At 41.2% G+C, this 72089-nt stretch overlaps 1 protein-coding gene across 1 annotated transcript; it reads left to right on the top strand.

Moving 5' to 3' along the window:
- The first annotated feature begins 45173 nt into the window (after positions 1-45173).
- MTNR1B (melatonin receptor 1B) lies at positions 45174-66634 on the top strand. Its single transcript, XM_072345728.1, has 2 exons — positions 45174-45533; positions 65548-66634. Exons 1-2 carry the CDS (start codon positions 45308-45310, stop codon positions 66414-66416), a joined length of 1095 nt encoding a protein of 364 aa, XP_072201829.1. The 5' UTR covers positions 45174-45307; the 3' UTR covers positions 66417-66634.
- Positions 66635-72089: the final 5455 nt, after the last annotated feature.

Below are 72089 nucleotides of genomic sequence, written 5' to 3'. Positions count from 1 at the left end.
AGATTGAAACAAATGTGTACGTTAGCATGAGGATACTCTCCTGGATACGTGAGAAAGAAACTGCCAGTGAGCGTGGAAACTTAAGAAGTATTGTGATGCTTATTGAAAACCTTGCCAGCCCACACAGCCTTACTTGTCTCATACACTCATCTGGTGTTTCAAATACCTCTCATTCTGCCTACTCTCGTGTTCTCCTGGGCCTTGCAACTTGGCTAGGAATTTTTAATGTTTGATTACTGGATGTATCAAGAAGTAGAACAGTGCTTTTTATTGCCTGATGACAGTCAACAGCTTCAGATTTAAAATTACTCTGAAGTCTGTATTAAGACCACAGATATTCAAATTACAAAGGCTTTTCATGTGCGTAAATGTGGAGATGCAGTCTGTTAAAAAACAGCCCAAATAATATGGTTTCCTGAGGAGGAGGGAAGGAAAAGAAACCTTTGGCTAGTGAATTACGTCACTTTTATATTTTTGATAGATAAGATGCTGTTGTCTGAGGTCCTTATAACTGTGAGCAGGAAGATTTCTGAGCCTGTTCCTGCTGTGTGTTAGCACGGGGGCTAGGAAGGAGCCAGCAACCATCCATTCACCACAGAAGGTACTAAATTGCTATGGCAAATTACTATTTGAAACTGAGTTACCTAGTAAACCTTGAAATAGGGGTATATGGTTAAGGCGGTATAGGCCTCCCATACAGTTAAGGATAAAGAAATCTGTGTGTTTAAACAAAGAAATAGGTGGAAAATGGTGGTTGGAGGTGTGTATTTGGGAAATGGGAGAAAGAGGGGTGGGTGGGCAGAGGAGCAATCATTTTGTATTTCAGTGATGAGCTTCTTCATTCTCCCCACCACGAGTCATAGATTTGTTGAGCCTGTGGGCTGCGCTGCTTCATCCTCGCCCTCCTCCATTTCCATCAGGGTTCAGTGGTTCACATCAGCACTGCCCCAACTCCTTTGGTTTCCTGCTGAAACTCCTAATTTCTTAATGGGAATGGCAAGCCAGATCTATGGAGAACGAGATGTACCGCCAGCAGCAGGCTATCTCCTGCTGACTCACGGGTATTGCCAACACTCTCATGCCCCTTTCCATATTCCTTCCTGCACTGTTTGGTCATGCTGACTTGTAGCAAAATTAGATCCCCTAATCTGCACAGATGGTGATGTACAGATGCAATGGTACAGCAAGCCCCAAGACCGATAAACTCCAGTGCACGCAGCTGTTCACTTTGTTGGCAGTGCAGTTCCCCTCTGCTTAAATGAAAGCCATACACCCTACTTTTTCCCTATCCTTCCCCTATGTTTACCCTTTCTGACTGATCTGTTGTCTTTGTGCTAGCCCCTGTAGCCCTCTTATCACCTCTCACTAATGGCAGTGCAATATTTTCACATGATCTTTGGCACATTCCTACCCACTTAATTGAATCCCTGTACCTAATCCCATCTATTTTCCATTTTATCTCGCCGTCATTCATCATGTAGCTTTCAATGGATGAATAGCTTTAACTAAGTATGCATGCAATATCCATGTGTTCAATTCATGCTAGTTATCTGTTAAAGTAACATCTGGATATCTCCCAGTCTTTACCACCTCCTCTATGCTAGGCTGCAGAAACATTCTGTCAGCCTTCAGTATTTCAGTAGCTCTTTAATGGCCTTCTGCTATCATCTAGCTATTTATCAGCCATAGTCTCAAACTTGCTATTATTTCAGCTGCATAGCTGAAACAAACAAGTTTTATGATTTTGGAGCCTGGATTGACACCATGCTAGTCCTCCGCTAAGCCACTGGGAGACTCCCTAACAGCAGGTCTGCTTCCCTCTCATTCAGATTTACAAATTGCTGTGGTCTCTCTGAATTCAATTTTGACTTCATTTTCTACAGATGCAGCTTTGCTGATGTTACCACACTACTTTTAAAACATGTTTAAAATGGATTTCCCAGAGAGGTGGTGGATACCCCAGCCCTGGAGACACTTAAGGCCGGATGGGGCTCTGAGCACTTGATGGAGCTGTAGGTGTCCCTGTTCATTGCAGAGGTTGGACTAGGTAGCCTTTAAGGGTCCTTCCCAACCCAAATGATTCTATTAAATGAAATAATTTTTGAGCTATGCCAACTGCAGTATGTGATAAATATGCACAGAAAACACACATTATTCCTCTTCCATTTTCTGTTATCTGTTGTTCTACTTACCATCCCATCTATGTGCGTTGCAGTGAATAATTTGCAGCTTTTATCTTTCTGATTATCTTTCCACATCATCATTTTGTGCTGGGCAGTACTTAAAATCAAAGAACTGGATTATTATAACACCCAGTGAAATGACTAAGGCAAAAGATAAATATATTTTGGGTAAATTTTGCAGTAGCATTTGGAATTTTCCACCATAGACCATGGTCTACATATTCATGTTGATGGCCAGTCACTGCATGAACATGGAGAGAAAAATCTGGTACGTGCCTCCCCAAAACAAAAGCTATGAATGGGGTTCATCTCTTCCAACTAAAAGGTAAAATGTAACCTGAGACTAAGCCAGTAAAAGAGAGATTAACATCCCCCTTGGACAGTTCATCCTGTTCTGAGGAGAGCCTGATCAACCACGAGGGCTGACATAGGTCATTCTCTTCCCTCTTGGGTAATAGATGTCTAGCCTGAAGGAGGCACTTGAAACCAAAATGGGTGAACTTAGATAGACAAATACTGTCTAAAAGGCCTGGGTATCTGACATCCCCAGAGTTCACTGGTTAATATTTTTGTAAATTTCCATCTGCCAAATTCTTTGCTTCCTATAATCTTGTATAACAATGAGAACTCCTGATAATCAGCTTTCTTCTGTTGGTAGAGGTACAGAGCAAGACAAATTAGAGAAGTTCCTTATAAACAAGTTACTTGTTCTTTCCTGCTCCTTAACAGTGTCCTATTAATAAAGAAGATTTTATATTAAAACCATCATTCACTTGTTTGCTCCCTAACTGTAAGCATTAGCATTCTTCACAGCTATGGAACTCCATAAAATGAGGGCCATCCTGTCCTGCAGAGTACTCACTATGGGCTGTGGTGGTTTCACATGCATGTACATGGTGATTTCTCTAGCCAGCAAATGAAGCAGTCTTTCAGCTACTCAGGGAACAATATTTGCCCAGCTTTATATTCAGTGTGGGTTTGCTGATATTTACAGAGTTTGTTAATCATGAAGGAAAAGAATATTACTTTGCAGTATCTACACCTAAATAGTACTTCTTTCCAGCTGGGTTAGTTCATTTTTTTGTCAGTGTTCAGTAAGAGAAGGCTAAACAAGAGGACTACAACTTGCATTTTGACCTTAGGGCCTTGTAAAATATTATATAAAAGATGGATATAGACTTGTCAGAATCAATTAAGAAGCAGCATCAAAGTTAGAAGGCTCAGTTGAGCTGGTAGACCGCCCACACAGTCGTGAGTCATTTTTGCCCCATCACCAATGTGGAGATATGTGGAGAGTGCGTCATGCACATCTAGCCAATGGGTGCATCTCCACTTCTGGACAAAATAAATGTGCTCATTTCACTTTCTTAACTTCTCTGAAGACTCAAATGCCCGATGCCAGCATGTCATACTGCTGTTTCAGAAACAGGAAGAAGTTACTCTTGCTCCACTCAACCAGCTCAGTTATGCATAAGTGCAACAGCTAAAGAAAACTAAAAGAATTTGTAGGGTTGCCACTTTTGAGTGAATTGGCTTAAAATGATTAGCAATGCAAATGGGCTATTATTTAATATTGAGAGTAGAAAAATAAAACTATTTAATGAGCATGTAGTATGGAGCAGAACCTCGGGGACCTGGAGGTGTGCAAACAGTATGTGGTTGCCAGTGATTATCAATAAAAATAATGAAGTGCTGTCTTAGCCAACAAGCAGGGTTTGCTTCAGGTGCCCCCACAGAGATATGTAGTGCCATTTAAGATGCACAGATGTGTAGCCACCCAAGGCTGGCAAAGGACCTGAAAAACACCTGCACCCAGCAGTTTGGCAGAAGACAGCATCTCACATGCTCCTAGTTGATGACCTTTAGTTGCTCATACTAACCTGATTCATAACAGTAAGTGAAGCCTTCTCCTATAAACAAATATATGAGTTTGCGCAGATTTATTTTCAGTCATCTAGAAGCAGAACTGAACCCCTAGTGGTATGCCCTTCCTCCCTCTGTTTGGTCTGGGGATAGTGCACAAAGAGTGAGGTGAAGTGATAGCCCATGTGCTACGGGAGGTGCTGCTTCTCTCTCTCAGTGTCTTCCAGAGGCTCTGCAACTTTCAAGCAGATAGTTTTGGCTCAGTTAACTTGTCTGCAAGGACCTCATGACAGGAACTATTCTGGCAATGGAAATTTGAAAGAAAGACTGGTGGGGGAAAAAAAAGCAAAAGGTCATCTCCGGCCTTCCTGATCTAGTCCCACTCATCAGCAGCAATGGCATGAGTAATGAACACGTTAACTGAAGTGCAAAGGGCATCAAAGTTTAAAAACATTTTATTTCTTATTAATCTTCTTGGAAAGAAGTACTGCTTCATGGACATGACATGAACTACAGGTAAGGTTAGACAGCACACAAGCAGTGTACTCAGGGAAACTAGACTGTGGTTGCTGGAGGAAATTCCACTGAGATAAGCAGAAGAAAGGATGGCCTTATGATCAAAGTGTTGAAATGGGTTCAGTTTTTGAGTAGTTGGATTTAATTATTGATTGTGATCCCTTTTTCTTATGATCACAGGCAAGTTAAGTGGGAATTCACCTTGCGACTAAGGCATCTAATTACTGAGTGTCAGTATGAGAGCTCTAGTGCCCGTACTTCTGTCCCCAGCAGGAAATTTGTCCAAGTGAAATCTCCTGGGAGACCTAACACATTTATGTAGGGTTGGCCACCTATTTCTAGTGAAGCACTTGGATGTCAAAGGGAATATCAGGTGACCTTAGATATCTGTGTTGAAATAACTGAACAATCTTAAGTCCAAGTTGCCATTACAATCAAGGAGATAACTAAGACTAGTTACAACCAATGAATGAACAGAACAGTGAATGGAGGCTACAAAGTAATTTAGTGATATCTGCTGTAGGGTGAGCATCACTGCTCTCTGTGCTTCTTTAATTTCTGTGGGAGTTCAGACACTTAGCTCAGCTCTACACACATACATTTAGATGTCTGCCTCTGGAGCTGCATCCTATTTCATTTCTGTGTGATACATTTCCCTGGGTATAGATGAGGACAGTAATTGCTGCTCTTTATCAGTGGCACTGGGGAATACGCTCATTACAACATGAGAAGTATTGGTGTCATGGTACCATGAGTGCTGCGAGCATCTGAAGAACACAATTTAGGCTGCTTTTATTTCATAAGCTCACTGTTCAAGAGTGCTCATAGCTTTTATAGGATGAGATAATCGACAAGTGTCTGTAACATACATCGGTCTCTGAAATTCCTTTCTTCAAGTGAACTGGATTAGGGGTGGACCAGATAGTCGGTCAGAGAGTCAAGTGTTCCAGTTCCTCTCCAATTTCCTTCATCTCCAGGCTTTGGCCAGTTGCACTCTGTCACACTGGTTTGTGACACCACTCCAAGCTGCAGTAGGTTGGATAATGCTTCCCATACAATCAGAGCACACAGCTTGGGAGAACTTATCCTGATGTGAAGTATAATCTATTTTTTGTTTTCATTTGGGACACACGGTGAATAAAAAATTCAGTATGATTCTTTGTTGAAAGATTCTCTACTTTTATCCCCGTAGCATGGTTCAGTGCCTTACACTAAAGGAGATAGATAGAACATGAAAATTTGGTATAGTGATGAGATTAAGCATTTTCCCTCCTAATTGCACTTCAATCATCTTCTGTTGAAAGACTCTTGTTATTTCCTCGTATTATTAGAATAACATGACAATTTTGGTGGACAAAATTGTCTACCAGGCAATCTACTTCTGAATTTCATAGCTCTTTCTGTGCCTGGGTATGATAAGAAAGAGGAAGAGAAAAATGACAACAGAAAGAACCGTACAATCTAAGATTTTTTTAACTATTATTCAATGAGGTCAAAACTTTTCTCTATGTACTATGTCCAGATGTGGAGACAGGGGAGACATGGAACTGTTCAGCGTGCCCAAAGGAGGGCCACAAAAATGCTCCAAGGGGTGGAACGTCTCTCCTATGAGGACAGCCTGAGAGAGCTGGGGATGTTCAGCCTTGAGATAAGAAGGCTTTGGGGAGACCAGAGAGTAGCCTTTCAGTATCTAAAGGGGGGCTGAAAGAAAGAAGAGGACAGACTCTTTAGCAGTGCTTGTTGTGACAGGACAAGGGGAGATGGTTTCAAACTAAAAGAAAGAGTTAGATTGGATATGAAGAAATAGTTTTTTATTATGAGGATGGTGAGGCACTGGCACGAGTTGGCCAGAGAAGTGGTGGATGTTCTGTCCTTGGATATATTCAGTGTTAGGCTAGAGGGAGCTCTGAGCACCTGATCAAGTTGTAGGTGTCCCTAGATAACCTTTAAAGGTCCCTTCCAACTCCAAAGATTCTATGATTCCACAATTCCTAGTTAGACTGCAGCCATATTTCTTCTTATTATGTGTTCTTTTCAGATTTAAGGTTGCTGGCTTGCAGTAAGAATGTTGCAGTTAGCAGAAATTTTACCTGAAATGGGGTCCACTTAAGAAAGATGAGAACATTCAGTGGAGAACGAAACAGGCCAAGAAATTTCAGATCTCCTTGTTCTATCTAGCTATCTCCTTTATAATTGTATGCAGGGAGATAGCAAATATATATATATATCCAAAAGAAACCGCAGACATCACCCAGTACTTCCTGATTTAGCAGAGGGTTGTTAGTTAGGGCAGTACGGTTAGGTTGTGGTTGGACTTGATGGTCTTTAAGGTCTTTTCCAACCTGAGTGATTCTATAATTCAATGATTCCTGTACCTGAGAGGAATACTGACCCAGTACATTCAGCATTAAAATAAAATGAATCTTCTTTGGATTGTGTAATGCTGACCAATAATGTCTAATATTGACTAATTAATGACTCAGAGGGCCTGATTCCAGATCTGACCCTGCACAATATCTAAGAGCCTGGTTAGCAGAAATCTTTCCCAGCTAGATACCCACATCTCAGCTGGACAATGGAGAGATATGAGTCTTTCCAAGAAACAGTTCATGCAACCTGCTTAAGAAATAAAATCAGAATGAGGTGAATTGTGATCTTGAAGGGTCTCAGTGTTGACTGTGGGGTGAAGTCACAGTGGTAACTCAGATATGAAGGCCTGCAATGTGGACTCTTGCAGTTAGTCAGACAAATCCTGCCTCCACAGACAAGAGTTTGCAATCTAAGCACAGCACAAGCAAAAAGGCAAAAGGAAATACAAAAAAATGCTACAATGCAATTAGTCATCCTTTTAGATAGAGGTGTAATGGAAAACTGATCGATACTTAATTGTCCCCATCCTGCAGCTGCGGAATTGGGTTTCCTAGACTTCCTTTTCTCTCATGCATTGTTTGCCCTGTCAAGTTGTATCAATCACTGGCAGAATTTCCCATTGAATTTGTGAGGCCTACAACCTCCCATCAAAATTTTGGCAACATTAGCCACAAACCTAAGCATTTTGACTCATAAAAAAATTGGGTACTGATTGGCAGCCTGTTCCAGTGCTCTGTCAGCATTACTGTAAAGCAGTTCTTCCACATGTTAGCATGGAACTTCCTATGTTCAGGTTTTAGACCGTTACTCCTTGTCCTATTGCCACACACCACCAAGAAGAGCCTGGATGCATCCATTTGCCTCCCACCTCCCTTCAGATATTTATAAACTTTATCAGACACCCATTCAGTCTTCTTTTCCCCAAGCTGAACAAACCCAGGTTACTCAGCCTTTTCTTGTATGGGAGATGCTCCAGGCCCTTCATCACCTTTGTGTCCCACCTCTGAACTCCTTCTAGGAAATTCCTGTCTTTTTCAAACTGGGAAGCCCAAAACTGAACACAGTAGCCTAAAAGTGGCTTCACCAGGGCAGAGTAAAGTAGAGGGGGAAGATCACCTCCCTCAGCCTGCTGGCCATGCTTTTTATAATGCATCTTCGCTCCCCATTCTGAATGATCTGATACACAGACAGGAAGAATTGATCTCCCATTCTCCTGCCTTTTTCTATATTCCTCTTTCAACACAGGAATCTGGGCATGTGTTTCAAATGTAAGCCCTGGAAGACAACCACTGCAGCAGCAGGTAATGTTTATGCACATCCCTTAATGAATTATAAAGTACATTTTCAATTGAAATAGAGTATTTCAGTATATAAAGAAAAAGAAAACAAGCGATTTGTATTCTGGAAGAATAAGTTCATTGTAACTGTTGATGGATTGCTGCAGTGAAATACTTGACCTAATTAAGATCAATGTCTTAAAATTTATTTGGCATACACTGCAATACTCCATTGCTTTTCTACTTGGGGGCTCACATTGTTTACTCATGGAAAATGTAAAACTGTAGAAGAAAAGCTCCATTAAATAGTCACATGGCCTTTGAGTATTTCTTCTTCTTGCATTATCTAGAATACTGAAACTCAGAGAAATGTTCTTTTGTTCTGTGCCTTTAAGTGACGTTCTAATTATTAATGATTAATTTCCTCCAAAAACAAGTTTATGTGTGTGTACGTGACTACTTCTTTTTCTGCATAGGCTGAGGAAGAGTATGCTGGGCACTTCTACAATGAAAATCCTTCTGAATTTTCAGCAGTAACTATATTACTAAAAACTGCAGAAGTCTGCATGATTTTGCATGTGTGACACATCATTAGTATTGCATTTGTGAGTATATTGTGATTGTGTGATATTGCTTCCTCCCGTATTTTCCAGTGTGTTATTTTATACATTCATCACTTGCCTTCAAACAAGACATTTGACCTGTTATAGATGATATCAAACAGCTGTTTTCTGGTATGTTTAGTATTTTAATTAGCTTAATAAATCTATTCATATTAATCATATAATAAACATGATGGTTTAATCTTAGAAAAGCTGTCAAATGTTCAGATCATTTCTAGTGGCATTATTACTAAGAGGCCGTAGATGCAACAGCATTCAGCATTCTGTAAAGTTAATCACACAAAATGATTTCTTGACCTAACAGCATGTTAATGTGACTCTCCTGCATCTTGGACAGTGATTCAAATAAGAAAAAGGAGAAAGCTCCAGGTGCCTGATTTGCCATCTTCCCACTCAAGGATGGTATTTGGTGAAGGACTGTTAGGGAACACAGAGTGGGTCACATTCTGGTGGTTTCTTAATAGACTCAGGGATCTCAATAATGTGATACTGAGGAAAATATTTACTTCAGACATAAAGGATTTTAAGTGTTTGGTCACCAAGTTAACAGCACTGGTCATGTTTTCACACTTACCAAAGTGAATAAGTTGTGCCCTGTATGTAAATAAGATTAGACCATGTGTTAGCTGTATACATACTTTCAGACAAGCATTTAGTGCTGATTGTTTCAACTTTTGCCTTTCCTTGGCATAGCTTTCCTACACCGGCACCTCAATAGAATCATGAAGACTGCTTTTTTGTCCAGCTCTTCATTGTCATGTTTCTCTTTGATAGTGCTGTAATAATACTGAACTATAGCAAATCAAGCTAAAACAGAAAGTCACAATGAAATTTGTGTGCCAGCTTGGGTGAACTGTCTTTTCCAGTATTCAGTGGGTTCTCATCTATTCTGACACTGTCTCATTGGAGAATATAATCATTAATGAAGTCTGGGGGATTATTTGTTTTGTTGTGTCAGCTGATCATGTCCTGTGACTCCATTCCTGCTAAGAAGAAATGAAACCCACAGACAGTTCTGTCCTACACGCTCTGACCTCTCAAAGGACACAGATGAGTCACAAGCGTATGATGTCTCGCTTCTGAACTGTCTGTTGTTCTAGCAATAGCACGGTAGAATTTGGATATTTTCCATAAGAATCAATAGATACTGGCATTCATTTCTCTGAAACCTTTTTTTTTTGACAAGATAATCACTGTTGTTAGCTATTCTTCTGGAACATGTAATATTTTTACTGGCAATATATGGAACTTTAAGAGAACTGTTTGTTTTGATTGTAGAAGCCAAGAAAGGCTAAGATCCTCTTTGATCCTGTAGTTAATACCCACACATTGTAAAGCTATATTTATTGGCTTTGGAGTATACATATCACTTATTCAGAAATATGAGAATCTCTTCTCTGGTTTCACTGGGCCTCGTGAATGTCCTGTCCTGTATCTTCTTTGAGGGGACAACTATAATAATTTTCTATTCCTTATCTAGTATTGGATATGTCCAAGGTCCAGTACCTCGCAATTCTAGGACAAATGACTATGATTGCACATAGTGTCACGTGACCTTTCTAAAGTGGTTTATGGATTTTCTTGTACACCCTTATCCTCAGTACATGCTTTTATTTTTGGGAAGTATCTCCACTACCCATCCAATTGTTAATTCCCTTGGAGCAGAGTCAGACTTGTTTTCACAATACCCATTCACTCAATAAAGTAGCTCACAGAACTCCATTTGTATCATGCGGTGTCCACCATAATGTAGGTGTCATAGAAGAAGTTCCTTGCTCAAAAATAAGGAGGAAAAAGGAAAACAAAATGAAAGAATAGTGAGCACTCTTTTTTACTTCTCCAAATAATCAGTTTGTTGGAGAATACTGTAGGTAGCACCAACATAAAGAATACGCACTATTTCATAAACATAATAAACACACAGAGGAAGCTTATATTAATTATAAAACTTCACGCAAATTAATTTTATAGTCAACTGGATCATACCTTGAAACTATTATTTATTGCTTCTAAACTTCATAGGTAATGAATGAGCATTTATCTGATTGTCATTTTGTATTATGTCTTTTAATAAGGTTAAGATAACACAGAAATAATACTTGGTGATGTTCCTCATGTATTCACCATCCTCCCACAACACCCTGAGGCTGCAATGAAGAGAAGTCTGAATTGCCCACAGTATCCAGTGAACAAGAAAACAATGGAAAAGTCCAGAGCAGATATAGAGCAGATGCTATCCTGAGCAGCAATCACACAGAATCACAGAATCACAGAATTGTAGGGGTTGGAAGGGACCTCTAGAGATCTTCGAGTCCAACCCCCCTGCCAAAGCAGGCTCCCTACACCACGTCGCACAGGTAGGCGTCCAGGCGGGTCTTGAATATCTCCAGAGAAGGAGACTCCACAACCCCCTGGGCAGCCTGTTCCAGTGCTCCGTCACCCTCACCGTAAAGAAGTTCTTGCGCACATTCGTGCGGAACTTCCTATGCTGAAGTTTCAGCCCATTGCCCCTAGTCCTGTCCCCACACACTACTGAAAACAGACCAGCCTCGCCACCATGGCTCCCACACCCCAGGTATTTATAAACCTGGATCAAGTCCCCTCTCAGCCTTCTTTTCTCAAGGCTAAACAGACCCAGTTCCCTAAGTCTCTCCTCGTAGGGGAGATGCTCCAGGCCCTTCACCATCTTTGTGGCCCTCCGCTGGATTCTTTCCAAGAGATCCCTGTCTTTTTTGTACTGGGGAGCCCAGAACTGGACACAGTATTCCAGATGAGGCCTCACCAGGGCAGAGTAGAGGGGGAGGATCACCTCCCTTGACCTGCTGGCTACGCTCTTTTTAATGCACCCCAGAATGCCATTGGCCTTTTTGGCGACAAGGGCACACTGCTGGCTCATGGCCAACCTGTCGTCCACCAGGACACCCAGGTCCCTCTCAGCAGAGTTCCTCTCCAGCAGGTCTTCCCCCAGCCTGTACTGGTGTATGCAATTATTTCTACCTAGGTGCAAGACTCTACACTTGCTTTTGTTAAACCTCATCTGGTTTCTTACTGCCCAGCTCTCCAGCTTGTCCAGGTCTCGCTGAATGGCCGCACAGCCTTCAGGTGTGTCAGCCAGTCCTCCCAGCTTTGTGTCATCAGCAAACTTGCTGAGGGTGGTCACTTTCCCCTCATCAAGGTCACTGATGAAGATGTTGAACAAGACCGGACCCAATACAGACCCCCGGGGGACGCCACTAGTCACAGGCCTCCAGCCAGACACCGCACCGCCAACGACAACCCTCTGCACTCTGCCAGTCAGCCAATTCTTGATCCACTTCGCTGTCCACTCATCTATCCCATACTTCCTCAGCTTTGTTATAAGGATGTCATGGGGGACCGTATCAAAAGCCTTACTGCAATCAAGGTAGGCTACATCTACCGCTCTACCCCCGTCCACCCAGCTAGTGACATCTTCATAAAAGGCCACCAGGTTGGTCGAGCATGACCTCCCCTTGGTGAACCCATGCTGAGTACTCCTGATAACCTCCTTTACTCCCAGTTGCCTGGAGATGGCATCCAGCACAAGCTGTTCCCTCACCTTCCCTGGGACAGAGGTGAGGCTGACTGGCCTATAATTACTCGGGTCATCCTTCTTGCCTTCTTGGAGGACATTGGCTGTCCTCCAGTCTTCAGGCACCTCCCCAGTTCTCCAGGATCTCTGAAAAATTACAGAGAGCAGCTCAGCAATAACCTCTGCCAGCTCTCCCAGCACCCGCGGGTGCACCCCATCAGGTCCCATGGATTTATGGACCTTAATACACATACCTCAGTGTTTTGCTTAGGGACACTCAGCAGCAGATCATTTCTCACTTCTTTTAGCTGTAAACCCTACTTTGATAAAGACTTCGTGAATGTCAAATGTGCTGCAGTTGTTTTTCCCAGGGCTGCCAAACATTCCATCAACTAATACTGGAAACAGAGTGGCTTTGCTAGGGATAAAATATAGAATCAAATGCTGCAGAAATCTGGCAGTCCTTTTCTGACTAACGCCCTTCATCTTTTGACAGAACTGATGACTTGGCAGTGCACTAGACAATGTGCCATATCCCATGTGATGAAAGGACACCAAGGTTCATCCATCTCGATGACACCAGACCTCATCCCACAGCTTCTAACCAGCTCACAGAAACTGGAGATTCAACCAAGGGCTCTATTTTGATGGAAGCGAACCTGAGAATATGTATAATGTGGACAAGTGCAAGGTAGGTGCTTATGTAGCAGAAATCAAAGGATTTGCACAACTGAATGGCTCAATAATCTCAGAGTTAATTTATAATCTGTTATTGCTTCTCAAAGTAATTCACATGCAAACCCATCCAACATCAGATACAACAGAGCATAGAGGTCACCCTGGGGTACTTCTCTGGGTGGGTTCTGCTGGAATCCTCTGCTCGTTCTAAAGAATGGTCCTGCCTTTGCTTTCAAGGGCCCTGTTATGAAATAAGTCTGTTGAGTTCAGTGCCAAAGTTAGTTTGTTTTGGGAGACTTGGAAGAGCCATCAGCTAAGCAGACTGCTATTACCATGCCATTCACACCTTTGTAACTTCTTAAATATTATGCAGCATTGATAACATTTTATCTGCCAACTCTTGAAAAGAAAAGAAAGATCAAAGTATCAGACTCCTGATTACAATAGGGGCTTCAGATGTCTGGGTATGTATCTATCCCTCTATTCATATATATATTTGTCTAGATAAACAAGAATTCACTGCGCTTACCATCAGAGTAAGACATTTTGGGTACAGTAACGAGAATCACAGTAGGAATTGTTTAAGCAAATCTTTTAGAATTGCCCATTCTTGAAGGAATCTCTTATAGAGCAAGCTAAGGCAAATGCTACACAATAAAACCAAGGACTACATGATTCTGCAACAGAAACAGGAAGATGAGAGTCCAAGAAATCAATGACTAATGGCTTATCCACACAGCATGACAGACTGAAGGGCAGGAGTTTATATCATATCCACTTTTATCTGCCTTGTACATGTCAAGGGAGCATTACTCACCCTACTCCTGATAGATGCAGTATATGCTATCATTTTCTGAGAGCAAACAGAAGCAGAATACCAAATGCATGAATACTGTAGAATAAAACACTTATAGACACTCCCATTTATTTGCTTTGCTTGGTTTACATGAAATTAATGCTAACAGACAGTGCTTGAATGATTTATTATCTAGACTGATAAAAGCTGTAACCTACGATGCCCTCTCTCTTCTTAAAAGACACTACTATATGTGGCTACTGTTGCAGTGATTTCTGTCCTCATCAGGTGCCAGTAAGGAGATTAACTGTAAGAAACTTCGAGTTTATGTAAGAAATTACATTGTTTGGCTCCTTGGATATTTTCACCAAGGATTTTGCAGAGCTCTGTAAAACCCATTTCTTCTTTCTTCCACCAAAAAAGAATGTGTCTAAAATGTCAAGTCGTTCCAACAGACCAGTGAAGCCATGCAATTTTAATCTCAGACATATAAATTACATGTAAAAGTGATGGTTCACCAAAACTACTACATGTAAGAGTAATAATAATTTCTTTTTCTTTATCTTTTTTTTCCCCTGCTGTTACTGTACATCAAAACTCAGCAGAAGTCACTACTTCTGCTTTGGTGAAAATGATTTAGAACGTCTGCTTGCTTGCTGGAGAGTCCGTCTTCATGGAAGAATTCATTGTAGGTGTCTCTGTTCACTGCAGAGGAGTTGGACTGGATGGCCTTTAAGGGTCCCTTCCAACTCAAACCATTGTATGACTCCACAAACTATGCAAGAATCTATAGAGCTGTTGTGAAGTCTCGCACAGTGTGGTTTGATGCAGGAAAAAGGGGGTCAATTGGGGCCTAAAATTGAGATCTATCAACTACAGTGCATCTCAGCAGTCTGCATTAAAGTTTTTTTTTTTAATTTTAATTCTTGCTTCTTCAGCTATTAATGGCTCTGTCTATCAATCAGACCTTGCTGGAAGTCATGGCTCCATCTTTTGGTGTGTCTAAGTCTTACATCTGAAGCAGCTGTAAAAGAAGGAACATCAGAAATCACACAAATTGCCTTTCCAGTTCCCATCCCTCCCATCCTGGATGTATCTGGATTACAAAACATAGTTCTTGCAGCTATTGCTTTTGAAAAGTTCTCTCAAAGTGATGTTTTTGGTGTAGACATGACTTCATCAGGCAACAGATCGCCTTAAGTCCTTGGTGGTTTTTCAGTGCTGTTCTCCCAGAGCTCCCAAATATTCTCTTTCAGAACAGGGCTCAACATATTTTTATGCTGAAAATTAACACTATCTGAAAGTTGTATAATTTCCCAGGATTCAGTAGCTGGGTGTCCATTAACAGAAGTGTTTATGAAGCTGCACTTGTGTGTGCCAGTCTTTCAAGTCTTTCTTACCATTCCTGTATTCTTTTCCTATTCTTTGCAGTATCTGTTCCTGTGAAGCTTTTGCTTGGGAGATATTCCCTTTTTTGCTCTCATGCTGCAATGTATTTCCTCCTCTGTTAAATGTTTGGATTTTTCCTCCTTTATTTCAGTTTCTGATAAAGGAATTTGAGTCATTGAGGCCTGGAGGCCTTCACACCAGAAATTTTAAGGAGTGTATCAACTCTTGAACACATTTTTCCTAAGGAATGGAGAAGAAGGAACACTGTACGTAGATTACAAAAAGGAAAAGATTATTCACATAAATAAAAGATCCATTGTCTAGAAAATCACTTTGAAAATGCTGACAGCCTCAACCACAGCTACATAAATTGACAGTGTCTGACTTTGATAGAACCACAGAAGTAAAGAATCTTCTGTGTGGTGTTACTCATAATTTGAGGCCCAATTAAAAGCAACCTTTGGGGGAAGAAAAAATCATTGAGTTCACCTTTCTAATAAGCCAGTCCAATTTCCTTTAAATTTAAATCGAAAGGTGGTTTATGAAAATATATTAAATTGTCAATTATGAAAGCTGGTTAATGTATTTTTTTTTATTGAACTGCAGGTTCAATATACTTCAGATACTCTTCAGTTTAAAGAAGAATGAGCTAAAATAAATATAAGTATTTTTCTATCCCTCAAGTTCAGAAAAGTTCTGTGTCAGGTGCATAGAGTTTATGTGGCACAGCACAGCAGTGGATGAGGCTTAGAGGAGACACAGCCAATGGATACCCCTGCAGGAACAGCCCCAGGCTGGAGCTGTAGCACGTGGAGAGGTGCCCACTGTGGAGCAGAAGGGCTGTGGGAGCTGCTGCCCATGGGGCTATGCTGGAGCAGTGCCTGAAGGTGGGCCACATGATGCAGAGTTGGGTTGGAGCAGTGTTGGGAGAGCTGCGGCCTGTGGGAAGTTCATGTGGGATCAGTTCAGGAAGGTTTGCATCCCATGGGAAAGAGCCACAAGAAGCAGAGCAACCATGGAGGAGCAGAAGAGAGGATTCATTACAGATTGAGAGCAGTCCCCATTGCCCATTCCTCTGAGCAACTTGGTGGGAGGAGGTAAGAGGCAGTGGGTGGGAGAAGGATGTTTGTACTTTGCCTTTATTATCACACACAGAATCACACAGAATGACCCAGGTTAGAAGGGACCTCAAGGATCATGTAGTTCCAACCCCCCTGCCTAGCAGGGCCACCGAACATATGCCTTTACTAGATCAGGTTGCCCAGAGCCCTGTCCAACCTGGCCTTGAACACCTCCAAGGACGGGGCATCCACAACCTCCCTGGGCAGCCTGTTCCAGGCTGTTCATTATGTTCATATCCAAATATTGAGTCTGTTTTGCCCATGGTGGTAGGAGGTGAATGATTTCCTAATCATTATCTCAACTCATGAGCTTTATCATCAGATTCTCTTTTCTTTCCCTGTTCTTCTGAGAAGGGGTAGTTAAAGAGCAGCACGGTGACTCTTAGCTGCCCAACAATGCTAAACCACAATGGAGGTTCATTTACAAAAAGTAATTAAAAAAATAAAAAATAATCAATCAATCAATCAATCAAATCGAGTTCTATTTCATAGAATCACAGAATGGCCTAGGGTGGAAGGGATCTCAAGGATCATGAAGCTCCAACCCCCTGCCACAGGCAGGGCCACCAACCTCCAAGTTAACTCTGTTAACTTGTATGCATCCCACTCCCAGTTGATTTTGCATGGCCCAGAGAACACTGCTTTAAGGAATGTGCATTTAATCATCTCATAACTGGTTACGTGATGGGACTGAAAGGCCATCCTACCGTTTCCTTTTAAACAGTCAAGAGAACAGGGCACCTGGTCACCCTCTGGTACCTAGGCATGCTAGTGATGTCATTGAATCCCTCAAGTTATTCACACATTCAGCTTCCTCAATAAATTATCGAGCTAAAGCCAAGATTTTGGTATAATCTAGCATAGAAAAGACACCTAGAATACAAAACTGCTTTTTAAAACACTAGGGCTTGAATCCATACATTTTTATTTCAGTTCCACTGCAATTTCATCGTAGAATTAATCTTTCAGATCCTTCAAGGCTAAGTCTTTTGCTCTAGTTCTAGAAAAATAAGTAGAATTGTAAGGTTATGCTATAATTCTTGTTACTTCAGGTTGTCCAGGACAGCAACATAGAATCACTGAATTGCTCAGGTTGGAAACGACCTTAAAGATCAAGTTCAACCACAACCTAAGCACTACCAAGCCAAAATTCAGGTGAACCACCAGCTGGTACATAAGTCAATTAAGCTAAAACAGTTTGTGCCAGCAGAGAATCTACCCTTCCTCCTGAGATAACAATTAAGTGAGTGGGATCATCTCATAGCTCCAGATATGATACTGAGATTACAGCAGCTCCTGTTGTTTCAAATGCTAGGTACTAAATGCTAGGTACAACCCCTACAAAACTGTGTATTTTTGTAATGCTAAGAAGTCTACTGGTGCGCACTGGCTGAGAACCAAGGCATAGTTTGTCAGATAAGTATTATTCACCTGTTAAACACTAATTGCCATTTTAGGTGATTGTTGGTGGATCCAGTGCTATGTCCCTTATTTATATCTATTTGGCAACCGTATTTCCACACTTTATTTTGGGGAAAAAGTGTTCCTTGTGATTTATTGCATTTTAAACTTCATAGACAAATCATTTAGTTGTAGCTACAAAGAAGCATAATGAATTTCAAGCAGGATTGAAATATTTGGCAACCCATGAAGATTCTATATGGCTTTCTGCCGTTTTCAGTTTCTGGAGTTTTAATCACTTTTTGTGTTCCAGGAAACAATATCAAAAATGTCATTATGACGTCAAAGCCCTTAGAAAGCCTAATTAAATCAACATTAAAAACAATTCCAGTGACTAATTCTGGTGAGCATCCAATGAATTCCATTGATTTTAACTGGCATCAGACTATTTTAAAAGTTAGGAGTTTCAAAAGTAAGTCAATATTTTTAACTCATTTATCCTACTGGTCTTTGAGCAGTGCATTATTAGACAAACATGAGGCACAATAGAGAAAAAAAATAATAAAAGACTGCATTGAAAAAGTTAAAATTCTGTTTTATTTTCCTTGTATGAACAGATTTAATGATTATCCAAACATCCAACGCTGCTGCATTAGAGAGGGAAGACTGAAGGCATGTTAGGCAAAGCTGATGAACGGCATTCCTGTGTGGAGTGGGGCTGAATTCCCCATGATGCATGAGATAGAAGAGGGTATTCAAAGCTGTTATGCAATGCTCAGAACTCACAAATCAATCCACCACTTTCATCGCTGCCTTGAGAGATGTGAGGCATGTTTCCAGCCAGCAGTCTGACTGGGCTGGTCTCTCTGTGCCCCAGCATGGGGGTACCCACTCACCCAGAGAGCTGGTGGCTGCCCTGTCCTTGGAGACACTCAAGGTCAGACTGGACAGGGCTCTGAGCACCTGATGGAGCTGTCAGTGTTCCTGTTCACTGCAGGGGAGTTGGACTAGTCGGAGTTCTTTTAGGATCCCTTCCAATTCAAATGATTCTATGCTCTATCATCACGTAACCTAAATATATGGGAACCCACGTTCATAGAAAAGGAACTTTTGCTTGTAACTCAGACTGCCAGTCAACGTGTGTTTCTGAAGGGATTTACAGCTTTTTAGGATTAAGTTTGGAAGTGTGTTTAGAAACAGAAGTCTTCAACTGGTTAAAACAGCAACGGATCGGAGATTTTGAAGATGAATAATAACATGGATAAATACAAGATCTACTGCCACTTGAGATTTCCATCTCTATCCTGTCTGTACTTCTGTTGTAATACTTTCCAGCCCCAGGTACTGATAGCTCAGACATCTATTGCCACTGAAATGACACTCAGTGCTTGTATTTACAGACTCCCTAAGTGCTGGATTTTGTTCCTTAATAGAAAACTCAGTATTTGAGGGTAGCTGAGTGAGAACAATTACAGTCTGACTTCCAGTCTTAGACACTTCCGTGCATGTATCTGCATACCTTTGGACTCCCACGGCTAAAGCTGTTTATCTAAATGTAAAAGTCTAGAGCTGCTGTAGGAAACATTCGATACCCAAAGCAGGCGAGCTGTCTTCCAGCAACTGAATTACCATGCTTGTCAGTGCCACTGGTAGAGCCTGAATGACCACTGGGTGACTGCCTTAGGATGAAATGCTCTGCTCGGGCTCCCTTGGCTGTAGTGAAACTGGGCTTTGAACAGGTGTCTAATGTCATTTATGTGCTATAAGGGTGCTGTTTGTTTGGAGGAGCAAACTCAAAGGGGTTTGCTGTATAACCATCGTCAAATCTGCCAGCCCTGATCAGAGATTTTGAACATCCTCAAGAATTTCATAGAATGCTGAAGCACATCAAGGAGCTTCAGACCTCTGCAAACAGTAATCAAAGTATAGACACATAGCTCACATGTATATACATCTGTATCAAAACACTCTATCACACGCAGACAACTTGAATTTAAAGATCACTTTAATTTAAAGATCTTCCAAACCAAATCCTTCTCAGTTTAACTGTAACTCTGGTGTGTAGCTTTGTGTTCTCAAACGCAGCAGATGAGATCAGCCAACTTTAGAAAACTGTAGAACCTAAAACAGTTCATGATGCTTAAAGTAAAAGAAAGTATTAACAGTATATGGGATACAGTGAGATTAAATTCGTGCCCATTGTACTGTTATAATGAGAAGCAATGACACCCAGCGTAATGAGCTGTGGTGACTGCGCTTCATGGTCACACTCTTAGTAAGAGTCTGAGGAAGACAGTGAGAATAAACCCAGTGAACTAGTGGTCTTGCATTAAGAGTCATGTCTCACTCATAATTAACACCTGTATGAGTCATTAGGCCTTAGTGAAGATTGCGAGCTTTTGTTCAGTATCTGAGGTAAACTGTATTGTTTAGCTGTTATTCTGCCTAAAAAACTCATTTCTACTAAAAAATATGAAAATAAAAAGGAAAAGAAAGAAGAGGAAAAAGGGAAAAACATTTCTATTTGGCAAAAATAAACTGCAAGTCAGACACCCTCTTCACTATGATACATATCTGTCAACTTAGTTAATTAGTAAGTCATGAAAGAAACTGTGCCATTCACAAAAAGCTTGAATTATAATTAGCATTTGACAGGATGGACTTCAGTTCATGCATGTTTATGATAAAGCAAGTTACATTGTGTGAGAAGTTTTCCTCATCACAGTTTCAAGGAGTAAATGTTACTGGAGCTCTAGTTGCCAAATCACATGGAGCACAGTGAAAAAGCCTACTGACTTGTGCCAGCTGTGTATTGACAAACTACTCCTGCTCTGGTGAACCATCACAGACACACTGTGTTCATGTCAGCATTTTATTTACTGTAGGATCTTTGCAGAGCAAGGACTGTTGTGGACTAAATGGATGCTGTGGTTTCTTGTGCATTTGACTTCTGTTATACTGCCCTAAGTTACAGAGAATGGGATTTGATGACCTTAGTTCTGTGTTCCGACATGATGGCAGAGCCTGAGCATAGGTACTGATCAATGTTTGAGCACTAGCCATAATCTCTTTCAAGACTTCTGCTGTATATCTATCTATCTAGATATATTATATTATAGATACCTATAAGATAGAACACACAAAAAGAGAGTTGGAAAATACATGCAGCCCCTGAGTGAGCATTCCTGAAGGCAAGACCACATGCCATCAGTCTAGCTAAAATACTTCAAGTTGGGAACTAGCTACCTCCAGAGCATGGCTGTAGCCTTTACAGACAGATAACTGTGCAGAGTTGTGTGTGTTGAGATGTGGTTCTCTTGAGCAATTTAAAAGTCAAATTCATAAAATCATAGAATTACCAAGTTTGGAAGAGACCTCCAAGATCATCCAGTTTAACTGTCTGCCTGTCACCAATATTTCCCACTAAACCTTAGTACAACATCTCAGTGTTTCTTGAACACCTCCAGGTACGGTGAATCCACCACTTCCCTGGACAGCCCATTCCAACCCCTGTCCATTTATTCAGACAATAAATTTTTGCTAGTACCCAACCTGAACCTCCTCTGGATCAACTTGAAGCCATTGCCTCTAGTTCTATTGCTAGTAACAAGGGAGAAAAGGCAGATCCCCACCTCACCACAACCACCAGTGAAAGATGGTAGCTGAACCCTTCTTTTTTTTCCTTGGCACAAAGCTCGCTTTGTAACAAATTTTGTTGATAAGGCTTTAAAGGACAACAGCAGATTATCTAGAAAACAACTGGTGAGTGTCACCATGAAAAGAAAAACTTCTGCTTATGATTGCACGATTCCTGTCACCTGTATCTCTATCCAAAATCAAAAAGTGATTGAGATTTGTAGCAACTGGATGGACAAAGATTTGATCTGTTGTGTCTTAATCCCACTTTGGGGTATACATATGGGTGACAGGGAGGTAATATTAATAGTTGCAAATTCCTGCCAGCCCAGGTCAGAGGAGAGCTGGATGGTGAGCAGAGGTCATGGTGAGAGGACAGGACAGAGGACAGGGAGGGGAAGGGCTGGGCCCTGGGTATGTGTTTAAGATGGTATCTAAACCCCTTTTTTTTTTCTTCCTTGGCACGTCGCTCAATTCGTGTGGCCCTTTGGGTTATAACGCTCTAATGGTCAGCTTTGAATTATCTAGAAAGCAACTGGTGTTTGTCACCATGCACAATATTTAGGGTTTTAAAGATAAGCAGAAACTGGACTTGAAGTCTTTTTTGCAGTCAGATTGAAGGAGCTACCCACTGCAAAAGGCAATATCACTTGTTCACTGACAACTGAGGCACCATTCCCTGCTGGCTTATGTGGAGGACCAGGTATGTCATGCTAACAGAGAGAAAAGAAGAAAGATGAAGCTGAGAAGTGGAGGATAAAAGGCCCTACTGAACTAAGTACTTGGGAAGGAATTCCCTAAGAGAAGAATCCTGTTAGGAAAGAACCCCCCTGGTGCCAGCTTGCTGCGAAGTTTCCTGGCTTTCTCCCATCCCTTGCAGGGCCTGGACAAATTCCTCAGACCAACAGATGAACTACAAGCAGTGCTGGATCCACAGTGTTGACTATCTCTCTTGCTTTCTACAATATCATCAGGTATGCATATGTCAAAGAATCTCTTCTCCCTCCTTTAACTGGAGCAAGATACCACCCTTCAGGTAGCTGTAAAGAGTGATAAGTGCTCCTGTGCCCGGGTGGCCAAGAAGGCCAACGGCATCCTGGCTTGCATCAAAAACAGTGTTACTAGCAGGAACAGGGAGGTAATTGTCCCCCTGTACTCGGCATTGGTGCGGCTGCACCTCGAGTACTGTGTTCAGTTTTGGGCCCCTCACTGCAAGAAAGACACTGAGGCCCTGGAACGTGTTCAGAGGAGGGCCACGAAGCTGGTGAGGGGTCTGGAGCACAAGCCTTATGAGGAGCAGCTGAGGGAACTGGGATTGTTCAGCCTGGAGAAGAGGAGGCTCAGGGGAGACCTTATAGCTCTCTATAACTTCCTGAAGGGAGGTTGTGGTGAGCTGGGGGTTGGCCTCTTCTCTCGTGTAGCCAGTGATAGAACTAGAGGGAATGGTTTCAAGCTGCGACAGGGGAGGTTCAGGCTGGACATTAGGAAGTATTTCTTCTCAGAAAGGGTAGTCAGGCATTGGAATGCACTGCCCAGGGAGGTGGTAGAGTCACCGACCATGGGAGTGTTCAAGAAACGTTTGGATGTTGCGTTAAGGAATATGGTTTAGCTGGGAAGTATTGGTAATGGTTGGACTAGATGATCTTCTAGGTCTTTTCCAACCTGAAAAATTCTGTGATTCTGTGATTCTTCTCGGGAGGAGAATGCCAGTTCCCTCATCCTCTCTTCATAAGATTTGTGCTCCAGACCCTTCACAGTTTCATTGCCCTTCTCTGAACGCACTCCAGGGCCTCAATGTCCCACTTGTAGTGAATGGCCCAAAACTGAACACCTCACATGCCATGTGATTTCACTCAAGACAATCTGCTTCAGAACATTTCCTGGCATCGAGGCCAGACTGTTGGGCCTGTACTTCCCCAGATTCTTCTTACAGCCTTTCTTATAGATGGGGAAGGATTTCAGTAGCATTTCAGGAAGAAATTAATTTTACCAAAGACGTGCCTACTTTGTTAATTTGCAGTTAATGGAATTATAAACAAGTAGTTGAAAATATCCACGCTCAGTCAAATGAATCAGCCCTCAGTTTCTCTGACACTTGGTTTTCACTGTGGAAAACACTTACCTGTCATGCTGAAGAACGATTTTAAAACAATATAGATAGATGAGATTATACAATTCTGTTCAGCTTTATCCCAGCTTCATTCCATTTCTCCACAATTCCCTCAAGAAAAGGGTCAATAAAAGCCGTAATAATGCATAATGAAAAATCATCATATTTACAGTTTCAAAGTGAAATATAGTATATTATATACCAAATTCCTGTAGAATTTTAACTTCTAAGAGGAAGAACTTTGTTTCACATCTTTAAAAAGAACCATTAAATACTGTCAACGCTCCACAAAGACTGTGTCACATTGACAGCCTTTGGAAGATAATAAGACAGCAAAGAAAGTGGAAAGTCCTCTTTGGAGTAATAGCTGAGTGACTCACCAGCACAGTGGTGATGCTGCAGACTAATATTCTTTTCTCCACTGTTTAATGCCCAAATAATTACAAAGAGCAAGATACTTTCTGCAAATATTCATAAATACACCATATCACCTTACAGATATTCTGGAAGAACTGCCACTCAGTGCTTAAGCTGAAGTGCTGAATCAACAGAAATACCTCCTGGCTTGTTGTCTGCCTTTAGGCTAAAGTGGGGAAAGAAAAAGTTTCAGTCACCTTTAATGTATTAGAAGAATCATTCTGTTCCTCAGCTTAACTCCAAGTTCATTTTCTTAAAGTTCCTTAAGGAAGGAGATTACTCATGCTGGCCTCAGACTAACCAGTTATTCATTCTGGATGCATGGACATTCATGCAAGTCGACACTGGAAGATGGGCTTTAGCTCATACAGACTTACAAACACGGTGATCTATTGTTACCCTACACAGGGATCACAAGACCTTGTCTTCTGAGGATAATAATCCCACTTTTCTGAACATTTCTCAACTATGAAATAATGAAAAGTAATCCATGAACTATCACCCTCTGGATAAGTGCGCTGATACTAAAAAAGAGAAGGGAAAAAAACAAAACAAAACAAAACAATTTTGTTTATATTTCCTTTAGCAGCACAAATTGTTTAAATAAGTCAATGATAAGACTGTTTCATTGGAGAAGGGGTTGAGTTCTGCAGTGCATGAAGATATACTACAGTGTAGTACCTTTGAATAAGCAACTTGGACAATTCATTGTCTTGGAAAATGTAAAGAGATGTTAAATGAAATACTCATACCCTCTGCTCTTTTCAACAATTTTTAATGCAGACCACTAATCAAACAAAATGAACTCATACGCATTATTTACGGTTGTAGACATGCAAGCAAGATTTAATTCTGGAGGAAATTATCCTTTAAATACCAGAGGCAAGGTTCCACTAAACTTTGGCAGCTCCTCAGACAGTACTTTAATCCCTTCTACATGTGAGATCAGCATAAATTGACATGCAAAATGTCAGTCCTCCTAATGTAAATCAAAATTCAGGCTAATCTATCCATCAGATTTACTTATACATCATATTTCACCCTTCTGAAACCTCTTCAGGCACAGAGATGCTCCCAACTGAACATCAGAGGTGTTCTTCTTATGGAACTGTTCATCCTTACAGTATATGTCAAGGCAAGGTATAACACTGCAGGTTAGCAAAGGGATGAGTGACAACAAATACTGTTGAAATAAGACAAGCTGTAAGGTTCAAGTGGATTAACACATTGACACAAACATGAATTCAGCTAGTACTAGTAGTATGGAAAATAATGAGCTGCAGGTGAAGAAATAGGTGACTATGAATAACCAAAATAGTATAAGTACGGAATGGTACTGAATAAAACTCTAGAGACCTATCAGCTAATGAGAATTTTGATTGAAAGATGACAGTCTATCTACTGGAAGCTAATGAAGGAGATGAATATCTAATCATTCCTGAGGATTAACATAAACCACCAAAGTGGAGAAGGTTATCCTACAGTAATTCAGTAATGCATGATTTTTGCATGTAGACCATGAAGCCTTACATGTGACATGGCTCACTTTGAATACTTTACACACTTGCTATTCATGTTCAAATACGAATCTACATTTAAGAAGCTGTAGTGAAAACTGGGATAACTGAGAAAATATCAGGACTCTGAAAAGTAAGTACAACATGTAATATAAGCTATTGAAATATAATTGCGTTGATATAAAAATGAGATTGCTTTTGTTTCACTTTCATCTTTTTCCTACTTTCTTTTTCACTGTTAAGATATTCCCAGTGTTAGCAGTTATTAGCATGTTTAATTTTCTGTCAACCTCTTGACAATTATTTAGAAAAGACATCTCTGGAAAGAATAGTCACTACTATGCTAAAGAGACAAAAGCACGACAATAAGAAAAGAGGAAGGACTGTATATTCTGGGAGGAAAATTGCCAACACAATTTCTAGCTCATTCAAATATTTTTGTTATGAGTGACTCTTGTGTGTCCACCACTCACTGTAAGTTTTAGATTTTCTGTAAGAATGAGAATATCTTTGAGAGAAGTATTTGATTGAGAATAGACTGTAGATCAATGGATAATTTCAGAAAAGCATTCATAAGGCAGGAGAAGTAAAACTTTCCAGCTTGTTCTTCTGTGTTAACGAAAAAAGGTAAAATTTTACAAATGACAAGAGGAAATACAAGAGTGACGGATCCTGGTATAAATAGGAAAGGCCTTCATGTAATAAAAAAGAAGATAAGATAAAACAGGATTTCTCAGATAATAATTTTAGAAGTTAGAATATCTCTTGCATATTGACAACTGTGTATCTGGAATCTGAAAATCACATGTGCTTTTTATTCTTTTTCTTATGAAGATTTGTCATGGTTTTGTGCTGTCAATATTCTACATCATGACATCATGTGCGGTATGAATCATTAACTGAGGGTACAAATGGTGGTAAACTGTTTTGGTGGTATAAGAAAGTGTAACAGAGGGTATGTGGAAGTGTAACAGAGGGTATGTGGAAGTGTAACAGAGGGTATGCGGAAGTGTGGAAGGTTCATGCTCCAGATCTGTGGAATGGCAGCATCCCGAGTACTCAGCTCTTGGAGGAAACTACATATCCCAGGGGACGACGCGGCCAGAGATGAATCACCAGAGGAGGAGGACACATATATAATCTCACTCCCAGGCTGGAACGTCCCTCTTTTCGCTCTGTCTATCGCTTTGGAGCGCTCCATCCCTGCCGTCTCCCTCTATCAGCAACTTTCCAGCCTGTCGCCTAGAGATCGCAGTAGGCCCCCCAGTTCTCGGGGACTCTTTTTCTCTCTTTCTTTTTCTCTGCCTTGTTTGATTTAGTAGTTGTAGTTATATTGTATCATATTGTGTCACCTTGTATTCCAATATTATTCGTATTTAGTAAAATAAGTTCTTTCCTTAGATTGCTGCCATTGTTTTTGTTCATTTCCCTCCTTCTAGGGGCAGCAGCCTCTATCACGGGTAAATCTAGATAACCCGATTACAAGATTAAACAATAGAAATTCCACTTCACATCAATTTATTGTATTCCAGTTCTCTGACATATAAAAAAGCTCACTACACTGCAGAACATCTCTGAATCTGGCTCTGTCTCAGACAGTGTCAGAGGCATATCATGCATGTTGTATCTGATAAAAATACATGGCTGCAACTGTGTGATACATCACATGATTACAAACCAGAGCTAGCAATTGTTCAAACTCTTCATATAAAAGCAGAGCTATGACCTACCAATCTTCATATGATCTCAGGAGCAGTTTTATAGTCCGTAATCCGTAATCCTACAGAGAATTTTCTATCAATTGGGAATCCCCTATTTCTTTTAAAATCCTGAAGCTGTAGTGTGTAGTCTAAGCCAACCTGCAAAACTGTGTTAAACTGTTCATTTTATGGACCTGCTGTACGCTGGGAACTCACAAGAAAGTCTGACGTCCTCTGAACTAGGAGCTCCACAAGCATGGCTGCAGGATACTATAACAGATCGCTGCAATGGAATCTACATACCATCTTCACAACGCATAACAGTTCCTGTGATCTTTGTTTGGTGCACCTAAACTTATGATTGATGAAAAGTTTCTTTCTTTTTAAAAATGTTTTTATTAGATGAGGAAGAGTTTTTAAAATCCTGAAGAAGTGCTGCTCTTAATGACTTAAGTGCTGGCTTAATGACTTAACTATTGTCTGGTGAAATTACCGCAAAAAGAAAATGTTTTATCAAGGTGAGCTGGCTGCATACAATAACAACTCTGTAGTTTGAGAACACCTTGCTGGAGCATTTTTTTTCTGTACCGTAACTATATACAGATTAGAAAATTCTAATAACAGAACCACGAGCAAATAAGACTTATTCCCCTGTTCACAGAGAGAATTAACACAATCTTTACCACAGCTTTGTGATCGCTCTGCTCTATTTTGGGAAAATGAAAACTGGAGAAGAATCCACATGCAGTAGAAAACTCTACTACTCCTTAGTGCCCTGCCCAAACCTTTCTTTCTTCAATTTCTTTAAGAATCTCTTATGTATAAGAGAAGTTCCTGAAGCAGTGGTAATTGAGAAGTGGTTTTCCTCTGATCCAGCTGTTACTCAGCTGCTGTCTAATCTCTGCAGCTAGTAGATGGGGAATGCACCTTACTAAACAAACTGAATGCGGTTGTATGCTTGTGTGAAATTAGGTATGATTAAGCAGAGGTGTTGCAAGCATTCTGCTAGTAACAACACTGAACTCTTGCCTAAAAGTAATTAGTCTAATAAAAACAAACCATCATTTTAACTTACTGAAATGCATGAAAGAGACCAAGTCCAGATGTGTGATTTGGAGCTTAGCATGAAACAAACTCAGGAATTGAGAGCTCATTGGAGTTTCTGCTCCAGTGGGTTCAGATCATGTAAGTAAGATTAATGATGGAGACAATAGGGAACTCAAAAACCCATTTGGCCATCAGAATCAAAATTGACATTTCAGGAATAAAAAATCAGATATTTTTTTCTGTGAACTCAGTACATTCACTGCTGGTTCACTGAGACACATAAATATGGCACCTCTTTATTTTTTTCTGATTAAGTCAGTTTTTTTAACCCATCCACTGTAAACTTGATTTCATGTAATGGCACTGAAAAGGGAATAAAGAACACGATTGTATTGTGACCAATCATAATGTTACCGAAATTAGTTTTGCTGCCTTTAAAATAATAAAGAAGTAAAACATTAAAGGAATGGTAGCATGCAACAAGACAGGTGAGACTATTATTAGCACAGACAAAAATGAAGCTAAAACATTTTTGATGATGTGGTTCAATAGTCCATTAGGGCTAATACGGTCTCATTTAATAATTAATAGTACAGTAACCAATTGCACTAAAATCTGTCTGCAGCAGGCTGTGAAACTGATGAAGGAATGTACCTTTTGCCATTCAGGAAAACCTATGGACAGAATAAGATAAAGATTCCTGGCCTACTGGTCAGACAAAAAAATTCAATTTTTCCCATGTGTTGTACTGCTGAAGCCTCACCACAACTCTTCAGATTTGCATTCCACTGAAATGAGACTTAAAGTCATCTAAAATTAACCTTCCTTTGCCATTTGCAAGCACACTGCATAAATATTAATGTGTGAAAGCATTCCATTTATAATCAGTTGCCAAAACTTGGCACTCGCACCCCCACTATATGCTCTCTTGACAGTCCACTGCTGACCTCACTGGCAGGAAAGAAGCAAATCAGAAACCCGATGAAGACAGAAATGGCGCATTGCTCACATTTACATCACTTTTCTTACTTCAAATGTGATCCTCTCTTTGCACATCTGCTACTCAGTGTGGCTGATTCTGTTGGGATGTGTATTCCAGAAGCTAAACTGAAGTCTAATGTCTGAGAGGACACAAGTGCAAAAAAGCAGCATATAGTTGTTCATTCTTGTGCAGACAAGACTGAATGGCTGCTGGAAGCTTATCAACATCTCAGTGTTGGACATTTGTCCTTGCTTCTAGGACTGAGAATGCTTTTGTAATGCTGTGTGGTGGTCTTGTACTAATGAACAGCTAAGGGTCACCACGCTACTTTCTCACTCACCATCCTCAAAACAATGGGGGGATGAAAGTATCATGAAAAAAACTCAATGATTGAAATATGACTGGAAGACAGCTTGCTAATTATCACTGCAAGCAAAACAAACTCAGCGTTGGGAGATTAATGTATTTTATTGCCTTTTGCTAATAGACAAAAGCAGTGAGAAATAAAAGCAAACTACAAACACCTTTCCCTCCAACCATCTTCTCTTTTCTCCTCCCCACAGCTGCACTCAGTCCATAACACTTTGTTTCTACCACTCCTCCTTGGTCACTCTCTGCTCCATGTGGCTCCCTCCCATGGGATGTCCACCTTCACCAGATGATCTCGCATGGACTTCCCACAAGCTGCAGCTGTCCCAGCACTGTTCCAATATGGCTCTGTACCGTGGGGCCCACTCTTCAGGCACTGCTCCAGAACAGCCCCACAGACAGCAGCTCCCACAACCCTCCTGCCCCACTGTGGGTTCCTCTCCATGTGCTGCAGCTCCAACCCGGGGCTGCTCCTGTTGGGATATCCACAGACTGACCCACTGCTGTGCTGTGGGCTCCTCCATGGATATACATGGAGATGTGCTCTGCACTGTGCCTGTGGGCTGCAGGAGAGCAACCTACTTCTCCGTGGGCCTCTCCTGGGCTGCAGGGAACTGCTGCTCCATGCTTGGAGCACCTCATGCCCTCCTCCTGTATTGACCTTGGGGGCTGCAGGGACACTTCTCCCCTATCTCTCACCCATCTCTCCCAGCTACAGCTGCACAGCAGTTTCTCTCCCTTCAACCTGCCCTCCCAGAGGCCCAGTGTTGCTCACAGCCAAGCTCTTTCTAGCAGAGGGTCCCTGTTGGGACCCAGGTCTCTGCTCTGACATGGGGCACTGCTGAGCACTGCACACCTGGGCCCTGCAGCCCCTCTGCTTCCACAGCCTTGCCACATGAACCTAATACATACTGATGGACCACTAAATACAGTAAAGAAACTGAGTAAATTTCCTAGAATTTCAATGAGAAGGAGCAAAATGAAAGAAGGAAAAAATATTTTCACAGGATCAGACTGTAAGCATAAAACACGGTCAGCAGTTATTGAGCACCAAAGGAGTGCAGCCTAACAAGACTGAGTAAAAAAAAAATGAAAATGATTTAAAGGATGAAAAAAATCAGGTTGATTTGGTAACAAATAAGGGAAATGCTATAGGCTCAATGGATGTGTTGCACTAGGAAAGTGGACCCTGTATCCTCTCCATTCTAGTCATAGTTTTCTGAGTCCTGTCCCTCTTGTTCCCATAGCTCATGGTTAAATCATGCATAGAGCTGAGCCAGTGGAGAATGCCTACCATTCCAGTAGAATTAACAAGTGATGAGGAAACAAACTGCTGGATCCAAACTGCACATCCAAAAATGTAATAGAGAAACCTTCAATAACTGGAGCAGGCTGTGCACAGTGCAATCAAGAAAGCTATGCTAATGGAGTAATGCAATAAATGAATTAAGTACTAAAAAGTTTGTTGGCTTGCTTACTTGTTTGTTTATTAGTTTGAAAAAGAGGGAGCACACAGAAGAGAGGCTGAAAATTCCATTAGAATGAGTCAGGACTTTGGAGTTGAACACAGGATGAGAGAAACACAAAATGGGCCTGAAATGATGGTTACAAAGTCATAAGGAGATTGCTATGACCTGAGAAAAGGGGATAGAAAGATTTAACCCACCCAGGCCAGAGGCTGATAATGATGATTATGCTGCAGAATCAAGAGCAGAGCAGTTACTCATCACAATACACAGTGTTGCAAAACCAGCTCTGTAATATAGACAGCCGTGTAGAGAAAAACAATAGCTTGGCCAAACTTTTAATTGTAAGACTGTAGTAAAAGTGGAAGGGCTAAAGATGTAAATACGAATTGTTGTCACAAAGATCTGAAGTCCCAGACAGGCTGAAGCAATAACAAAAATGACAGTGCTCTTAAACAGCGATATCTCCAAAAAATCAAAAGTAAATGGAAAGAAAAAATAATAACGAACACCAATGAAGTGATACCACTATTTAAGTAAGAGCTGGTGTTTGTACATATGTATTTGCATAAGGGTTTACATGTGTTCCTATGAAGGTAGAGAAAAGGGGGACAGGAGAAAGTTTAAATAATCAGATGTTTTGCTGCACTGTCACCTAACCAAAATCATCCACATTGCCACCACAATTCAAAATGGCAGGAATCCCTGACGGTGACCTGTCACAGCTGCAAGAACCTGAAAATTCCCTTTACATCCTATAGTTACCATTTTAATCATCTGAGAGACCAGTGATTGTACAAATTGTACCGGCTATAAGAGCTCAAAGCTTAGCAGATTAATATGTAACCGACACTTAAAGATAACAACAGGTTGCCCTCCAACATTCACAAGTTATCACATCCCAAGAACAGCTAGGAAAAAGTGAATGCCTCATAGAAAATCCATTGCTCTGTCCAGATCCCAAGTACTATAGTTTACAGTCTTACTATTAAAAGCTATTAAAAGCTATTAGTGTAAATACCTTCCAAATTAAATATTTGATTTATATAAACATGATTTTTAGAAAGACTTCACTGACACAAAGTTTAGACTTTGCTGACACGTCTAGTTTAGACATACACATATTCAGTCTAACATTTGATTTATTCCAGATAAGAAAAGCTTGTTGCAATTCAATTTTAACTGTGTTAAACTGTGTTATGGGATGTGGGATAGAAATACCAAACTTACAAGTAGGCAGCACACAGTAATATTCAAGTTAAGGTTCATAGCCACTATTGCTCCAGATGCAGGAGGTATACTGGGCACAGGCTATTGTCCTGATGGGGGATTTCAAGCACCCAGATACCTGCTGGGATAGTGGCACAGCAGATGGCAGACAATCCAGGAGATTCCTGGAGTCTGTCAAGGACAACTTCCTGGTCCTGGTAATAGATGGACTAACCCGAGGTGAAGTCCTACTGGACCTGGTCCTCACAAATGTGGAGGAGAGCATTAGAAAGGTTAAGACTGGAGGCAGCCTGGGCTGTAGTGACCATTCCTTGGTGGAGTTTGTGATCTGGAGGAATGCGGGCAGGCAAAAAGCAGGGCTCAAACTCTATGCTTTAGGAGAGCAAACTTCTGGCTGCTCAAGGAACTGCTGAGTGTGATCCCCTGGGAAACTGTCCTTAAGGGTGTGGGTACAGAACAGAGCTGGCAGCTCTTTAAGGACACCCTTCTGAGAGTGTTATGGTTCTCCATCCCCCAGCAAAAGAAGTTGAGCAGGGGAGGCAGGTGAACGTCATGGCTGTGCAAGGATCTGCAGCTTCAACTGAGGGAAAAGAGGGAAATGTACAGGAAGTGGAAGTAGGGCTGTGTAGCCTGGGAGGAATACAGGACTGTTGTCCATGTGTGCAGAGATAGGATTAGGAAAGTCAAGGTACAGATGGAGCTGAACTTGGCAAGGGATGTGAAAGGTAACAAGAAGGGGTTCTACAGGTACATAGGCAGGAGGAGACAGACCAAGGAGAGTGTTTCCCCTCTGATAAAAGGTAATGGGGAGCTGGCTTCCTTAGACATAGGAGAAGATGAGATACTCAGTGAGTGCTTTGCCTCATTCTTCACCAGTCGTCAGGCTTCTCATATTTTCCAGAACCCTGAGCCTCTAGGTGAGGGTGTGGGGAGTGGTTTCTGTCCCACTGTAATGGTGGAACAAGTCCAAGCCCTCCTCATGAAACTGAACGTGTATAAGTCCATGGGACTGGATGATATCCATCCTAGGGCTCTGAAAGAGATGGTTGATGTGGTTGCTGAGCCATATATGAAAATATGCATGAGTCATATTTGAAAAATTCTGGCTGTCTGGTGAAGTCCTGGAGTTTGGAAAAAGGGAAATATTACTCCCATCTTTAAGAAAGGGAGAAGGGAAGACCCAGGGAGCTACAGGCCAGTGAGCCTCACCTCTATGCCTGGGAAGATAACAGAGCAGATCCTCCTAGAAGCTATGCTAAGGTACATATGAGACAAAGAGGTGATTTGAGACAGCCAGCATGGGTTAACCAAGGGCAGATCTTGCCTGAACAATCTGCTGGCCTACTATGATGAGTGACAGCTTTGGTGGACAGGGGAAGGGCAATGGATGTCATCTACCTGGACTTCTGCAAAGCCTTTGACATGGTCCCTCACCACATCCTTCTCTCTAAATTGGAGAGGTGTGGATTTGAAGGATGGACAGTATGATACATTAGGAATTGGCCGGCTGGACATGGCCAAAGGGTTGTGATTAATGGTTTTGTGTCAGGGTGGAGGCCGGTCACGAGCGGTGTCCCTCAAGGGTCAGTCATGGGACCAGTGCTCTTCAACATCTTCATCAATGACATAGACAGTGGCACTGAGTGCACCCTCAGCAAGTTTGCTGATGTTACCAAGCTGAGTGGTGCTGTCAGCACACTGGCAGGAAGGGAAGCCATCCAGAGGGACCTGGACAGGCTGGAGAAGTGGGCCCATGTTAACCTAATGAAGGCCAAGTGCAGGGTGCTGCACTTGGGTTGGGGCAATCCCAGGTGTTTATACAAACTAGGGGAATAACTCCTTGAGAGTAGCCCTGCGGAGAGGAACCTGGGGGTCCTGGTGGATGAGAAGCTGGACATGAGCTAGCAGGGTGCGCTTGCAGCCCGGAAGGCCAACTGTGTGCTGGGCTGCATGAAAAAAAGGGGTGGCCAGCAGGGAGAGGGAGGCGATTGCCCCCCTCTAGTTGGCACCTGTGAGTCCCCATCTGCAGTACTGCATCCAGGCCTGGGGCTCCCAATACAGGAAGGATGTGGTGCTCTTGGAGTGGGTCCAGAGGAGCGCCACTAAGATGATGAAAGGACTGGAGCACCTCTCCTATGAGGAAAGGTTGAGGGAACTGGGCTTGTTTAGCTTGGAGAAGAGAAGGTTCTGTGGATTTGCGCAGTCAGTCACAGTCTCATACAACATCCTTTTTACTAAATTTGAGAAACATGGATTTGATTGATGGACTGTTCAGTGGATAAGGAATTGTTTGGATGGCTGCATCCAAAGAGTTGTAGTCAATGACACATTGTCCAGGTAGAGACCAGTGATGAATGACTTTGGGGTATGTATTTAGGTGTGATAGCTTAAAATCTTTATTGGTCAGTAGGACCCATGGACAGTAGGACTGACTGTACCCTCAGGAAGTTTGAAGATGGCACCAGGATGAGTGGTGCAGCTGATACTCCATAGAGGGAAGGGATGTAATTGAGGGGGACCTTCACAGGCTTGAGAGATGGGCATGTGCAAACCTTGTGAAGTTTAACAAGCTCCAGTGCAAGGTCGTGCACCTGATTCAAGGCAATCTCAAACATCAGTACAGCCTGGAGAATGAATGGATTGAGATCAGCCTTGCAGAAAAAGCCCTGGGGTACTGGTGGGTAAAAAACTCAACATGAGCCCGCAATCTGCACTTGCAGTCCCAAAAGGCTACCATATCCGGGCTACATCAAAAGAAGCATGGCGAGCAGGTGAAGGGAGGTGATCATCCCACCTGAGACCCTTTGTGGAGCACTCCACAGCTCCGGGGGTCCCCAGTATAAGAATGACATGGACCTGTTGGAGTGGGGCTAAGACAGGCCAGAAAAATTCTTAAGAGAACTGGAGCACCTCTCCTTTGAAAAGAGAGGCTATGAGAATTGGAGTTGTTCAGCCTGGAGAAGACTCGGGGAGAATTTAATGTGGCTATCCAGTACTTAATGGGAGCTTACAAGAAAGATGAGGAGAAAATCTTTATCAGTGATTGTAATGACAAGGGGCAATGGTTTTAAACTAAAAGATTTAAACTAGATACCAGGAAGAAATTATTTACTATAAGGTAAATATGGATGTTGTAACATGTTGCCCAGAGTAGCTGCAGACACCCCATCCCCAGAAGTGTTAAGGCCAGATTGGATAAGGCTCTGGGCAACCTTTTCTAGTGGAAGGTGGGGCTGGAATTGGGTGGTCTTCAAGGTGTCTTCCATTTTATGATTCTGTTTTTCAAGTACCCTGTTTTCAGTAACGTACTAGTCAAATTTTAAACTAGAAGTAGTTTTATCATTTGTTCCCTTCCTAACATTCATCCATATCTTGTATCATTTCTGTGTAATGCATGCAGTTCTCACCTGCTGCCAGCCAGGTTTCCCTTTATACTGCTAACTATTCTGACTTTTTCCTTTTTTGTTAGTTTTAAGCATAGTGCTACTACAGCACATTCCAAATTGTCTCTTTAGTGCTTCATTTGATGTTCTGCTTTCAGTCATACCCTCCATGTCAGCAATACAAGTCTGGAAGTACTTCATTTCTTATTGAATTAATAATCGTACTGAGTTAAAAAAACAATTTTGAACCACTTCCACAAACATACCTCCAGGCCTTTTGTCCAGTTAATGAATTCCAGTCAATGCATGAACAGTTAGCATCTACCATAAAGATAACTTTGTCCTCTAATGTGGTTTTGTCCTTTGTGCTATGAGAGTGCCAGAAGAAAAGCATAATTATTATTGCACCCTAGATGAAAAAAGTTTGAGATTCATTCAAACCTTTCTGAAACTGACACACTAAAATACTAAACTAGGGGAATAATTTCAACTTTAAGTAGAAGAATTCTGGTGCAGATGATTTAATAAACCACATTCCATCTCAGTTTTACACAGATGAAACTCACCTAGAATGAAGACCATCACAAGAGCATTACACCACTTCTGTAACTATAACAGTGTATTTCACTCTTAATATTGTAGTAACTGAAGTGGTGTTCAGACTTTTTGTTAACTTTCATCAGAGAGTGTCACATGGCTCTAAATGCATCTTCCCCAAACAGCAACTGTATCTAGAATGGCAGATAACTTAATGGGTCATATATTGTTACTCAAGCAAGGCAACTTACCAGTGGGACTGAATGCACCATCAGCAAGTGTGCAGATCACACCAAGCTGTGTGTTGTAGTCAGTGTGTTTGAGGGGAAGGATGCCATTCAGAGAGACCTAGACAGCTCAAGCAGTGGCTCAGATGGACCTCAGGAGGTTCAATAAATCTAAGTGCAAGATCTTGCACTTGGTTTGTTGTAAGTCTTGCTATTGGCACAAGTTAGGGGATATAGGGACAGAGCACAGCCCTACTGAAAAGGACTTGGGGATACTGAGAGATAAACATGAGACAACAATGTGCCCTTGCAGCCCAGAAAACCAACACTATCTGGGGCTGCATCAAAAGATGTGGTCAGTAGACAGAGGGAGGTGATCCTGCCCCTCTACTCAGCACTGGTGAGACCTCACCTGGAGCACTGAGTCCAGATGTGGAGTCCTGAGAACAGGAGAAACATGGACCTATTGGAGCACATCCAGAGGATGACCCCAAAAATGATCCTAGGGACAGAACACCTGCCCTATGAGGACAATCTGAGAGAGCTGGGGCTGTTCAGCCTGGAGAAGAGAAGGCTACAGGGAGAGCTGAGAGTGGCTTTTCAGCATTTAAAGGCAGGCCATAAAAAAGAAGGGAACAGATTCTTAAGCAGAATCTGCTGCAGCAGGACAAGGGAAAATGGTTTCCAACTTAAAAAGGGGAGATTTAGATTGGATATAAGGAAGATATTTACAATAAGAGCTGTGAGGCACTGGAACAGGTTGTCAAGAGAGGTGGTGGATGCCATTCTCAAAGGCATTCAAGGACCTGCTGGTCCAGGCTCTGAGCACCTGATCTAGCTCTAGCTGTAGATAGCCCTGTTCATTGCAGGGGAGCTGGACTAGATGGCCTTTAAGGGTCTCTTCCAACTCCAAAGATTCTCTAATTCTATGAATTAATCCAAACAATAATTTTCAACTTACGTAATAATTGTCCTGTCTCTAAAGCCTGAGAGATGGGATCTGTCTTATGCTGCAACTGAACAGTACCACACCATCTATTACTGACTGTGGAAGGGCAGACTGTTACCTCTGAGTCATACGGTAACAAATCCAGTTAAGCATATTATTTGGTGAATGTAAGGCTGGTAGTCAGATAATGATCTGTTCTAGTCAATCAATCAAGTGTGGCTTGGTTTGTATTCCTACCAGTCCATCATGTTCCTGTTCCAATTTGTCTTTGTTCCAATGTGTCTTTGTTTCCCTGGCTGGGGGAACAAAACGGATACAGCACCTGGTAGCCTAGATGGAATCACCCTAAGCAACAGCCCACATGTAACCCAAACTCCCTAAGCAAATGGCTTTTATGATAATCAAGCCCCCTATACACCTGTCCTTTTGTTAGTATTTCTCGATCACTTTTAAACCTTTGCTAAATTACACTATATTTGAGTTGCGGTTTAAAGCCTCAAGGTTACTGTGCTCAAAAAGGTTTTGTGAGTATCAGTAGCTGGTTAGAAAAGTCAGAGTTCCACTCCTTTGAGGAAAAGGCTGCCATAACTCAGTGCCTTGCACGTGTTGTGTCAGCCACCTGTTCAGTCTGCACACACACTGCCAGACCAACCTGAATTTCTGAAAGCCATGGGAAATCCTGTTTGCCATGACAAATGGAAAGAGAACAGGAAAAGGATCTGTTGACATGAAATAGTTGACCCTCAGAAGTTCATGGGATATGAAACAGTTAACTACAGGAAAGATTGTAGAAAAGCAGAGTTAGAAACGGCCTTAGAGTTTTACACTAAAATTTAGGAGAGGGATTGGTAATCCTATGCTTGTATCTCAACATCATAAAATGTGACATGGATGATTTTCTCAATGGAAACAACAGCTAATCTGCTGAATTTCTTAGCTGATGCTTCAGCCTGCATGACAGTTCCACTCAAAAATACTGGTGGATGATATTAAGGGTACTGAGAAGAAAATTAATAGGATGTTAGTTCCACAGAAACTCCCCATATTCTTTAAATGGTGGAAATTGGTACCCATTGCTTTCTGACAAAGATAAAAACCCAACATCATGGTTTTGGTTTTTTTTTAATGTGTGTGGGTTTTTTGGGTTTTGGTTGGTTTTTTTTTTGTGTGTGTGTGTGTGTGTGTGTGTGTGTGTGAGTGTTGTTGTTTTTTACATTTTATCTCTAAGAATGAAGATGAAACTTTCAGCTGGCATGATTAAAAAAATCAGTAAGGAATTATGGACAGGGTATTTCCTAGAGATTAAACAAGTCTTTGAAATCAATGGCCCTAAACTGCAACCGAGACCCTTAATCCTCAGGATATATCCTGCACCTCAGTACACATTTCTGACATCAGCATACAATTCAAATGCTTTTTCTTTGTTCTAAATGATAAATCTTTAGTGTCAAATAAAATCTTAAATACAAATACTGTTGCTTTTCCCAGTTCTGTACCTGATAGAAATGTTGCAGAAAATTTATCTTCTTATTATTTATTCTTGTATTCTGGGAGATCTGGATCAAACAAATGACTGAAATTTTATCCAGCTGGATTACAGCATGAATAGAAGGGGTAAACTCACTGCCCAATAGCCAAAAAAGAGTCTCTCACATACCAAGAAAGAGCAGTGTTATATTCCATTTTCTCAGCTGATATCTTGATATGACAGAGCTCAAAGCAGCACAATTCACCCTGCCTTTGGAAACACAGTTCTTCCTTCGTTGGAAATTTCAGTTCTTTTTGAACTCATGGCCAACCTTGTGAAGCAAATCATCTGTTAGTGCTGGTACTGGCAGAGAACTACAGCCTATTTTTAAAGCAGCTTTGGTCATCCATGACTGCTCAGCATTAACTTATGCAGAATACAATAAGCTGCGTAGCAAAATTAAATACATTTTAAATCATTAACCAACTAATTCTCAGTTCCCTCCTGAGACATACATAACAGTGTTTCCTCAGCCCCATTTCAATGTGAAAAAAGAGGGAAAATAATGAAATTAGTAAGCCCCAGCACTGTGGCAAATCTGTGGGACACTCACCACTAAGACTTCAAAACCTCCTGATTGACAAGGCAAAGCTCACTTCCCAGCCCATCTTGGCCTTCAAGCCAACAAAACTAGCAACTGCTTGCAAAACAAGCTGAAGGATAGAGATAACAACTTCTGAATGCTACATGAGCAAGGGATTGTGGTAGCTCCTTTAGTAATACAAGCCAATTGTTTTCTTCTGGCTCTGTTTGTCACCTTAAATAGGATTAGTCAAAGGGTTATGTGGGATTGTGGAATTAGCCTTTCACCCCTGAAAAATAGAAGTTGAAATATAGGAATTGGGTCAGAAATTAAAATCAGTTTCCTCAATGCCAGCCCAGTACTTCCATATTAGAAAAGCAATGCACAAATTGGCAGAAGAGTTGCAGGAGTGGAAGAGTAACAGTAGCTTGTATACAAGTATATAGGAAAAGTACATATATGCTTACTCTAAACAATACAGAAAGTGAAACAGGTGGCGTGTTTGGAGATCAGATAGTTTTGAAATGTTGACACTGAATCAGAATCAAGAGAACAAGGTTTTGTTTCAACCCTGCTAAAGCTAAAACTCCTTGGAGTAATCTTCAGCAAGATGGACTTAAATCTTTAAACATCTAGCAGTGAAGTATCTAGTCTAAGCTGGCCATAAAAGCTCGTCTCAGTTTCTGTAGAAAGACAGGCACAAGGTTATGCATCCCAGATATTCAGTGATGACAGAACATGCACCGTCCTTTGGAAGCACGTCTTTTTCTCTCCAACTCTCTCTCTCCTTCTCTCTCCCCACTCCACTACAGCTCTCTCACAGCTCTCTCAACTGACATATAGACAAGACAGATGATCACCTTACAACTAAATAGCTAGAGAGAAATGAGATGTATCCTTCACTACCCACTTCTTTGTTTTACCCAATTTATTTAGATTGAAGTTTTGAAACCAGAAAACTCTTTCTATTGACGGCTCATGACATAAGGGTTCTGTTATGGACCATGGAAGATCTACTTGAAAGAAATATCAATAAATTATTGAAAATTAGATGACATCTCATTTTATGAGCAGTTTCTGGCAGGTATAAAAAAATGGGTTGGAAAATTATGGACAACAAAACTGAAACTTTCCCCACTAGCACCTTGATTTGTGTCTAAAAATATTAACACTGTGCACTGAAAAAATGAAATCTGCACTGGAAATACACGTAAATCTCTGTTTCTGCAAAGACAGACTCACCTTTCTTAGAGAAGATACAAACTTTTCCATATAGGCTCACAGTAAATCAGCAGTGAAAGAGAACAGGGATTCATTTAAACAGTGGTACTGGGACTTGAACTAGTTCAAATATGCATAGACAAGTATTTAAAACAAATAAACAAACAAACAAACAAAACAAATTGGATAGTAATGGAAGTGGTGCGGGAGCCCAAACTCCAATATCAGCCACGGTGTACACTGCAAAAATGGTCAACTCTAGCTGATATAATTACTAGTAGGAACTGGGCATTTTAGCTCTAAGTGCCCTTTTGTCTTGCTGAAACGTGTGATAACATAGCAAGCATAGCAGAGACAATTTCTTCTGCTACTCAGAATTCAAGAGATGTTGCCCGTAGGAACTTCTGTCTTCTGCAATTTCATTCCTGTTCATGAAGAGTTTTTATTTCTGCAACCAATTAGAGATAAGTCCCTTCAAAAAATCAAATCAACAAAACACAGAAAACAAAGAGCACAAAGGTATCTCCAGGAAGCAGCCACTTGTCTTCAGAATGGGTAAAAAAAGAAGGCAAACAGGAGAGCACAGTCTCTGGCTGCAGAATGATACAAGAAATATTTTGATTGTTCCATCATCCTGGCAAATTCCTGGTCTCAGCCTGGGGCTCAAATACAGTTTGATTTAGGAAATTTTTAGGATTGCTTTCAGAAACAAACACAAAACATAATTACTTTTCATAGACTATGAATTAGAAGAGAAAATCCCCAAACCTTTCTTTGACACTGAGTGCTTTCTTTCATTAGACATTCCATAATAACCGTAACAGTCAATGTTTAAAGATGTATTACACTTTAGAAGTGAATTTAGTTAATTTGAAATGAGGTTTCTAAAATGCAAAATAGGAATATCCACTGTGTATTTATGGCAGTTTAAGCAACCATTCAAAAAGCAGATCAGACTTGTTATTACCTATCCTTGTATAGGTAACCATAAATAAGAATTCCAACTTACGTTACTGACAAAAATGAAGAGCGTGAGAATTTAGATCAAATGAAGAGCCTGCTTTTCAGAGACTGCTGAGGCATTTGATTCCTACCTACCTGTTTTCGCACTGTAAAATGCCAGGTAACCACAAAGGATAGGCTGTTATTACAAAGCAAGCAAGACTTACTTTATTTCACATTCTGCAACGGGTTCATACTTGAAGCCAGGCTCAGATCGTAGCTAATTTTTCTCTCAATCACTTGGCAAACTATGAGGAGCTATAAAACAAAATGAGCAATGATATATAACAATTGTGTGTGGCAAGGAAAAATATAGAGCACTATTCTTGGGTGGACAAACTCAATACCTGGAGAATGCCAGGAGTAAAGCCCATCTTTAAAAGTCACATTTATGCTCAGGGACAGTTTAAGCATTTAACAGTTAAAGATAAATCCTATAGTAGTAATGCAGGGATAACAGAATGGTACATTTCTCCTAAAAGCACTTATACAGAACCTGGAAAGAAGCCCAGAAAGAGCCCAAGGCATGTAAACCAATGATAATATTTGTATGTTCTCCAAAATAAGACAGTGCCTATACTGCCTTATCAGTAAGACTAGAGTGGTGCATAGACAATGGGCACTGACGGTAACAACTTTCTGAAATAGTAAATTGGAACAGTGGTAGATAAAGGGAGACACTATAATGCAACAATTCATTTTACAGGAAGACTACTATTCACTGGGGGAAGAAAATGTTGCACTGATGAGTACAGAAAACAGGCATTTCCTTGGATAAATTTCCTTCTACATTTCTGAAGGAAGGAAAAGAAAAATCAAGTAAACTGCTGCTTACTCAAGAAAGTCTGTTCTGTCAAGTGTGCAATTACTTTCCTCTCGCAACGATGGAACTGCAAAATAACTATTCAGAAGTGATACTTCTCAGCAGACAGTCCTTCTCTGGTTCAAGCCATGAAGCCGTGATAACTCCATCTGTATTTTAAAAAGGATCGTGATGCTTTATGTACTTTATACTGCCTACATTAAGTAGAAAATATCTGAGATGTATTTTGTTGTTGTTTTTTTTAAATCACTGCAAACAAAACTGGTGTAAAAATCTACATGAGCACTTTTATCTTGGTTCCAACTAAGTCTACATTTAGGAATACATTTAATCAAACAACAAGAGACTATTTTAAATCGGAAAAAGAAGTCTCCAGAATAATTTGTAGCATTTTAAATAAAGCAGGATACACTTGTGTAGAGGTAAGTCTCAAAGAAGCAGTGTGCCATAGTACATTATGTGCTGTTAGAATAGACAGAAGCTTGCCCCCTGGTTTTTGCAAATTAACAGATGCAGGCTATTTCAAGATCCAATTCCTCAAATGATAGGGCATACCTCTCTGTGTGTGATGAGTGAACACAAAGAGGCAGAATGCAGCTACCCAATAGCCTCTTCTGCAGATGTAGCTTCAACATCATTCTCAAAAGTGGGGCAAAACCTGGAAGCAGAAGGATCCAATTGCCCTGAAAATGATATAAAGTAGGACACAAGATGCTTCTCAGTTATGTTTACTGTGAGCAGCCCTAATTGTCAGCACATGCTGATAGCAACCACTGATGCACTGTCAGTGGCGCCTGGTAACTGTGCCAGCTATGCTGGAAGCCAGGCATGAAGGCACACAGGTCTGCCCTGCTTTGACCCACACATCTGATTTTTACTATTTATTTTATGAAAATGAGCATACGGCATCTGCCACCTCAAATCAAACCATACATTTCAAACTTGATCTCCAATACAAGTTCATCCATGCCCCACTGTCTGCTCCTGGAGCTTGAAATGAGACATATCTGAAATGCATGTTTTCCAAAGCTTTCATTGGTGTGGAGCTGTCACGCTGCATGCGCCACCTGTAACTTTTGCAGGCATTGCCACCTGCAGGCATTGTCCTTAGTTTTAATCGGATAGACTTCTGTTCAAATGCAAAGAACAAGGCCTCCACAAAGCATTATTTTTTTTTTCACATCTGTAACCCAGATGCATCATCTTTATTAATTAGAGTCAAAGCTAGTCCTGTTAGTTAAACAGGACCGCTTTATCTTCACGATGTGAATTTCCCAGGCCATTGTGCACATCATTAATCATATATGCACCAGTTTCATTCATGGTGGGAGGGGCAGGAGACTCACACATCACCTTCAAGACAAGATGGCCTCATATTGGCAAACAGAGGAGCAGAGACTATAAACCAAGAGACCTGCAAGCCCAACACCACCAGTTCTCATGCTTTAATGCTTGAGTCAGCGTTCCTACTGAACATCAGAGAGTACGGGAATATATAAGAAAGGTCTAGGTCAAATTTGACATTTTAGTATTAAATATAGAGAAATCATATGCAGCAATGCCTGGACAGTCTGGAGAGTTGAGCACAGAGAAACCTGATGATCTTCAACAAGAGAAACAACAAGAGTCCTACAGCTGGGGAGGAATAACCACATGTATCAGTATAGGTTAGGGGCTCACCTGCTGGAGAGGAGCTTTCAGAGCAGAACCTGCGTGCCCTGATGGACCACAGGTTGGCCATGAGTCAGCAGTGTGCCCTGATGGCCAGGGTTAGTGTATCTTCAGGTTCACCAAAAAGAGTGGTGATCCTCCTCCTCTGTTCTGCCCTGGTGAGGCCACATCTGGAGTGCTGAGTCCAGTTCTGGGCTCCCCAGTTCAGGAAAGACAGGGAACTTCTAGAGGGAGTCCAATGCAGGGCTGCATGGATGATGAGGGGACTGGAGCATCTCCTGTATGAGGAAGAGCTGAGAGATCTGGGGTTGTTCTGCCTGGAGAAGGCTGAGAAAGGATGGAATTGTATTTATATTGAAAGCACAGGAGTCAAGTGAACGGGGCCAGGCTCTTCAGGGGTGTGCAGTGACAGAGCAAGGAGCAATGGGCACAAACTGGAACACAATTAGTTTCATATAAAAACAAGGAATATTTTACTGTGAGGATGAGAGCACAAGAACAGTCAGCCCAGAGAGGTTGTGGAGCCTCCTGCTCAGCAGATATTCAATACCTGCCTGGACACTTTTCCTCTACAACCTGCAGTAGGGAACCTGCTTTAGCAGAGTGTTGGACTCGATGATCTCCAGAGGTCACTTCCAGCCCCCGTGGTTTTGCAGTTCTGTATCCTTACAGCTTATTGCAGGTAGAAACGGAGCATGGGAATCACAGCCACTGGAGGAAATCCCTCCCGGGGGCGATGGCCAGATGGGGTTGGTGAGGGGAACAGGACTCCCCAGCCTTCAGCTGACATGGCACGGGGTAAAAACCCTCCATAGAGAGCGGAGATTAACCGCGGCGGAGACTGAGGGAACCGTGGCTGGGCGAAGCGAGCGGGGCTCTCAGCCTCCCAGGGAGGGTTAATACACGCGGCCACCTCCGCTCGCTGCCGCCTCACAGCCCCGAGCGGTGCCCGCCATCCCCTCTCCGGGTCTCGCACCGGTCCGCCGCTCCCGCCCTCAGCCATGGGCGCTTCTCAGGTGAAGCGCCCGCCCCCGGGCCGTGCCCAGCCCCCTCGGGGCTCCTCTTAGCCCCGCCCCGGGCCCTCCCCGGCGGCTCCGGCGGGTGTCGGGAGGGGCAGCGGGAGCGGCGGGGCCGTTAAAAGCCTTCCCGCCCGCCCGCGCGTTCAGTCAGAGGGGTCGCCGCGCGGCTGGCGGGCGGCAGCGATGCTGGAGAATGGATCTCTGAGGAACTGCTGTGAGCCTGGCGGGAGGGGTCACTTCGGCTCGGCGGAGCGAGAGGCGGCGGCGGCGGCGGCTGGAGGCTCCCCGCGTCCCGCCTGGGTGGTGACGGCTCTCTCCAGCGTGCTGATCTTCACCACCGTGGTGGATATTTTGGGCAACCTGCTGGTCATCGTGTCCGTCTTCAAGAACCGCAAGCTCAGGAACTCAGGTAAGGCAGAAACGGGAGCCCGGAGCCGAAAGGGTGCCCCTGTCCTGAGGGGAGGAGCCCGCCTGTGGGGAGAGAGTCCAGAGAGTCCCCATCTGTCCCCGTGCAGACTGGGATGTGTGCGGGACCTCCGGGCTGTGCTCTAGCAGGAGGAGTGCAGGTCTTAATGAGGCACTGTGTGCTTCTTGTGGAGCTGCTGCTGCTGGGGGCATCGATGTCACGTATTAAACAGTGCTCAAAAGTAAGGGAGGAAGAAGGAACTTGCCCGGAGCACTGAGGTGAGGTGCGTGGAAAGTGGAGCTCCAGCTCTGGGCTGCCCATCAGATTTCGCCATGGTCCTTCATGATATCGTTGTTTTCTTCTCTGCCCATGTGTCCTTCAACCCAAATAAAGTGTTTTCCTTCTTTTTGATTCATGGCTGTAGTTGTTTTGTTTTGTTTTGTTTTCCCCTTTATGTGCTGAAAAGTGGCTTTGTATGTTTTGTGGAACTTTTCATCTCTGCTGGGCAGGTTACACCTGCCTCCAACCACAGCGCTGCCAGTTGTACCCCTCAGGCTTCCTTTTGCCCCTCCGACTTGTTCTGTCAGATCCACAGACGGGGCTGTGACCCCCGAGGTGCCCGCAGCTCCCTGGGTGGGCTGTCTGAGCCATTCTGACACCGATGCCTGCTTCAGGTCCTTGTTCTGTGCTGCGTGCCCATGTTCTGGACAGCAGGACCTTGCTTGAGAGCTGTGAAGCCAGATGCACAACTGTTCAACTTCATGCCTAACAGAGCCTTACCGAGGGGAGGAGGAACTTGAATTTCCCGGTGTTTTTTTTTTTTCTTTTCTTTTTTGGATCATAGTTCCTCCAGCACTCCACGTGCACTGTTTCAACAGCTCCTACTAACTGGAACTATGCACTCATTCGCCCTTGTTTTAAATTACATGGCTTTTAAGAATATCATTACCAAAAGAACAAGATCCTCTCCCTGGGGAAGAAATGGGAAAGGAGCTGCTGTAAGCACTGGGTGCGGCGTTTCATCTGGTACTTAAGCTGCGTGCTGTAGAGAACTGAGCCGTCATCGAGAGCACCAGAGCAGTACCGAGGTGAGGACAGCGATGCCCGGTGCTGAGCTGGGAAAGGGAGCACCCGCCAGAGCTTCTCTTCCCCCGGTCTGGGCTCGGGGAGGCTCACGATGGAAATGCAGCCGGTCCCAGCCATCAACTCCCGGCCGAATGGGAAGCAAAAGGGGGGTTTCCTCCGGACTGCTTCCCTCACTCAATGACAGCAGAGGGAGGAGTTGGACTGAAAGAGTTCGATGCTTGGAAGAATCAAGATGCTGATTAAAGTGTTCCGTGGTGTCTGAAGGCTGATGAAATATGACATGGTTTTCTTATCTAATCCGACCATATACTATTTTATCTCCTTTTAGTGACATCCTTAATGTGATAGCACTGACCCTGTTTCATTGATCACTTAATCTTTGATAAGTATCCTGGAGAACAGCAGGGAGTTCCTTCAGTGTAGACTTCATAAAGTTAAAGAACTTAAAATTGCCAGTCTCTAGCTTGCCATCAGGGAGGGATGTGCCTTGGGGATAAAGCTGAAAGGAGACAGGTTGATAAAGGTACTCAGAAAATTTTGTAAGTAGTGAGCAGAGGCAGAGAACAGTGCTGTTGGTGGGGAGAATGGGGAGGTGGTGGAGAGCTGAGGCAGTGCTCAAGAGCCCTCAGACAAGGAAAGATGTGCCAATGAGTGGACATAGGGCTGCTCCTTTCTGAGCCAACTAGAAACATGTCAGTACTGGCAGAACGTGGAGATGTGTGGAGAAAAAAACATGGAATGGTGAGGGAGAAAAGACATGCAATTAATTAGTCTTGTCTCTCTCTGACGTTGCTTATTACAAGGCAAAACCAGTAGAAAGCCTGTGGGCAGCAGAGAGAGGGGCTAGATGACTGAATGAAAAAGGAGTGATAGCACTATGAATGCTTGATTCTCCCTTGAAGTAGTTTCTGAGAGAGATTCTTTGGGAGGGGTGAGAGTAGGGATCTTTCAAATAAGCCACTGGTTTATAAGAAATAAATTAAGCAGTTCTAACTGTTTCTATAGTAAAAATAGCAATCCTCCATTCAGAGAGCAAACCAAGGCTTTATCATATTTTCAGGACTTATCAGTACTGCTCTGTTTAGTGATTTACAAAGAAAACTGATTGTTGCAAACAGTTTAATTACTCATCACTCTCCTTAGAGCCTGGTCAAAAGCTAATCTTCTTCATGCTGGTATATAGTATGAGACACAGAATTGAGTGGAATAAGATGACCTGTTAACCTTCAGGTTGCTAAGTGTTATGCTCAGCAGAAGAGAAATGGAGAATGGTTAGGACTGATGTTAGAGTTTGTTTTTTCAGTTCTTGAACAGTGGGAATGTTGCCAGCCATACAATGGAAAGACTGTTTCATAGCACACAGAAGCTTCTTTCCTACATCTAGATTTGTTTTTGGAGGAGGAGGGGGAGAATTTGTGCAGGCTCTTCCAAGTAGTGCATAGTATAATTGGTATGAATCAACATGCTTGTCTTACATAACTGCACCCAGCCTTTTTGTGAGAGGCTGAGCAATTTCTGATCTCTAAAAGTGACTGAATTTACAGAAATTAATGCTTTTATAATTTCTAATTTTAGAGAGGAAGTATCTTAGTCCAACACACTGGAAAATGAAAGAAAACTATGTATGTCAGAATGAAATAAATTAGCCTGTCTTTCTATTTGACACTGTGTACTGAATTTTCAAAAGTGACTATTGATTTTGTGTCTTCATTTAAGTACGCCCAATTGGAGGCAGCTTTTAAAGCACTAAACTTTTCCAGTGCTAAAGTTCATGCATGCTAAATAGGCATTGCTGAGTGGTCAAGCGTCCTGAAGGTGTTTCCAGTCACTGAAAATCACTAGATGCTTTTAAGAATTTCAGTATACTTCTGTATAGGCATAGCTCTAACCATAATATTATAGCTGGTGTAAGAGCCCAACATGATAGAATTCTGAAGGTAGGAAATGACAAGGCATCTCTCGTGGGAGGGAGATAGAGCAACCCATTTGTATTTCAGTGGCCTTAAAACCAGTGCAGAATCAGTGGGAGACGAGAATTAGACACATTAACTCAAATATCATTTCAAACAGTAGTGAAGATTTTGAGACCCTTTGAGTTCAGCAGAAGGCCTAATATTAACCTTGGTGCACTGCCAAAGAATGCATTAGCAGAAAGTGATATTTCTAGTGCATTTTGTCAGCACACTTTAATCTCTTCCTTTACTACTTTCCTTTTTATATATAAAAACTAACACAGCACAGTAAGACTGATACCCTGTCAGATGGCAAGGTGCTGTTACAATGCAAATTAAAATTCATGGTATTTTCCCTGCATGTGAACATAGCTGCAGTTGCATGTTAATTAAATCCAGTAAGTGAGTTTGTGTGTGTGGCTGTAGGGATGGAGGTTCTACTCATATGCATAGGCATGAGTACAAAGTAAAACATTCCTGCACATAGAATTGTGATCTTGAAACTTGTCTTCCTACTAAATAAAAACATCCAGTAGTATAATCAAGTCTTGTACTCTTTTTTTTTGTTTTTTTCCTTGCTATTTTTCTTTCTGTGGACTTCACATTTCTATCTGTGGTATAGTTTTCCCCATTGTTACATGCTCTTTTCAGTTATTCTTAAAATCTTTGGATACAGCAATTCAAGTTCTATGGGACAGAGGACAGCCATCTCCTGGGGGTGGAATTTATATCTGCTGATTTTAGAAGACTGCAGTAGAGATACTCATGTCTGAGCTTCTTCCTTTAGGGCTCCCTTTAGAATTAAAGTAGAGAAGTAAATATTTTTGGGACGCAATTCAGCCAACTTATATTTTGATGTCCCCATTAGTTTGGCATGATTCAGATCACAGAAGCATTTATTTCTTTCTACTTAGAAAGAATTAGGAGGAACTACCTCAGTGTAGACACTTACCTTGTGGTGGGATGAAATAAACATTGTGTAATTCTTCTGGTAACTTGCTAAGTTACATTTCTAAATCAGCACATTTTTCCTCTCCTCACTGCCAATCCTCCAAAAGTTCCCACTGATCCAAATAAGACTGATAGAACTTCAAATCTTTCCTGCGTCCTGAAACCATTTAGTATAATTGACTTTTAATGTCAGCTGTGATGCTGAAAATAATGCATTTTGATGAGCAGAAAGTGGGCACTTACTGTTTTTTATTTCAGAGAGGGCCCTGCCTAACAGAACTTCTGTACTCCTCACTTCTTGAACTCTGGATCTTAGCTCTGGAACTGTGTGTGTGCGTGTGGCCAGCAAGCCTTCACATTCTCTCATGTCCAAAACCTCTAGCCTTGAAGCTGCTTGGTACTGAGCAGTTCATGGGGGCACGATTTCAACATTCACACAAGTTCATTGAATCCTGCACTCTGGGCAGCCCGGTCTGGTGGTTGGCATCCCTGCAAATAGCAGGAGGTTGAAACTAGATGATCACTATGATCTTTTTCAAGCCAGGCCATTCTATGATTCTATAATTTATCTCATTATAATAATTCTGTAGTTCAAACTTCTTTTAAAATTTAAGTTTCTGCATATTTGGTAATTTATAGTGTGTATAGTCATGGTATAGATGACTCTTCTTGACACAATACCTTGCTAATACATCTTTTTCTTCGGCATGTTCAGTCCCTACCGTTACTGTTCCTTCAACACCTGGCCTAATGCCTCATACTATTATAATTCATTCACGCTCTACTCTTTTAGTCCTCAAGAAAAAACAGATCTTGACATTCCCCATACCAATACAGGGTCTCAACTTCATGTTGTCACATGTTATTTCTCTTTGTGTTCTGTGACCTCATACTTCTGAATCAGAGAAAGATATTCCAGTGAAGGATATCTCTGGTACAACAGTTTTCTTTCATCACTGTCCAGGCAATAGTAGTAGCAGGCTGTGTGATACCATGGCAAATAGGCTTCCAAAGCTAGATCAATTTAGAGCAACTTCCCAGATACAGAAACTCTAGCATTATTAAGTAATGATGATCAGATTTGTGCAGCCTCTTTACATTAGCTCATTCTGATTTTTATTTCATTTTCCTTTACTTGCATTGTTGTTTCTTCTTTCCTACCAAATGTCTTTTCTGCAGTTTTTTTCTACACTTTAGATAAAAGATTGCAGAGATTTCTCGAACCGTTCCTCCTCTCCAGATTATTCCCCACCTTAATTTTAGTTGCCATGTTAGCACCTACTCAGTAATAGACAAATGGATCTTCCAGAGGTGAACTGTTAGTATGTTATTTTTCTCATTACTCCCTAACTAATTGTTAAAGTTATGGCAAGCCCTGCTCATGCAAAATGAAACAGCAGTTGTACTTCCATCGCACCAAGTGGGTGCTAGGAGTGGGTACAGCTCTTCCTCCTGGGAAGAGTAGTCAGCTCTTTCTTCCTGAGAGGAGAGGTCACATTCAGACCCTTCTTAAACACCCCACCTGTAAATTGAAAGAACTACCAGCTATTCTGTGAATATTTGCTTTCATCTCCCTGAAAAATCCAGTTCAAACATGCCCTCAGAGACAAGAAATTAGAAGGACCTGTCTCTACAGCTGTGTATGCAAATTCCTATGTGTCTTAGCAGCATTCCCTGTATAGCCAACTCTCTTCTGGACTCTGGACATTCTTTTCATTTTCAGTACTCACTGATTGCATGAGGCGTGACCTCTCTGCAGTAAAGCTCTATTCTTGGGTCAACCAGCAGAATCTCTTCAAGGATTCATGATGCTCTTTGACACAATCGGCCAATGAGCTAGAAGACCAAATCTACTCACAGGGAGCCAGCACAGCTTATTGTAAAAGGCTGTCATTTTTTTCAGCTGCTCTTAGTTGATAGATATTTACAAGGTAGCTTAAACCATTCTATTGAGGATATTATAGGAGACTGTTTTCAACTGAAACTGAATCAGTGACAACTTATTCTCTGTTTTTAGGAATAAATCCTTACTCCTATTCCAACTCAAACCTCACCTGAGTAAAAGAATATGCTCAGGTGTGTTCCAAATTTTAGCTTCTTATAAATTATCCTTTACAAGGAAATACTGCTGTTAAATCCACTGCCTTGTTCTCAGGAATACATCTGAGAATAACTACTTTATGCTGGGCTAATAAAACTACAACAGTTTTTTCCTTTCTGGAAAGGAAGAAAGATTGTGGTGGTGCACATCTTCCAACAAATCATGCCCATTCTTGATATAGGCATGAAGTAGATTTCCAGCAAAAGCTAATGAAAGTCTGTCTAAACCACTGTGAATGCAACTTTGTTGTCATTCTTAACTGCTCTTGTAGATCTAATATACTCTTTTTAACAATACTGGTAAACAGTGAGCTGTACCAGAATCAATGTTTTCCTGACATACGCCTGAGAAAGGTCTTGACCTAACAGGAGATAACATTAGCCTAAACACATTCATTGAACAATGTTATTGATTGCTAGAATCTATATTAGTGGGATTCTCTTTTAATTATTTATTAATTATAAATATACTTGGTTATGCTGCTTAATATATGCTGCTTAAATTATGTCTTAAAAAAAAAAATATATATATCCTTCTCATAAAGTTACTAATTTTATTTGGCCACTATTTATGAACTTTATCAGAATTTAACTTCAATTTTCAGTATTTAAATACATATGCACCAGGGTATGTTTAGGTTGAATATCAGGAAAAACCTCTTCACAGAAAGGGTAGTTAAGCACTGCAATAAGCTCCCCAGGGAGGTGGCTGAGTCACCATCCCTAGATGTGTTTAAAAACCATTTGAATGTGATGCTCAGGGACATGATTTAGCGGAGGGTTGTTAGAGTTAGGGTAGTATGGTCAGGTTGTGGTTGGTACTCAATGATCTTTAAGGTCTTTTCCAACCTGAGTGATTCAATGTATGAAGACTATGCCAATACTGCATCACTTCCACAAGCATCATCTTCTTTCTGCCATTTCTGTCACATTTTTCATGTCACATCTGACATTTGTTTTGTTAGATTGTCAGATTTGCACAATGAGGGCAACAATAGCTGTCAGGAAATATCATATGCAACCACTGGATTTGGCAGTCTGACTAATAAGATAGGGATAATATCTGCTTAATACATCAACCTTGTAAATATAATTATGTTAACAAATTACAAGTTCAGATCTAACATTGAAGGGGAAAATATAGCCCTGCATAAAAGACAGGAACCTATAAAGAATATCCTCATATCTCTAATGTTTGCTTATACACTGGCTGAAATTCTCAGCATCCTCTTGTACTAAAAGCAATTAATTTTTTCCAATTATCTCAGTATACACAACATTTAATTTGAGTTCAAATAATGAAAAAGACCTTACGTCAAATTGCTATCACCTAAGAATATTTTTTATCTAATCAGTCTAGGTATTTTTATTTCTTCTGCCTCATATCTTGGACTGTCTTTATTGGAGTAAAAATAATCTACTGTGTATTAACTGCATAATGAAAAACCTGTGGGTTTGTAATGATGCACACTGTGCAGATCCTGGCCCTGGTGCTGCTCACCAGGCTTATAATCTTTGGGGCTCTTTTTTCCGATGTTCTTAGAAGTAGGCAATTCTGTTCAGTTTTCCTACTGACAAGGATTTAACTAATCGTAGAAGACATTTCCAAACGCATGAAGGACAAGAAATTGATTGGTTGTAACCAGATTGGATTTACAAGTGGCTAATTATGCTTATCCAATCCTGATAGCCTTTTACAAATACATGATTAACTTGGTGGATCAGGAGAGAGCAATAGATGTTGTCTACATTGACTTTGTTTGGAATTTTGACACTCTCCCATAACGTCCTCTTAAGACTATCTGGCAAGGTAGGGGTTGGACAGGTGCACAGTGAGGTAAACTGAAAACTGGTAGAATGACTGAGTCCAGAGGGTTGTGATCAGCTGCACAAAACTCAGCTGGATACAAGTCTCTAGTAATGTTCTTCAGGGATTTTTGGGGGGATCAACAGTGTTTAATATCTTCATTAATGGCCTGGATGATGAGACAGACTGTACCCTCAGCAAGTTCACAGTTCAAGAAGATCATCAAAGTAGCATATGGAAAAGGGTTCTGCAAACTGGGTAAGTTGAGCCTATCTCTGAATGTCCAGATCAGGAAGGAAATTCTGACCCTGCCTAAGCCAATGGGAATTGGCTTTCCAGACTCTTTTTGTTAGGATCTCATGCTTCTTCCAGCTTTCTATGCAGCTGTCTCAATACTGTTCCTTGCCTCCCGGGTCCGTAAACTTTTGTTGGCCCAAATTCTCTGTTTGGCTCAGACAATTATGTCTAGTTAGAGATTGTCCAGATTCTGCTGCCATATGGAATATGAAGACAGAAGCATAATCAAAACAAAGAAACAAACTCCCACCTGCTCTAATCTGACCAAGGAACTCTCTCTCTTTGTTAGTGACTGTGTTTTTTCTACCTACTTGTTGGCAGATATAATCTTAGATACAGTGAGTCAAGTAGAACCCTCATCCATGTGCAACATCAACACAATCTTCCCCCTATTCCCTAGCAAAAAAATTAAATCTGTTGTATATCTCTGTTTTATTGGAACAAGTCACCCTAAGAGCCTGTTAAATATCTATGGTTGGAATTAGTCAAATCCAACTGGATAAAGCCCTGAAAACATGCTGTCATTGACCTATCTTTGAGGTGACTTGGACTAGATAATCCCCAGAAATCTCTTCCAACTTCAACAATCCTGTTGTTATATTTCTATGTCAACCACCCTTCATTTGACTTGCTCGCCAAATCACAACTCAGCCTGAAGTGAGCTTTTTCCAGTCTTTTTGCAAGACTTTACCGGTTCAAGGAAGGACCTAAATTTAGGAAATCATTATGGTACACTTTGATTAGATTAAGTTGAAACACAGACAAGACAGTGCTTTAGGAGAGCATACATGATCCCTTTCTTTGAAACACTTTATTTATTCATCTGTTTAAATGTTGTTTACAAACCTATGAGTATCATTATAAGATGAATCATACAAGTGTACTTTACTTTAAGACTTTGTTTCCAAAAGAAGCAGATGGCACAGACTGACAACAGCTTCGGAAGACATTCAACTCCATACGCATGTGCAGTGATGAGGCCTTCTAAAAGCTAAGAACAAAAAGGGTAAGACTCTTCCTCACTGAAAGATACCATTTTAAATAACTACAAGACTGTCTTAGGATCACCCAACATGTCTGGGAGTTGAATGCAGGAACCCCTTACTGTATGGGGCAGCAAAGCTGGTTTATATGTACATGCTTCACTGGTGCTTGTTACTCGTATGTCTCCCACCTGCTGAAAGTCCTTCACTGGAAGTCCTGCATAACAGTTTAACTCACAATACAAATGTATGTTCTCCTTTCTAAAAGAAGATGGAAAACACATAATCCTAAGAACCTGAACAATTTTTATTGCTTTAAGAGAGAGAGAAAAAAGCATTTTTATGTTTCATGAATTTGGCACACATTCAGGCTAAAGACAGTAGCAAAATCAGTTACTATCTGTTTTCTGAGCCTAAGAGTTTTGAGGAAGGTAACAGAAGATGAAGTAGCCTTTCATAGAATTGTAGAATGGCTTGAGTTGGAAAGGACCTTAAAGACCATATAGTTAATCTGAATAAAATTTTAAGTTTATGTGTTGTATTTTTTTGTTGTTAACAAAATAACAGACTACAAAATGCTACATATTTTGCTTTTTGTATGTGGAATGCAGTAAAGTGTTGAGAGACCAAAAAAAAAAAGTTATTAGCAAAAAGGTTATCTAGCAATTTACAGGATCCAACTGGATTGTACCCTTACTGTCCAACAACTTTTCATATTGGCCCCTTTGTCAGCAGCAAATGAGTTTTTATACTTGCTGCTTTTCCCGTAGGTTTCCTATTCTCCCTCACTTGAAGCAATCAACAGCTGTGATTACTTCAAGAGAGGAAAATTAAGCTGATGCTGTGTACTGACAGATACAAAAAACACAACTCCTTTCATGTATTACTGGGAAAAAAAACAACAGTATTTTATTGTTATTCAGTGATTGTATTCAGCAATTGGAGGTTTATAAGCTAAGCCATCAGTGGTGCCCGCAGTAGGAAGCACTCAGAATAAGTCTGTCCTCTGTCTGAAAACCTATGTTCACTCTCAGCAATGACATTCTCTTGATAACTATGGGCCCTTTCCCCTTCCATGAAGGCAATATCTTTCAGTGTAAGGGCAGTGGTATAATGGAACTTCACTACTGTGATTGCTGCAAAATGCAGCTCAGTTGTGGGTGGATAGAAATACAGAAGAAAGTTATTCACCCTTCAAACCTTCTCTCAACAAAAATGGTCTGGTTGTGTAGAGCAGTAGCTGGTAAGAATCTGAGTGAGGATGTTGCACCATAACACCTCAGATCAGTACAACACAGGAGATGTAGAGGAAGTTTTGCTTCCAACGAGTGTCACTGAAACATAAAAACCTAATCATAAAAGCAGTTGTGTTGGTACAGACCAAGGACATAGCTAGCCTCATACTTTAACTATAGATGTAAGCAGACACTCATGGGAAAAAAAAAAAAAAAAAAAAAAAAAAAAAAAAAAAAAAAAAAAAAAAAAAAAAAAACCAAGAACAGAACAACCACATATATTTCCTCTGTTTTCTCTTCATTTTTACATGAACCACTTCCAAAGTGGTTTTCTGGAAAGATCTCCTGCATCTGTCTATCTCAGTTTCAAACCTGTTAAATCAAAAGATTTTGTTACCTTAAGACAGGCTTATGAGGAGCACTTTACATTATAAGCGATAACCTGTGCATTCTGTTTCCAGGGTGAAATTCTTGACCATAGCCTAGAGACATGCAGACATGCATGAGCTTAGACACACAGAGAAACCCAAGAAGACCAGCAGGGCTGTTGAGTAGGGCACTCTGCTGGGACTGTGAGAGACATAGGCCTAACTTCTTTTACAAATAAAAGGTCTTCTAGCATGTCAGTATCCTAACTACTAGGCAACAGCTGATTCTCTAGAAAAGGCCGTCATATATCTTCAGCTTCCTCTTTTCTCTTGGAAAAATGCATTGTATCAGGAAAGTTCATCTAGTCTCAGAAATTATCAGGAACCCACAGAAATATTTATAACCTCATAAACGTACTATGACTTGCCATCAGACTTTTGCTCTGGAAGAACGAGACACTTGCTTTTGCCTTCTGCCGTGTTAGTAGTAGATGTATGATTTATTGTCTCTGCTTTGGCTAGTGCACTAGGTGGCAGTAGAGAGTCACCACCGTCTGTGTTCAGTCTGTATGCTTGCACCAGAGGAAAACACAGATTAGCAAAATTATAAACCTATAGGTAACAAATCTAAAGACTTTACTAAGTTCTTAATAGCACAGCATTAAAAAGATTTTTTGAACCTGGGTTTCATGACAGCAAACTCGGAACAAATAGCAGTGCTTCCTCATTTAATCAAACCGAAAAACCCAAAGATTTGCTCCCAAAGGTATACACATATCGTGCCGCTAAGCATGTCAAAGTCCCAATCTCAAAAACATACCAAAAAACAGTGCAATCTAGGTGCACTTTTCAGAAACACTATGTTGAATGGATGTCAGGGTAAGTTCTTTACAGACTGAGCGATGATGTGCTGGAACAGGCTGCCCAGAGAGGCTGTGGATGCTCCATCCCTGGAGATGTTCAAGGCCAGGTTGGGTGGGGCCCTGGGCAACTCAGTCTAGTACCATTTCTGGAGGTTGGTGGCCCTGCCTGTGGCGAAGGGACTGGAACTTGATGAACCTTGGTGTTGCTTCCAACCTAATCCATTGTATGATTCTGTGACACCTGAGACCTACAGCCTAAAATTCAGCTCCTGAAAGTGTAGCTTCCAGCTTCAATTTCTAGGTGCAATGTAGGCTAGAAGACCAGATCTGTCCCAGTCCATCAGTCACTAAGCTACAGTCTCAGGCTACCTTTTACACACTGAGCCTCTTGCGCTGTGAATCCTGTATATTTTGCATTGGATACAATTTAAGAAAGGGATGTACAAAGCATTCTCCACTAAAATATCACAAAGTGAGGTATTTGTATCATTTTTTCTTTAAATGAGGAATGACTCTTCTCTTCTGCATAATTTCATGGTGCTTTTATCCAGAAAGCAGATGAGTATGGTTTAAGCCTTATTCAGCCTGTACTCCAGACTTCTCTTTGAAAACTGACAGGAACTGAGACTTCTAATTTTCAAGGGTGTCTAGGCCTGAATTTCTTCTGAACAGAAAGGTCTCTCAAAGCTAACAGGGAGCTTCAGAAGAATAGAATAACTCATCCAGTAAATATTCCTTTTATGTTCTGTGTATAGTAGTACTTCCAGTGATGGTAGATAATTTCCCTTAAACGTAGCACAGAATAACTCAAATTCACCAAACTCACCAAATATTTTGCACAGTTTCATCACAGTTTCATAGAACATACATTCCTAAAAAGAAATAATGTTTAATAGGCCAAAGATTCAGCATCAATTCATCGTTTACTTTTTTTTTATTTTTCAGTCTCCAAAATACCTCCATTCTAGCAAAAACTCATCACCTGTCCCTTTCCATTACACCTGTCTGCTATATATCCCAGAAGTGTCTGAAAGCATGCAACAAAACAGCAAAGGAGTTTGTCACTGCTTTTAAACAGCTATATTCAATGAAAACCCAAATCCATCTGGCACTCTCTTGAAGCATTATGTTAAACCTTCTGTTAGTAACACATTGCTGAACATTAGATTACATTTGTAAGCCTCATCAAAGAATACCCAAGGCTCTTGCTTGTAATGTCACAGGAAATCCGAATGTCAGCATGTGAAAGACTTAATTCTTTGCTCCAACTGCTATTAGTGTCCACTTCTGCTGGCTTCATTCCCACTGACATGAGTGGATTTACAACTGAATTAAGCTGTCAGGACACGTTCAGTTCAGCTGCTGAAGACCTGCCTGGATGGCTGGGCCCAAAGGGTAGTTTGTGAATGGCATTCAACTGGGGGGTGGTTCCCTGGTATGAATAAGGGAATCAAGTGTACCCTTGTTAAGTCTGTGGCTGATACCTCATTATTCGAGAGTGCTGATCTGCTTGACAGTAGGAAGATTTTGGAGAGGGATTTGTATAAGCTGCAGTGATGGGCTGTGTCCAGTTGTGTAGTATGCAACAGGGCTAAATGCCAGGTGCTGCACTTGGATCCCAACCACCCCATGCAGTACAGACTCAAGGCAGAGTGGCTGGAAAGTTGCCTGGCAGAAGAGGACCTTGTGGTGCTGGTCAGATGTATGAACACAAGCCAGCATTGTGCCCAGGTAGCTAAAGAGGCCAATAGCTGTCTGGTCTGCATGAGAAATGGCATGGCCAGAAGTAAAGGATTGTTGTGTAGTCTGCACTGGTAAGACTGCACCTCAAGTGCTGCATTGAGTTTTGGTCCTCTCACTACAAGAAGAATTGGAACTGCTGGGATGCATTCAGAAAAGAGTAATGTAGCTGGTAAAGTAACTAGAAAACAAAAGTTATGAGGAGCAGCTGAGGGAAGCGGGCTTGTTTAGGCTAAGAAGAGAAGGCTGAGGGAAGACCTCATTGCTCCCTACAGCCACCTGAAGGGAGGTTGCAGTGAGGAGGGTGTTGGTCCCTCTAGTCAGGTAACAATTATAGGATGCAAGGAAATGGTCTCAAGTTATGCCAGGAGAGGTTTAGAATGGATAATTTTAAGAATTTCTTAATGGAGAGGGTGATTAGGCATTAGAACAGATTGCCCAGAAAAGTGGGCATTCCCTGGGGATTTCAGGAGATGTGTAGATGTGGAACTAAAGGATATAGTGTAGTGATGGGACTTGGTAGGGCAGGCTCATTGTTGGACTTGATCTTGAATGTCTTTTCTAACAACTTGAATTATTTTATGATTCTATGGTATATTCTTCCTAACAAATTGTGAGAAAAAGTAGAGTGAACACAGGTGCTTTAAATCAGATTAAAGGGATCTCTATTTAAACCAACAGTGAAAACCTGCAGGAGCTTAAATACTTTTAAAAAATAATAATAATAAAAAAAAAATACAGTGAGGAATGTGAGACTTCCACATGCTGTTAATATACTCCAGTTTTACTTGCTTGACACTAACCGTGTGATGCTCCCACTTCTGTGGTTTCTTATGTTCCAAATCAACACCTGGCAATCCAAGGTTATTACACAGCTGCAGTATCCCATGAACAACAGAGAATTAAATCACGGTGCATGGTTAACACTCAATTCCACTTTCATTTTTCTTCAGCTGGGATGTAAGAAGCATCAGCCTTTCTCAGGGGCAGGTAATACCTCCCTGCATGCTCTTTGAGCCAAATAAGCTGGGGCACTCTGGAAACTGAAACAAAAACCCACCCAATCCTTCATTCTGGCTACCTACCTGGTACCAGTTCTTCAGTCTCCCCACAGTCATGTTTTATTTTCCACATTAAAAAGCAAAATTTCGGAAGACTGGTTTTCTATTTCTCTCCCCTAAAGCCAACCTTGAAATGAGCTGCAAGAAGCATAGAAGTTACAACTCTCTGGGAACTTCTGATTGGTCAGAAAAAGGTAGGTGTCACTGGCAGTGAGAACCAGCAATCTAGGCCAGATCTTTCATTTAAAAGCCACAACCTGGACATTCAACAGAAGTTCTGACCATCTCATTTATACAATCCTTCCAGAAAATGTGCCAAAAATAACTGAAATTTCTGGAGGGATTATCAGCTAAAGATAAAGATCCACGTGTACTCATGTTTAAGAAAATGCTCCAGGAGTGGGACCAGCTACACAGTTCTATCACAGTAGTCATCTGTTTTGCAAAAATCTTGAATCCTGAAATGCAGAACTTACACCTCATGCCTTAATTTATCACTCTAAATGGTCTTTAGGAGAATCTATGGCTTTAATGATTTGCCTGAGCAGTCTGGCCCTTAGTTTTGGTCTCAGAGCTATTCTCATACATTTGTGAGTTGACACATAGACCCGTAAAGTCATTTTTATACCAATTTGCTCTTAGTTGATTATGTTTATGATTTATCTGGTCCAAACCTCGAGACTCCTCCAATACCTGGAGCTCAGAAATGATTCAGTCTTGGACGTAAAAAGATGCATGACAGAAGTTCCATGCAACAAAGTTGCGTAGTTTTTATTATAAACCACTAATTATGAACAAGTGGAGTTTGAGAAGGGATAGTCAACTCAGCTGAAAGACTGACTGTTTTCTTCTTTTGCATATGCCTTTTTGATCTCCACCCATGTTGATTTAGACTCAAAAGCAGATCAAACCAGACATTTGATGTAATGAATCCTGGCTTAACATGCTTTGGGATTAGCGTACTGCTATTTCTCTTTGTCTGAAGGTAAGATCAGTTCATTTAAAACTTGTAGGAGCTATGAAAGTTCAGACTTGGTTGGGTTTGTGGGTTTTTTTACATCCAAATATAATTCTAGTGTTTGCTTTTTTATTGTTGTTGCTCTTGTTACATGCAACAAATTATTTTCAGTATTTCACATTCTTATTAATAAGAGGTTTTTATTTCTTACATCCCTAATGGCTCCTTTGAATTTATGGCAATTCTCCCATTTACTTTATTGTTCATTAAAAAGGCCTAAGTGGCAGATAAATTATACAAGCATAATTTAAATAAAGGGAATAATGTTAACATAAAAATTACATTTGATTTCTATTTCAAGTAGTCATAAACAAAAATTGTATGTTGCTTAGCTTTCATACTGAGCTTCACATTAGGATCTTTATCAGAAAGAGGTGACTTCACAGCCAAGGAGGGATGTTGTATGCGTATCACTTGAAGAAGTATCACTTGCAGAAATTTGGAGCTGTGATTGAGGCAGTAAAACATATTTTTCCCCTTTAACATGTTACAGTAATGAACTAAAGGATTAGACTCACCTTGAGTATTTTGTGACCATTTTAAAATCAGAGGAAATAAATAAAAGCATTATATATGCTTATGTGTTTAATGTTTATATGTAAGTAACTTACAGAATGAATGAAACCACACATCCCTGAAGTGATACCTTTGACTAGATGGCTGTCTAGGTACTGAGCACAGACTCTGTTTTTGTGTGTCTATCACAACAAAAAAAGCCAAGTGTCTGGCAGAGGAATGAAATAGAGATTGGAAAATGTAGCACTAGAGATATGATATATAGAGATATGTATGGACAGACAGTCTGTCATTCTATTGTTTTCTCGAATATATAGGCACTAATGTGAACTCTGCCAAAGAATGATTGGCTGCATTTTACAAAATAATGAAGCTCTGTTTTCATTAAAGTGAAGATCTTGCTTTTTCTTCATGGTACAGATTAATACTTGTAGGTAATTGTCAGAAGAATATTAAAAATAAAAATTAAATTAATTTTAAAAAAACAAAATACACCTCTTAGTTCTTCTCATTCTCAGCTGGTATAAAAGACTAGTTATAGATGCAGTGCTGGATATTCTAAAGGTTTTTAAGCCCTTAAGTCTAAACAATGAGCTTTCCCAATAATGTCGGTTACTCCAAAAGGAATGCCTCTATTTCCATGGAAATGACAACAGATGCAAAGAGCACAATGACAGTATTTGATAAAACAAATTCTCAGCTAAAAACACTATTTTTTTATGTAGTCATCAGCCTGTGTGCTGCTCTCATAAAAATCTGCATAGCTGTCTGGAACATGGCTTGTCTTTCATGTCACTGCTGCCACTGCTGAAATGCACCACTCACCACCTCAATGTGCTCGTGTCCACTGTTTGGGTCTCCAGAAATGTTCAGCATGCATCAATGAATGTCAGTGGGTGCCTTTTCTTTTCCATAGTGAGAATTCAATTAAACACCTTTACTTCTTGAGTACTTCCATGTCAAATGTCATTCTGTCAGACTGCTCCTCTGCTGCCCTGTGTCACATGGCAACAAAATGTAATGAAAGATTGGTGGGAAAGGTCAACCTCTACTGCTAACATACCACCAACATCCACCTCTAATATCATGAGCCAACATAAAGAAATAGGAAACATGACTTTCAGAACACCCCTTGTGTGTTCCACATGAAGACGTAATGAAGTAAGAAATCTGCAAGAATAATTCTAAATTTTCCACAGAGGTTTGAATATGAAAATGGAAGGATAGAAGAAATATCCATAGTCATCAGTTCTTGGTATTACAAAAAATGCCACTAGGTTCTTCATTTGCTATTCATTCACTATCTGCCTCTCTTCTCAGCTTATATTGTTGCTTAACTCCTTCCTAGTTTGAAAGTAGCAAAGAAAGAGGCATTGTGGCATTTGTACACCCTGATGGGCAGAACAGCAGTGGATTATTCAATTAGGGTATTTAGAAATTAAAGAGAATTATAAACCATCCAGACAGATGAGCTATCAAAATTTAAAACAGTACAGATATGTAACTTTCTGAGTCCTTGCCTAGATGTTTGGTGTCTGGTAGGTATTTCTTGTAATTGAGTGGTCTTTCCATTCCAGTGAGCAAATGCGTTTCTTATAAATGAATATAATCATCTTCAGTCTCATGAAACTGAAATCTAGTATCTTATCTATTGGGTAAATTATCAAAACAATCATTACAGCTAGATGAGCTTTCTGTTGTTTCTGTTTTGTCAGATAACCCAAGGTTTCGTCTTTGATTACTCTGTGAATGTTATTAAGGTCATTCAGAATGCTGTTTCTTAGTTGCATCAAGGAGCACTTACTTTCTCAAAGCACATAAAAAGCATCTAGGAAGTCTCATTTTCCAAAATGTTGATTACAGACTTATTTTTGAATTACAGGAGTTTCTCTCCATTTTTGTAGGTTATTAATTGCAGTTATATAATATTAATCTTCATTCTACAGTCAGCCACATAGAAAGACAAAAAACTTTGGACCTTACTTTGTGGCACACAGTGATAACACCAAAACCTTTAAGCAGCCATAACAGTAAAAAACTGCTCAAGGCCATTAGAGATAGTGTACTGTCTTACTGTTGTGATAAATATGCCCTTGTTCCTTTATCAGTATCGTGTTTTATCATAGTTATACCTAGAAGAGACCTTTGAAGTTCCTTCATCCTTCCTGTTCTCCAACCACAGCCAGTAGACCAGTGCTGACAAATGTTTGTTTTGTTTTTTCTTACTACCTCCATCACCAGGCACTAAACAAGATGTTCCAGCACCTCCTTCCTCATGCCATTAATTTATTTATTTTTTTCCTCCATATCAAGTCTGAAACTTTCCTGTTGTAACCAAAGCTTTTTTGTGTTCAACACAAACCTGGGAAAGGATTATATCCTTCCTGACCCACTTACCTGGAGATTGTTATCAACTACCCTCCAGTCTTCTCCCTAATTTATTAATTCTTTCTTCACAAATGATAAAGCTAGTAAGTATACATATAAAATAGCTCTTATCAGGGTTTACCAAGTCAGTTAACTATAGCTGTAAAAATACTTGTGCACTTTACAAGTACATATTGAAAGAAAGGATGCTACACTTATTACAAGGAAACGTCTAAAATAAGTTCTTCACCTTTATTGAGATGAGCAAAGTTTCTGTGGCTAAGCATTGGTAACTGCTCTCTGTTAAGTTCCCTAGCTGGTGTGCAAATTCTGATGCTCATGGCCTTTTCTTAAAATAGAGAAAAGAGATCCCCATTCCTTTGTTCTGATTAAGAAAGGTAGATTTGCAGGAGCAGGTGGAGAAAAGAGTGTACAAGTGAAATTCTGCCATTCTGTAAAACGTAGTCCTACAAGGTTCTGTCCCCCAGCTAATGGCATCCCTATCCATAGCAGTATTTCTCTGTTTAAAATTAAATGTTTTGAGAACTACTTTGCTAGATGAGAACAAGAAATCTCAGAATTTGTAAGATGAATCAGCTAATTGCTCTTTTCAAAAAATAGTTATACCACACAGTTTTAAAAGGTGTTGTGTCTTTTCCACTTCAGTTCATGCAGTGTAGGGCTTGAAGCAAAAAAAAAAAATTAGTATTCAAACCAAGAATGCTACCAAAAATCTAAAGTTCAGAGCGCTCCTGGGAAGCCTCTAGAGAATTATTTCATAAAAATCAGGGGAGTCACTACATGTCATGGTAAGGCTCTCATTTTTCATAAATATAGTTTAATATGTCACCATTTTATTAAAGTTTCCTTAAGTACAACATTTCAAAATTTCAAACTGATTAAAAGGGCACTGTTTAAAGACAGTACATCTCAAGCATATCACTAAAATTTCTTTGAACATAATCAGAAGAAAAGGCCTAAAGGCTTCTTCCATACATTTGAATGCTTTCTTTCTCTTGCAATTGCACCTTTTTACTATGTGCATATAATTAAATATACCTTTCTACAGAAAGTAGTGAAGGCAGTTCACTCTTTCTTAGTCAATGCAGTGACAAAATAACTCCAGTATGGCCATTCATGCAGAAAATTTCTATGTTAATCTATTACGTATCCAGACAGATTATGTATAATACAGCACATCCTTCTAATTCCAGTCAACAGTTTTTGTATATCCTTCCCCTTGATAAATTTCAAGGCTGTTAGTATTCTAGTTATAGATTAGAGTGATGTAGTAGCCTGCCTACCTAGTGCTTTTTAGACTTTTTTCTTTCCTTTTATCCTTGTTCTCCAGGTGTGGAGTTAGCTATACTGAAACAACACAAGCTTATGTAATGTCTTACTATGTTTATTAAAGTTCAAAATGGAAGGGAGAGTATAATCCATTCACCAAGCAACTTGAAACATCATGTTGCTGCAGCTATCTCTATGGTGGCCTAGGCTGAATGACAGAATTGCTTCCCCTACAGATCCTATTGATCTTCTATACTTACTGCTTGCCAACATCACCAATACTTTAACGTTGCAGATATCCAAAATAATATGGTTCATTTTCTTCATGTTCACAACTGTGCTTTCTTTCAGACTTACGTCTATGTATCTTTCTTTCTCCTCAGGTAATGCATTTGTGGTGAGCCTGGCTTTGGCTGATCTGGTGGTGGCCTTGTATCCATACCCACTGGTGCTCTTAGCTATTTTCCACAATGGATGGACTTTGGGTGAAATGCACTGTAAAGTGAGTGGCTTTGTGATGGGACTAAGTGTAATAGGCTCTATTTTCAGCATCACTGCAATTGCAATAAACCGATATTGCTATATATGTCATAGCTTTGCCTATGACAAAGTGTATAGCTGTTGGAACACAATGCTCTATGTCTCCTTAATCTGGGTATTAACAGTAATTGCAACCGTGCCAAATTTTTTTGTCGGCTCCTTGAAGTATGATCCACGCGTCTATTCATGCACGTTTGTTCAGACTGCAAGCTCCTACTATACAATTGCAGTTGTGGTAATTCATTTCATCGTCCCTATTACTGTTGTGAGCTTCTGCTACCTTCGAATTTGGGTCTTAGTGCTTCAAGTTAGAAGAAGAGTCAAGTCAGAAACAAAGCCAAGACTGAAACCAAGTGACTTCAGAAACTTTCTTACCATGTTTGTGGTTTTTGTGATTTTTGCCTTTTGCTGGGCACCTCTAAATTTCATAGGACTGGCTGTAGCCATCAATCCTTCAGAAATGGCACCAAAAGTTCCTGAATGGTTATTCATTATAAGCTACTTCATGGCCTATTTCAACAGCTGCCTTAATGCAATAATATATGGACTTCTTAACCAGAACTTTCGGAATGAATACAAACGTATTTTAATGTCACTGTGGATGCCAAGGCTTTTCTTCCAGGACACATCCAAAGGAGGAACTGATGGACAGAAGAGCAAGCCTTCTCCTGCTTTAAACAACAATGACCAAATGAAAACTGATACCTTGTAAAGGGGTGATGGTTAATTCAAAAGTTTGTCTTGGAGATCTCCAATGACAGAGTTGCAATGTTCTCTAGTTGTTCTTGCTTACTCTGGGAGACCTTCCACTTGGATGGTACTTTGTGACTGGAATACTGTCTTCTTGGTAAAGCACATTGCTCGCAATTCCTAATTTATACAAGATATCAATTGAAAATACATTTCAAAATTAAAGCAGCAGATGAGTGCAAACTATTTTGTTTTTGAGAGTTAAATTCTACTTCATGGCACATGAGGCAAGCTTTTACTCCAGTAGGAACCTGGCATGCTTTATCCAAGGTCAGGATTCAGTTCTCAAAAGGTGCGGTGAAGGTACGTGTTTATGGGCACAGCAGCTCATCAAGGCTGCAGAGTGATATTTTATGTTCAGTGATACAGAGCCAAAATCTTGTCAGTGGTGCCCAGTGCCAGGACAAGAGGCAGTGGGCACACACTGGAACACAGGAGGTTCACTCTAAATACTAGGATGCATTTCTGTGCTGTGCAGATGATGGAGCACTGGCACAAATTTCCCACAGAGGCTGTGGGGTCTCCTTGGAAATTTTCCAGAGCTGCTTGGAGATGGTCCTGGGCACTCTGCTCTGTGTGGGACAGAACTGAGTTATGGTTGCATCAGTTGGACCCAGAGGTCCTTTCCCACTTCCACTATTCCTTGATTCTAAGAGAAGGTGCATCAAATACTTTGTTTTCCATACATAAGACAAATATTAGACTTCTGTGCAAGTACTGGTGGCAGTAGTAGTAGCTATGAATCACACTTATGAATTGGAATGAAGAGTGTTGGTATTAACATCAAAGCCTTTCCTGACCAGTTTCTTCTTATGTGCATACACTGTTTCCCTACTTTGTGATAATGTAATATAATATAAATATCTTATTTTTTTACATATATACTTTAGGCAAAATTATTTCTTTTAGATAAAATTGAATTTTCCCTGTGCCCCGTTTACTTACCTCAAAATATACAACTAAAGTAACTTGATGCACTTTAACATAATTGACACATTTGCAACAGGCTGGAAATTGTGGCATATGTCCTGTCGTAATCTGGAACAGCAATTGGACACCAGGCATGATAGCTCAGATTGCCTCAAGTGACAGCAGACACTAGTGAGTGACTGAATGAAAAAGCCCTTTTAATTGTAATGGCAGCTGAGATACTTGCCTCACGTGTAGACATCAAATCTTGAATAAAATTCACCTTTGGTCTTTAATCTAATGTAATCTTCAACCTTCCCTATGTAGACAATACCTATCAGTAGAAATAGATAGGATCCCTTTCATCTATGATAATCATGCATCCAAAGATGTGATGATTTGCGCCACCTGAACATAGAGCTGTTGACAACAATACTCTGGTTGCTATCACCCAACCAATTCCTTATCCACTGAATAGTCCACCCATCAAATTAATATCTGTCTAACTTAGGGAAAAGGATAATGCAATGTTCAGAGAAGGACGTGTTTCAATATATGACATTTTGTCACAAGTGATCAGAATCTGTTGAAACAATACTTAATTATTATTAGTGGATTCTACTACTGTGACTTTTCCTGAATGGGATCGTGCCCTGCATGGTGTCCACAAAATAAACTGGGATATTTAATGTGCCAAACTCTGCTACCGAATGAGTCATGACATGTGAACAACAACTCATGTCTGTTAAAGTAAGCTTTTGTACCAAGCATTACTCTACAGAATTGCATTTGATTTAACCTGAAAATCAATCAAGAGTAGAAAAATTAAATTAATGTCAATGGACGCCAAAACCCCTATAGGTGGCAATGTTTTATTTTTCCCCATAGCAGTGTATCCATTTACTTACATAAAATACTTTAAATTAATTTTATCCCTTTACTTATTGTGATTCAAAGTCCATTTTCCCTCAATTTATACTTGAAGGAAAAATATGAATGCAGGTTAAAATAACTCCCCATCAGTAGAAGTTATATGCTTATAACATGAAAATATATTATGAAAATATACCCAGGAAGAACATACTTGCCAATGTGAGCTCTATCTAGAAGTAGAAATGTAAGGAAGACACGGGTAACTGTGGGCCCATTAGCCTAATCTCCGTGCCAGGAAATGTTATCTTGAGTGAGCCCACAAGACATGTGCGGGACAACTGGTGGATCAGGCCCAGCCAGCATGAGTCCAAGAAAGGCAGGTCCTGCTTGGCCAACTTGATCTTCTATAATTGAGTGACCTGCATGGTGGACGACAGAAGGGCTGCTGATATATTCTATCTAGAATTCATCAAAGCCTTTGACACTGTCTTCCACAGTATTCTCTTAGAGAAGCTGGCAGCCCGTAGCTTGGACAGATACACTCTTTGCTGGATAAAAATCTGGCTGGAGAACCGGGCCCAGAGAGTAGTAGTGAATGGAGTTAAATCCAGCTGGCAACCTGTGGTGTTCCCCAGGGTCCTGTTCAGTACCTTTTTTTGATGTCCTGGATGAGAGCATAGAGAGAACCCTTGATAAGTTTGCAGATGACATCAAGCAGGAAGGAACTGTCTATCTGCCTGAGGGTAGGAAAGCCCTGCAGAGGGAGCTGGACAAGCTGGATAGATGCACTGAGGTCAATGGGATGAAGTTCAACGAGATCAAGGGCCAGGTCCTGCACTTTGTCCACAGCAACCCCAGGCAAACCTACAGGCTTGGGGCAGACTAGCTGGAAGACTGTGTAGAGGAAACAGACCTGGGGATGATGGTTGACACATGAGCCAGCAGTGTGCCCACGTGGCCAAGAAGGCCAATGGCATCCTGGCTTGTATCAGAAATAGTGCAGCCAGCAGGAGCAGGGAGGTGATCATCCCTCTGTACTCAGCCCTGGTGAGGCTGCTCTTTGAGTACCATGTTAAGTTTTGGCCCCTCACTACCAGAAAGACTCTGGGGCCCTGGAGTGTGTTCAGAAAATTTTCATTTTTGGTGTCTGCTCACAGAAATGTTAATTTCAAGGTCCTGGGCAGTCAAAACTCCAAAGTGTTTGATGGTTGCAGAGTGAAACCTTGACACTGCTGCATGAATTATTCTTTGAGAGAATAAAGAAGATGCAGTCAATGAAACAGCATTTTAAAAATCATACTCTATAACTGAAAGATATACCTAGCTAACTTAGTTACTCTTCTGTAAACTAGCTGATGTTCCTCTCTACCAAGAGTCACATAATAAAATAAGTAAATGCCAGCTGAAATTATAGGCAGTGACAAGTGAAATCTATTGATGCCAGCTGTGTTTTTTAACTACAAACTCCTGAACATTGGAGCTTCATCCCTTGGAAAAACAAAACAACAATAACAAAACAAATAAATAAAGTCTGTGAAAACAAGCAATGTGACCCTAATTTTAAATTGCCTAACAAAGAAACCCTGTGGAAAATCTCCTGCTTGTGTTCAAGTGTAAATGTAATCATTTAATCCTGGAGGAAAAGAAATCCAAAAGGCTTCGCAGAATTTCAAAGGATAATATAATGCAGCTTAAAGACAGAAGGTCTTTGAGCACCACAGATACGTGCTCTTTGGAATTTCAAACTTCCAGAAGCTCCCATGAAACATTTAAAACACATGTGGAACCAACGTGAAAACAAAATGAGAAAGACTGCCCAAGGATCACAGAATCATAGAATTGTTCAGGCTGGAAAAGACCTTCAAGATCATCAGGTCCAACTGCAACCTGACCATACTACCCTAACCCTTACTACCCTCCACTAAATCATGTCCCTGAGCACCACATCCAAACAGGTTTTAAACACATACAGGTATGATGACTCAGCCAACTCCCTGGGGTACCTATTGCAGCGCTTAACAACCCTTTCTTTAAAGGGGTCACCTGTCACCCATGAGAAGCGATCAACCCTGCTCTCGCTATAAGCACCGTTCAGGCATTTGAAGAGAGCAGTAAGGTTTCCTCTTAGCCTCCTCCAGCCTAAACAGCCCCAGTTCCTTCAGACTCTCCTCGTAGGGCATATTCTCCAAGCCCTTCACAAACCTTGCTGCCCTTCTTTGGACCTGCTCTAGCAATTCCATTTCTGTACTGAAGTGGCCAAAACTGAACACAGAACTCAAGGTGGGGCCTCACTAATGCCGGGTACAGGGGCAGGATGACTTCCTTAGTCCTGCTCACCACACCATTCTTAATACAAGCCAGGATGCCATTGGCCCTCTTGGCCACCTGGGCACACTGCTGGCTCATATTAAGCTGACTGTCCATCAGTACACCAAGGTTCCTTTCCATCAGTCAGCTTTCCAGACACTTCTCCCCAAGCCTGTAGGGTTACCTGGGACTGCTGTGACCAAAATGACCAGTTCCAAGTCCTGAGGGACACCACTTGTGACTTGCTGCCAACTGGATTTAACTCCATTGACCACAACCCTTTGGGCCCGGACATCCAGCCAGTGTTTCACCTAGCAGAGCGTGTGCCCATCCAAACCATGGGCAGCCAGCTTCTCAACAAGGATGTTGTGGGAGACAGTGTCAAATGCCTTACTGAAGTCCAGGTAGACTGCACGGATAGCCTTACCTTCATTCACTAAGCAGGTCACTCTGTCATAGAATGAAATCAGGTTTGTCAGACAGGATCTACCATTTGTAAACCCATGTTGACTGGTCCTGATCCTCTGGTTGATCTTTAATTGACCTGTGATGGCACCTGATATTATCCGTTCCATAACCTTCCCTGGCACCGAGTTGAGACTGATAGGTCTGTAGCTACCAGGATCATCTTTCTGTCCCTTTTTGAAGATGGGCATCACATTTGCCAGTCTCCAGCCCACCGGGACATTTCCAGTTAGCCAGGACTGCCGAAGAATGTTGGTGAGTAGCAACCATATTGGCAACCACATACACCAATTTCCTCAGCACTCCAGGGAACAATCCATCTGGACCTGTGGACTTGTGAGTGTCTAGCTTTCAAAGCAGGTCCCAAAGAATCACAGAATCGCAGAAACACAGAATGGTTTGGTTTGGAAGGGACCTTTCAGATCATGTAGTTCCCACCCCCTGCTATAGGCAGAGACACCTCCCTCTAGACCAGGTTGCTCACAGCCCCATCCAGCCTGGCCTTGAATGCCTCTAGGGTGGGGCATCCACAGCATCTCTGGGCAGCCTGTGCCAGTGTCTCACCACCCTTGCAGTAAAGAATGTCTTCCTAATATCTAGTCTAAAACTACTCTCTTCCACTTTAAAGCCATCTCCCCTTGTTCTGTCACTACTTGCCTGTATAAAAAGTTCTTCTTCAGCTTTCCTGTAGGCCTCCTTCAGGTTCTGGAAGTCTCCTATAAGGTCCCCTGGAAGCCTTCTCTTCTCCAGGCTGAAGAGTCCCAAATTCCATCAGCCTGTCTTTGTAGGGAAGGTGCTCCAGCCCTCTGATCATTTTTGTGGCCCTCCTTTGGACCCACTCTAACAGCTCCATGTCCTCCTTGCACTGAGGGCTCCAGAAGTAGATGCAGTACTGCAGGTGGGGGGCTCATGAGAGCAGAGCAGAGGGTCAGAATCACCTCCCCCAACCTGCTGGTCACATTTCTCCTGATGCAACCCAAGATACAGTTGGATTTCTGGTCTGAGTGATTCATCAGCAAGTTTTTCCTGAAGCTCAACCTAAGCTTTCCCTGGCACAACTTGAGGCCATTTCCCCTTGTCC

This window comes from Excalfactoria chinensis, chromosome 1, assembly GCF_039878825.1.
Source record: "Excalfactoria chinensis isolate bCotChi1 chromosome 1, bCotChi1.hap2, whole genome shotgun sequence".
Lineage (NCBI taxonomy): Eukaryota > Metazoa > Chordata > Aves > Galliformes > Phasianidae > Excalfactoria > Excalfactoria chinensis.
The sequence above is the reverse complement of the archived record's forward strand: the minus strand, read 5'-3'. Positions and strand labels throughout refer to the sequence as shown.

Coding starts and splice junctions, on each gene's coding strand:
- MTNR1B (XM_072345728.1), top strand. CDS start 45,308: ATGCTGGAGAATGGATCTCTGAGGAACTGCTGTGAGCCTGGCGGGAGG. Junction 45,534..65,547: donor CCGCAAGCTCAGGAACTCAG/GTAAGGCAGAAA, acceptor CTTTCTCCTCAG/GTAATGCATTTGTGGTGAGC.